Genomic DNA, 60948 nt, shown 5'->3' with positions numbered 1-60948 from the left:
CTTGAATTCTAGAAAGTTTAGAAGGATCCAAYACTAACAAGCCAAAATTAAACAAATTCAGGCTAGAAACAAGATGCACCCTTTCAGGAAAGAGGAAAATTAACAAGACTAGCTTCCCAAGAGAGGTGGTCTAATATTGTCAGGACAATTTTTATAGCAAGGTTTCTTGTTTGAAAAGAGATCCTCCAAAACCTGAACTAGTCAGAGGTTGGGCGAGAAAACCAGATCCCTACCAGCGTGGTGGGATTTGCAGGAGCTCCTAGAAGATGCTGCAGTGGTCATGTCTCATCTTTTATTTCACAAAAAAWTTGTGCCTTTTTTTTCCAAGGAGTCTCCTTTTTGGAGAGACTAAAATGAGAAAGAAAAAGAAAAACTAGCAGTGCAGAATAAATATTATGCCAATTCTTCACACCGAGTATGACAGTTAACTGTCACACAGATCTGCAGTTTGAGACTTTTTACACTCCYTATCATTTTTATGGACTTGTACACTGTAAGGGAATACTTTATCTTATTTTTATTCATGTCTGATCAGAAATTATGATTTTCTTTTCATGTAGACTTTGCTATTCTTAGACATGTCTTCACCACATTAGATTGTCCTGTATTTTTGAAAAAGGCCTGACTCACATCAGCTCAAATCTCAAAATGGTCTAAAAGACAATAACCTAAATTAAACATTCTACCGAGTGTGCAAAACATGTAAAACCCAGAGTAGAGTCTATTTTCTATGTTGTAGACAACTTTTTTTTATTACAATTAATTTTTTTTTTGTTTCCATCCTTGGGCCTTCCTATGTATAAAAATTGCTACTTCACTCACGTTGCACTGCCCCAGTGAAGACCAAAGACAGATGCAGCTGAGGTCCACTGGGCTCAAAGAGGGGGCTACCAGCAAACTGCTGTCTATGGAATGCAATCTGTACAGACTCTGACTTGAAAATGTCTTTATTTTCTAAACTCGGTTAGCAAGATGGCAAGGATCTTTRTGCCAAGTCATTTACAAATCTTTGTATTTCAAAATATGCCAAGGGAGACGCGACTCCTTTTTTAGGCAATATAAATATATAAACACTGAGAAAATATCTGGAGAGAGTTCGGGGGATTCTAAGGAAAATTACAGGTTTCTRTCCAAGGTAATTAGTGTTTTATGACAGTTGAAGCAAGAGCTTTGTGCTTCTTGGACATTTTTCTATGAGGAATAATTATGTGCCACCATGATCACTGCAACTTCTATCTCAAATATTTTGCCAGGAACACAAAATGCCTGAAAAAAAAATCTGTGTTATGTTTCAGGTGTTCACGCAGGATTAGTTCTCAGATAGTAGTGTTCCCACTTGCATATTTAAAACATCATGACAATTTGCTGCAAAATCTGGCTCCTTGCCTACCTTGTTTAGTTTTAAAAATAATGACCCCATGTAAGGACTGCAGATTTCTTTTTTTAATCTTCCTTTGCCTACCCAGCTTCTCCTTGCACAAGCAACATAAGCCTTCCCTGTCTTCTCTTTGTTCCAGTCTTTCCTGCAAAAGCACCACTAATCTTGTAGGAAAAATGCATACAAATTATATCATGCTCACACAAAAGCATTGCCTCTTACCCTTTTCAGAAATCACTTAGCCCTTTCCATTCTTCAGGTCTAATCACAGCTGTGTAATCTGAATTTAGTTACGTTTACATCTTTAATGTTACTAGATAGAAAACAGCAGTACAATTCATTTATCCAACAGATTGCACCAAGGAGCTGTGCTGAGGTTCATGCTAGCAAACCTGCTCTTAAGTGGCTTGGAAATACAGGTCAACGGTGAGGTGGTAATGTCTACACATGCTACTATATTGGCCAGGGTTTTAAAGACAAGAGAAACCAGTGAAGAACTTGCAGGGGACAGTGAATCCTTCTCACAGAAGGACTGCAAGAAACTGAATGAGGGGGCGATTGTACGGTAAAAAAAAGTCAATATAGATAAATATGAATATGATACAGGGGAAAAAAATCTCAGTTTTCTATATAGAAGATAGACTCTGAGCTTTTACTATACAGGAATTCATCTTGGCAGTTATCATGGACAGTCTTATGAAAATGTGAACTCAGTGCTCAGCAGAGGTCGAGAAAATAAGTCAAATATCAGCAATTAATAGGAAAGCTTCAAAGTTAGGGAGAAAAGGCCATTATTCTACAGTATAATTTTTCTTTTGAACATCATGTGCAACTCATTTCTGGTTTGGGATGGAATGACCAGAGACAAAACAGGTACAGAGGGAGATGACAAGATTCAACAGAGGCTTCCAAATAAGGACAAAAATCAAAAAGACTAAGAGTATTAAATCTGGAAAACAGATACAATGAATATATAAAAATATGCATGATCTGGAGAAAGTACAAAGATACCAACTGCTCAAAATCCCTTTCAACACAAGAACAAAGAGCCTCACAAGAAACTAATGGGTTTCAAAGCAAATTGTCTGCAATTAAGCTGAGAAAATCACTGCAGCTGCTAAAGTGTCCATGTACTAAAAAGTCACTGGACCTAGAGAAGCTAAAATGAACTCAGCATGAATATAAAGGGCAACAGGTATTTTAATGCAGCTTTTAATGTGGATACTTTGGTTTTAAGAGAAGCCTCTTGGAGGTTAGGTTAGTGCAGTTACAAAGTAGTCTAAACTAGATTATCCTAAAATAACAAGAGGAAAAAAGGTGGTCAGGGAATTTTGTATGACATTTCATCCAATCTTCTGCTTAAAGCAGTGCTACTTTCAACATTTCAGGCTCCTCATGGCATTGCACATGCAAAGTTAGAGCATATGCAGAACTAGACTAAGTTATTTTTCTCTTGAAAAAATAACTCTCTTTTTCTCTTTTCTCTTGTAGGCCACAAGGCCTAAGCCCAGTGGCCTACACTCTAAATGCAACTGAATTCGAATCACTTTCTACTAGTTCACAAGGCAACTGTCATAATTTCAGCCCTGCCTGAAAGACAATTCTCTTGTTCCCCCGCCCCGCAAATAACCTATGCTGGAAATGCACAAGTTTTACCTAAAATAAGCACTTGCCCAGTCTTCATCAACATCCTCAGAAGTTTAGCTGATGAGGTTATACAAAACATCAGTACCTCATTTCAAAGGGATATGGAAGACGTCGCACAATTTCCTGCTGCATCTTTTCATATGGGTGATAGAATTTATTCACTAAGCTGCTGTTACGACTTGCACTCTTTGGTTTCTTTCTTGAAAAGTAAGAAGCTGTAATGTGCAAACATGCTTAACTTTGGTGATATTTTTCTTTGTTTTCTTCAAACACTACTTTTTAAACACTAGTGGCCCGGGCAAGAAAGTGCCAAAGTGATAGTATCAGTAGAGGGGACATGTTGCGAGACATGATCTTCATGGATGTAATTTTGGTTTGCACTACAAGACACACAACTCTCTGAAGAAAGAGGGAGATATTCACAAACAATAGTATCTGAGACACAGACTTAGGCATCACTGCTCTATCTGCCCTGCCTGCTTCTTAGGAGCAGAAAATTTGAGCTACCTCTTCAACATAAATTTCASACTTTATTTCGAAGTACTAGGCTGATGCAAGCAGCAGTTCAAGAGATAAAAAGTGAACAGAATCTGAGAGAGATCAGGCCTAATGTTTACACAATGATAACAAAAAAGCAAAGCATCTTGTGGAAAAAAATATACAATTTGCCATGCATTCACTGATAAACATAAATGTATCCAGAAGCATAAGACAATTTTATTAAAAACTTCTATCCCTGCAAATGTCTGTATCTAAAGTGATAAAACAGTAGTTACAGAACCTCTGGTTGGCCATGACTATCACTCCATACAAACGTGAGAGACAAACACAGTGCTCTGTTGTCAGATAAAGTAGATTTTCAAGAAATAATATAAAAAAAGAATCAATACAAAAGACACTTTGGGGTTTCTCAAAGATCCCGTCATTACACCTTTCAGATTTGAGGAGATAGAGAAGAAAACTAAGACGATCAAGAACTCAAGAATACTGGTTTATTCATTAAAGAATCACTGGTACCTACGTCAAGGTACACAAGATTCAAGATGACAAACACCACTGTGAGTGTGCCTGGAAGGGAACTATTTTAGCTAAAAGACAATGCTGAGTAAGGGCAAGGGAGCATAAAATGATCATTCACAAATTTAGAATGGAATAAGAGAAGAGAGCCCCACCAGAGCAATACTAGTTCTGCTGCTATTAGCTTACAGAACAGGTATCATGCCATAGAGCAGCCTGCCATAGCAAAGGAGAGGCATTTCTTTAGCCCAGAAGGTCTTTTTCCAGTCCATGAACCAAATGATACAACATTTCATATAATTTCAAATAATACTTTTAATGCATGGCAATTTTGACTTTTTTTTTAAGCCAAGAAGCTTCTGTACTAGCTACTTCAATTACCAGTCCCATCTGCCATGCCTGCCAGGGCCACTGCTCTTCTCTCCAGTCTGCTGAACACACACTGACACAAACAGCCTTGAGATCGAGAGGTGTCAACAGAAACAACCAAGACAAATAACTGTCTTGTTTGCTTAATACACAGTTATCACTTGATATCATGAGGTGAGCAGGGCTTGCACAGCTGCCGTTAGAAATGCTGCTGCTTTAGCCTAAGCCCAGGGAGGAGCAAGTAGAGGGGCTGCTTTTCAGCAAACATGTGCTCAAGTGAGCCTCTGTAAGCCTTCTGCGGCATGCAGAAGTTGGGAAGCAGAAGCAATAACACACCGCACTATTTCCTCACAAATTTCTACCCATTTCAATTTGAACAGCACAYACTTTACTTATCAAAGCACTGGCTTTCCTCTGGCATTAAGCAACATGTTTTCAATGGTTACTCTGAGAAAAATGCTGTTTCAACAACCYGGATAACAAGGATTGTTATTAATCATTATCTGCGAGTATGTTATCTCCATAAAGAAAGTTTGGTTTGGACCTATTTTAAAAACTCAAGATAATTCCTTACATCTCTATCAATTCTTCCCTTCATTTGCACTAACTTAATCCAGAGCCTTATTTTTGCACACATTTGGACTGCTGCGCTAAGACAGTATCTTTCCCAGCACTCCAAAGCAACAGTCCTAATCAGGGAGTCTCTTTACAGATCTCAGCAGTGCACGTGGCAAGTCCCTTCTGAGGCTGAGCTTTCTAGGAGCGGTTGCCCTCCTGGGAAGGGGCTGACCTCACGCTGCAACGCTCGCTGTGCCGCTATGCAGGTAAGGGAAGGGGGGGCACCCTTCGCCTGTTCCACCCAAGGCCACTTACAAAGTGCTGATCGGGACCTGCTGCCACCTCACTAGCTACATGATCCATGTCACTGTCACATACTGCCACCAGCTGGGTAAAACAACCATCGTGCACACTGTGGACTAGACAAAAAGCAGTAAATACTGAAGGACGCATCTAAGAAAGCACAGTATTGAGATATTATGGGGAAAAAAAAGACGGTATTTTTCCTTAAAATGCAATAAGAAATCAAGCTAATGCCTTATCACAATGCAAAGTCTCCATGGACAAAGCACTTTAAGCAGCAAGCTGTAACTCGTTACAAAGATATCCCAACGCGGGAGATGGAAGCAGAAAGGATGCCCCTCGTCTTCCTACAAGATGTACACCCCTATTTTCTGAAGGGCGCTGCACGAGCATGTAACTGGTCACCGGAGCAGTGTCAGCTGCTGTTCAGCAGGCAGATAAGCAGTCAGTTGTAACTGAGAGAAACTCCATAGACTTAGGACGGAATTTGACAAAAAAGTTCCAATTCTGTTGCTATTTAGCAAAGGCGTAACAATCATTTATTCCATGGCTCCCAAGCACAAAATTCCCTCTGTCCCTGCTAGACCAGTTCTGCTGAACATGAGTCCTCGAGCTACTGAGCATCACTCGGAGGTGGCTCACATCCACAGTCTCATCTGATTTACCTCTATTTCCTCCGCACTTGCTTTAGCCAATAACAGAAATTTTCTCTGAAGATAACACCTCCCTTACCGTTTCAAGGCTATTACTGCCAAATCAGATAGATGCCTCATACCGCTTATGTCTAAGAAGAAATGACATTAGCAGAACTGAAAATGATTCTTAAAGCTCTCAAACTTACGACACASTGACCAAATATTTTCCTGACCGTTCTCCTCCTGGTACAGGCAGGGGAGTATGAAATATATAAATATGTAAAATGAAGGAAGAAGAAAAAAATAGAATATTTAGTATTAAATGAAGCTTGGGTTGATGATTCAGGACAAAAACATGGTCTTACTTGCAACATGTATCTCTGAGTGAGAMAGTACAGACCCCTTTCTGACCTTATCACATTTTTTTGAGAACTGATGTCATTGTTGCTGACTGCAGCTCCCCTGTTGCCACTTGGGACAGCAGGAATCCAAAGGAATGCAGATCACTGGGGGAATCCCCAGAGTCCAAATGCCATCCTGGGTAACCAAACCCAGGTCAAGGCTGTTGTGGTCCCCTCTCCCTTGCCAGTCACTTTCAGCACCAAGCACCCTTTTTTTCCTCCTTTTTGTCAGCTTTTAGAGCTGTACATCAGCACCTCCACCTGCTTCCAGAGCCAGTTCTTACTACTGCAGAAGCACTACCCATGGTGCCATAACCTGACAGGTTTCCCATCAGTCACACTGAACAAGTCCCCATAGCAGCRAGCAAAGTACAGAGGCAGCAAAGAGCATGCCCTGAGCTTTGCCTAAATCATTTTATGGCAATACCCCTGAAATGGGAAGGCAGTTTCACATCCCACACCACATGCCTGTATGCAGGTGGATTTGACGCAGAGCCAGCTCCTGGAAGACAATGCAAATGAGCTTCGAGCTCTGCCACTGGCACCCAAAGGTCAAAGGTTCACTCCAGTTTAGRCGAACTCTCCTATATCTAAGTTCAAGACAGAAGGTACCCCCATTACCAAATATTTCTAAATCCTCTCTCTCAATAATGCAAGTGCATTTCACATCTCTGGTGTGGGTTTCTTGGCTATTAAATGAATCTAGGTACCAAATAAGTCATGAAATCAATCAGAACCATTTTCTCAGAAACAGTTACATGAGGCATTTAAATCTTTACTCCGTATATCTTTTGTCCCAATAACTTCATTACGTTGTTAATTTTAATGAAAACACATCTATCATAATGTTTGAAGGCATCCCTACCCAAAGACATGTCTCTTTCCTTGCTTTCCSTAGAAGTCCCACTATTACTGTTCCCTTTGATACGATAAACTCATTTAAGAACATACTCCATACTTTTTTTTTGCCCATTACAAAAAGTTTTTTAATCAATGACTTACCTTTAAGAGTGCCAAGGCCACATGAAAGATGATGTTCAGACCCTGAGAATAAGAGGAAAAAGACTTCAGTCAGTGCCAGCATATAAATCTCTCTTCTATATTTGTTGTCACCATCAAGCACCACAACTAGATGCTGCAGACCCTCCCCTTTCCATGCTACACTTCACAGCTCATCCCTAAAGCCCCAAGGCAGCTCCCAACTCCTGCTGGGGAGGATGCAGGTTCTCTGGAATCCCGTGTCTCCATCAGCCCGGTGCTACCTGTGGCACAGGACTTGCCATCTGCCCCCGTCCCTCCTGAGCAGTGCAAACACTGCAGCCAACAGGCCACTGCAGAAATGTGATGCCTATTTTAGCTGTTAGGATTTAGGTCCATTCTTTGAAAGTTGTGATTATTCCACATTTTTTTTTTTTTTTTTAATACTGAAACTCTCCTCCTATTCCTGAACATCTCTTCCTATTCCTGAAAGGAAGAGTTCCTCTTTAAAACAAAACAGAAATGCTGTTTAAAAAAAATTTACAAAAATTTGCAAAAAGTCTTTGGGGGCTTCTTAGGCTTTCCCCGCCCCCTTCTATGAGTTGTATGGTGCCTTGAAGGGATTTTAGCCATGAGTGAGTGTTAAGAGTGCAACTACATGAGATTTAATGAATATTGCAACACTGCTCAAATTAATTAATTTTGCATAATCATAACAGACTAACTTTTTCCACTAGAGGTCACAATTGCAGCAGAACAGAACTAAAAAGGCACATTTCAGGTACAACAGAAGCTAGTTACCTTTAATGCCTCATTTGAATAGAAAGATGTATACCAGGCGAGGGGCAGGACGCAGGCTGCCTAGCAGCACGTCAGACAAGCAGGGGACGGGGCAGGTGCCCTACGATCCCATCTCCACAAGGACTCTTGCAGCAGCAAGCTGTCTCTCAAACCGAGGAGCTATTCCACACCTGTGAGCTGCTGTTTTGCAGGCAAGGGCCCAGTAGGGCCTTTCTGAGCCTGAGGGCTCCACAGTCCTGGGCAGCAGAGTGAGGCAGAGATGGCATTTGGAGGAAGGGCTTCCATCGGATGTGCAGCAAGGTGATTTACATTTCAAATGTGGTGCTTCACCCACCTACTTTCACAACTCATTTTATAATCWCTGGTCCACACACTGCTTGAATTATCTTTTCTAATGCTCAGGAGACTACTCAGGAGACATAGYCAAGTTTGGTTAATGATTATCGCTGTGAAAAACAAGGCTAGAGAAGCTCTTCCTTCCCCGCCCCCCAATTTCTTATTTAAAACCCTACTTCATTTACAACAGAGATTTATTAAGACTCAGCTTACACTCCTCCATCTATTTTARAAGTAGAAGTACCAAAATACCAATGTGTAGCAGGCACATAAATCATTTCTAGCAATATCCCTCCAGCAATTTTATAATGGAAATATGAAAGTACATACAAATCACAGCTGGGAAAAAGGAGACAGACCTCATTAAATAACCTTTAAATAACTACTTCTCAAAAAAAACGCGTTATGTTTATGGCTTGTGTCATATTACTTCCCAATGATGCAATGATGCACCCTTTTGGCTTTCCATCTGACAGGTTTTGCCACTGATGAGCAAATGAGTCTGCAGCCCAAGACCCCAGAAATGAGACCCATGGACACATTTTCCCCAAGGTATTGGCCTTCTGCAGCAGGCTCAACAGCTTCTATGCGCCCTGTCTTGGGGCTTAGGTGATGAGCTAATAGGCACCTGCAGTTTCTTCATTCCTCAGGTAAGTGTCATTTAAGAACCCTCTTAAGCTCATGTAGAGGCCTGAAGCATTTTAACAGATGTCACTCAGCCCTGGAACTTCAGTRAAAGAACAAGCCCTCTCAAAGCAGACAACTCTCAACTATGCTGTAGCCAGAATGGGCCAGCAAAGGGAAAATATCAGAGCTCAGGCCATCTTACAGATGCTCAGCAGAACCTGCTAACAGCTCTGACTTACTGCRCAGACACTTCTGAACTCTACAAGGACTTTGGAGTTAGAGTTACATATATTCAAAGCAAAACAGCTCAGTTTCACAACAGCATCTTTCACACCTACCAGGATAAGGGTACGTGAGCATTCAGGAGCTCACCRTTTTCCCACTCAGATTTCACTTCACAGGAATACTTTTAATTTAATTTACATGGCAAATCATGCTCTCCAACACAGATGGTAGCTAATGTTCACATGAACAAAGCAGTGAATCTTTATGTCACCAGGCTGTAAAAATGTAACAAATGCTTTTCTCCCAAGACAGAAATCTTGTGGGAAGGTAGCCTACAATACAAGTACCGGAGAGAAAGATTGGCACCTTTCCCTCTCCAAGCTCCAAAGGTTTCCTCTGAGAAACCTGTCTGTGTTTTACAGCTATAGCCTCTGCACTATTTCCACAAACACACACGAGTAAATCTCTTCAGAAAACACATGGGAAATTCATGTAACATCAGTGCTTCTTATTAGCAGCTTTGTTCCTAGATACACATGACCTGTAGGAGGAAACAGTGACAATATCAACACAATATTCTTTACAGCTCATCATCAGGTAGGGGAGATAAATGCGAGAGTCAACCAAGCACCTCTTCAAGGTCTGAAAAGCTTCAAGACTCACATGACATGTCATCAAAAGACCCACTTAACCTGTTCTGATTTTCTAATAACTGAACGTGTTTTTTTTTTTTTTTTAAAGACAAATTAGCTATTCAACTGAAGTTAATTTGAAACTGCTTTATAATTACGTCTTTACTTGCACATTTTTCAAAGGAGCTGTAAAGGCTAATTGGGGTTACAAACCCAAAAGAAGAATTAAAATTCTATTTATGCTTTGGATTGCTTCCAGTAAAACATTTGTTCGGCAACTAGAATATGTTGAGAATACAGAATAAACTTTAGGAATATCATAAATATATTGAGGGTGCTGACGCCATAAATACAAGGTCTCTTTGTAAAGTAATACAGACTTAGAGCACATTCTGCAGGGATATGCATATTATTTGGTACCTTTTACTCCAATATTATTTGTGYCTTGTACAGGTACAAGCTATAATGATTGAAAAAGACCAACTCTCATGCAAATAAACAATGGGAAAGAAAACTGTCTCTGACAAAGACAAAGATTTGTTGTGCTTGTACACAGTGTGTGCAGGCATGTACATAGATATTCCACATCATGCAAATAACTTCCTTTAGTTACTAAATTTGTTTGAAATGCTAGCTCTTGCTAATGCAGCAGAACGTGCACTATTAAAGGAAAGAATAAGACAGAAAGACTGTTCTGGCTCACTGGTCACCAAAATAATTTCTCTGTTCCACTGGTCCTTTACATTTCTTGTTCTAGTAGGCTCAAAGAAACTCAATTTTCACATTCTAGACTGACTCCATAGATATTAAAACTGGAAAACTATAATATCATTAATCTATAATATAGCAAGCTTTGTATAAACAACAGATATAATCGTATTAATAAACAGCTATCTTGGAAAGAGAGAAAAACACTGCAAAGAGACCTTCCTGCCAAGAAAGGAGACATCAGCTGCTTCTCCAGTGAGTCAGTGTAAATCACCTGCTGTGGTAACTCACAACAGAGTGAGTGGTACTCACTACAATACCACAAAGAGGAAAAGAAAATACAGAAGTCTCCATTGGAATACTATGATCATATGAATAATAAACAAATCCAGATTAAGAACAGCTGAATTACCTGAATTATTTGCTAAACAGATAAGAGGGAGACTGTAAAAGTGGTGCCAGAGAATTAAATATTTATACTTTCTGTATTTGATACTATGGAAAAATATGAGATAAACAGCAGGCAGCCCTCATTCAGTATCAGTAGCTTTGGCATGAGATTGTTCCAGTGTTGGGCTTTTTTTTTTTTTTTTTTTTTTACAAAAATAAATATAAAGGCAGCATATAAGGGAATATAAAGCAATATTTACATGTTTCAAGATGATTTGCATATAATTCACTGCTGGGACATTGTTATGGGTGGGTAAAGGCAGAATGCTATGAGATTAATACATTCTTCTTCTTGGTTTCTGTGACAATGATAATTGCAAACACAGAGTAAGCCATTTTCCCATATGAAATTGCTCCTGGGCATTTGGTATTTCTGCAGGGGTAGGTTCTTAATTCACAGGCTGCCAGGTAAAGGACAGCAACACTCTGTCTGCTTGACCAAGCCATCCATTAACATCAGCTTCTGGCATTTCTGCTTTGCAGAGGTATAAAGCAGCGGCTTTTCAGCCACTCCTCTCCCTCTTGCCAAATTTGACTAATACAGGGACAAAAAAAGGTCCTAAACATGCACGATGGAGGCCTGTGGCACGCCTKTTAGGTATGTGTGTATATATTTATATGTATTTGAAGAGAAAAGAAAAAGGCACCTCATATCTCTGAAGAAAGTCAAGTCCTCCAGTTCAAATCCCTACGGAAATGGGTCACAGCCCTGTCGCTCTGCCTTTACCTCAACAGAGCAGTTTGAGCGGGAAGTRTGGTTCCTGATTTTCACTACTTTATGAGAGAATACAGGATGGCCTCAGAGGCCAGATACAAGGTAAGGACAGGTGTTTTGACAGGGGCATCTTTTTAAGAGCGCTCCCCAAGTCAGCACAGGCTCTGGCTGCTCAGCGCCACCTTCCCCTTGCAACCTGTCCCTTTGGCTTTCAGTCCCTGCTATTCAAATACAGCAGGTGGCACTAGTGCTAAGTGAGCATTACCGAAACATATCCTATTCCTCGGGGGCAGGCGGCGGGGAATCAACCAAGTGAGCATCAACTAGTGAGCGGCTAAAATACATTGGGCARTCAACCCAGAGGCCTAGCAGGACTCTGCCTCAGACACCTCCCTCCTGTGAGGTCTGCACCAGGCCATTCACCCAGGTTCCTCAGCTCAGCTAAATTGGCATCTCTATCTGAAAAATAGTTTCTGAAGCAGCCCCAGCATCTCAGACCACAATATTTACCACCATCACCCAAAAGCTACCTCTGTTTGCACAAGTTCTTGAAGCACAGGTTGCTCTGGGACGGTTTTCCCTCTGTTCATGCTGAGCGTTTATCACCAGTCTAGTCCTAAACCTGCAAAGGGTGTTTTGGGGATAAACAAGCTGCAACTAGGAAGGAAAAATGCATAAATCACAGGTGCTCACAGGAAGAGCCACACAATGCGGCACAGTGTTGTGTGAAACCCTGTGGCACTTTGGGAGCTCTCAGAGGTGCTCTGTTAAAACACCCTTTCCCTCAGCTCCTACTCGAGCTGCTTCAGCAGCGACGCAGGAAGCTTTGTGCAGCCCGCGGCACCTTCACCAGTCCCGCTGCTGGGTCAAAGCTCGTATTCAAATGTCTAATACCTCGTAAGACTTTTGGTTTGAAAGTAACTTTTTTTATCATCATAATCCAAATCTTTTAAACAAACACCTACAAACGCTATTAAAAGTTGCTCATCCACAAAATATGCAATCAAGTACGATATCTCCCTTGCTCTCTAGTTTATTCTGGTCCAGTACTGAAAAATTGACACTAAGAGCTGTAGCTATGAGAAATTAAGCTGAAATTACTTTTAGCATGGCCTTAAATAACTGTTCTAAATACAGGAAACCATAAAATTCAGGGCCAGAAAGCCTGAGCTAACCCCACTGTGGACCCAGGATTTTGCAATGAAAAAGATGATAATAGCTGACATGCCAACAGATGCTTTTTCATGCATAAATCTAACTTCAAATCTCAAAATCATCTTTCTACAAGTTTTTACATACACTTCTATAGGGTTTGCATCACCTTAATTGTCTGGCTTTGTTTTGCCTACTAACTTTTAAAGTCACATCTATTTCGTGAGGAGAGAGACTCTGTACACAGTATATGCATACTTTTTTTTTTAATTTTTAATAACATAGCACATTTCTTGCAGTCTTTTTAAGTAATGTAATGCCAGGAGAAGCTCTGTAATGACATTTCAGATAGAAGCAGTTCTTCTCTTCTGCACTGTTGATTACTGTCTGTTGTCTTATAAACATGACAGACGATGTGAACTGAAAATAGTGACATCTTCCTTTGTATAAAGGCTCTGGCATATGCAGCAAAATATTGCATTTGTTCTCAGGCAAACTAGTTCACTTGCATCTTTGCCTTTAGAAGAGTAATCCTGACCAAACCAGCATCACTCAGCTGGACATAGATGCTCAAATTCTGCTCGCTCCWACCTGGAGTGGGAGCATTACAGAAACTACTTTCTTTTCACTGTGATGTGCCTTCTTAAATCAATTCAAAGTTACTGTGACAGTCTCAGAAAGAAAACCTCTCTGCTCTCCTTCCACGGCACGGTGGTGGTCGATAAAGGCTATGGAAAAGACAGATAGCTCTCCAAAGACCTAGCGCGAGGTGCTTTGGGCAGAATAAAAAGAAAAAAATCAAAACGTCAAATTCTGATAATTTATATACATAGACAGGGGGAAGCTCAGGCTTTTCCAATGTGCAAGTACGGCCAATTTGAGTTTTGTAAATATTATTAAATACTGCAGGAAGTCTCAGTACAGATCTGTATCTGCTTAAGTCCAGCTTGTAAATATATGCTGTCACTGTTCTAGAATAGATTTTATTTTTAGCAAGCCCAGTCTCACATCATATAACAATTTATTAAAATATGCTCCAATGAAGGGCTAACAAATGCAGATGTGACAGATGACAGTTAATTCCAAAAAGTTCAAGTTTGCTTCCCCTAAAGATCTACAGATGACAAAAAATTATACACAATTTTATTTAATTCACATTTCACCTGAGTGTAGATTTAGAGAGGAAGCGGGCTCATTCCTGACAATTCCTCAGGAAGTTTAACAAATTAAAATGTTAATCTGCTCTTTTTCAGCTGAACTCCCCTGATGGGATCACAGAGGTATTTGACAGTGACAGATAAAAAAAATAACCGGCTTTTGTGATAGCTGCTCCTGAGCTCGTACTAACGCAGAGCGACAGCCCAGCACATCGTYTGAGCGATCCCATACGGCTCAGTGTTTGCTGCCACATCCATTTTTCAGCGAGACGTACCTAAAACAGGCGTCGACTCTCCAGTGCCAATAATTATCATTCTTCCCACACTGCCGTTACTGCATTATGCAGCAGGGCTCCAGTCGCCATGTCCAGCCAACACAGGGCCACATTTTTCCTCTCCAGAGGCGCCCACTTACTGGCACCGAGTCACATCTTGTAAGATTTTTAAAAACACTCATCCATCTCCATTATCTGTGACAGTTTCCCAAAAGTGACCGTGAAAGTTATTTTATACAGAATCATGTGCAACACTTCATAAATAAAGACCAGGGAAGTGCAGCAGGTAGGTTTAAATTTGCAGGCCTTCCATTGCTCTGCGGTCCTGGGAAAAGTAGTTTCACTTCTCCAGTTTTAGATAAATTATCAATACTACTGAGAAGTGAAAGGGATGCATCTCCTTCCTTTGTCTTGATCATAAAATGGCAGCACATTAGTCCAACTACTATTTTTTCTAACAAGACTATGTGATTACTGAAGCTAAAATATAAAAATATCTGTACTAGCCCAGAACAAGCAGTATGTAACAGTTACATACTTTCCTCTTAAGTGGAGAAACAACCCTTACATATTCTATATCCCAAAGAACCATACATGCTAACAGCCACACAGACTCAAAAGGCAGGTTACTGATGAAGCCTCAGCATTTTAGGTTGATAAGGGGATGACAGTTCGAGTCTTGCACATTTGAAATTTTGACAATTTTGCCTCTACTATTCTAAGCATTTTCTAAGCAGAAAGTTTAACAAAAAAAATCACAAAATGTTTACAGTTTGCCTATCAACCGACTTTTTCTCTAATGCCTATTTAAGATCACTTTTCAAATACATGTTTTAAGCCTTAATTTTAAATTGTAAATTTTAAAACATAAGACAAAGTTAAATGGCAACTCCATGATCTTCTGCATCAGTGCCCAGGGACATCTCCTACACTGAGGGCAGCTCTATCTAATCCACATACATGTTGTCTAGATAAGTCACTATTTTTGAGGGAGACTTTAAATAAAGAATTTTAAAACCAGTAAAAAGAAACAGCAAAGCACAGCAGGCTCTCAGAGAATTCAATAACGTCATGTTGATCGACAAGACTGACAAGTCCAAATACAACCCTGAATCTCGTCAACAACATTGTTCTTCACTGCCAACAGAAATAGCAAAAGAGGAGGAGATGAATGAAGCAGTTGAAGCAGGCAGCTGAAGGGAGCCTTGCAGAAAGCTCTCCTGATGATGCTGACATGTTAAAGCTCATCTACTTAGCCAGGTTCAGGAGCATCCAGTTTGCTGTAACCCCTGGAAAACTGTCAGCTGGATGAAGGGGTTGGCTGGTTTGCTTATGGGAAGGCAGACACAAATTAAGCCTTCCAAGGCACCTGTTGCCATGGAATATCTCTGCAAGTCCAAAAGAATCTTCAACATTTTGTCACAGGAAAAACAGACACCAAACCATTTCCTGCTGACAGATTCTCTCCTGTAGCTCCAAGGCTATTTTCCTGGGACAATATTCTAAGCTCACTAGAAATACGGGGATTGACTCGCACCCTCAGTAGCTGTACATGCAGGAAAAAAAAGGGTCAGAAGACGACGCTAGGGTATTAGGACTGGAAAATATAGAGGACTTTTCAGTTTCAGAAACAACTTCCAAATCAGTATGAATTTGAGAAAAAAATTGTTCTTTCTAATGTTTAATGCGGGAAGGATGAAGAGACCTTAATAATAATAGCACATACTAATCATTTTAGTAAGATTTTTAAACCTTCTCAGCAAAAATAAATTCTCATACAGCAAAATCATCTATTTAATATCCCTTCTTGCAATTTTTCTCCCTATTTAGCAAATCTCCCTTCTTCATTTAAATAACATTTTGCAATCCATCCTCTCACATGCACATACACACTGCTATTTTCTGGTCCCTCTATATCCTCTGCATTGTCTTCCTCCCCTCACTAATAGAGAAAAAAAAAAGGAAGAAAAAAGAAGGGAAAAAAAGAACAATAACAGTAATTTCAGCAGCAAGCTACATTAAATAAATGTCGCCCAGTTTCCATCAATTTCCCTGTTTCTCCCACCACCCAACTGGCTGACCCCCACCTACCTTCTGCCTGCTAAGGAGGTCTCCTTTTTGGCCAGCTGGCCAACTGGCTACAGCAACGTCCCCAACCCGGATTATCCCTCATCATCCACATGATTATTCCCCATAATGACATGTATTATCCACATTTACGAACCAGGGACACAAATCCCCCTTAGAAATTCCTGGGCACCACAAAATGTTAATCCACAGTGTGAATAGTTTCCCAGGAAGCAGAGAACCTTCCCAGGAACAGGCAGCTTGGAGGACCCATTCAGCCTTTATCTGGTTTGTTTTAAATACTATTTCTTTCTCCCTCTGACTTTTGTCTTCCATAAAAATTTGGTTAGGATGTAAACATTTTGTCAATTATAGGGCAGAGACAAGGAGAATGCATAGTCAAGAAGGAAGTTATAGGCTATTTAGCTTCCTTAATATTCATCCATATTTACGACAAATTAATAAAAAGCCTGGAAACTTGATTAAAAAGAAATACCATGTAGCTCACTTGAAACACTTCTGCTTTCTGAGAATTTTTATTTTAGAAGAACCCGTTCCGCTGTTAACAGCTGCAACCGTTTTTCCCCTCCTTCCAGGCACTGGAATTAGAGGCACATCGCTATGCCAGAGACAGGCAAAGAGCAATTGAAGGCAGACAAAAAAATACTTTTGACTGCTCCCTTGCTCCTTCTGGAGGTGGATGGGGCATGCCCTTTCACAGCATTATTTCAGGCTGCTATTGAAGAACTTCTTTCCTATGCTGTCTGTCCATGTCCCTTCAGATTTCCTTTTTCTCCAAGGGTAAGAGTCAAATAGGTTTTTATTCTATTATAATTTCCATCTGTGCTTCTTGGAGGAGCTCAGAGTTGTGGGTTATTTCAGACCAGCCGATTCCTGAAAACTAAGAATGCTTTTCTGCTGGTCTATGCTCTTGTCCCACTATGTAATACCTACATCCTGCCTCACTGTTTCTCAAGAGGTCTACGTTCATCTTCTCATTTAAAATCAGACATCTTAGCCATTCTGCTTTATTTTTAGCTGCTGTAAAAGAGGTTCCCCATTAGTACTGTGGAATTATCCTCCAGGAATGCTAACAAGCTTCCCTTTCCCYAGCAAATTCCCATTTTGATCTCGCTTTCCCCTCTCTTTCACCTCTTTTTCCAGAGTAATTCCTTCAGACATGCTGAGATAAACACTGACAGATGTGACATGAATACAAATGTTTTAAGAGTTGTTGCTTTTTTTCATTTGAAATATTAAACCTGGATTAACCGTGACTAAAAGATTTCTTCAGCATATTTTATCATCAAGCTTAATATAATAAAAGGCACAAGAGCTTCACACAGGATGCAGCCATACTGCTAGCAGAATCATCACCAGTACAAAATGATATTTTATGCTTTTGGAAAACAGTTCCTTATCAAGGTCATTTCTGAAAGCAGCTGTACATCAGGAACTGAAAAAATAAGATATGCTGAACTGATAGCAAAAGATCAAATCTACACCCCAGCTCCATCTCCAAACTAAATCCACCAACAAATCCCAAACAATCAAGGTATTGTGTTCACCTACTGCTTGACTACCTCTACAAAGAGGAGGTCCAGGGCAGGAAAATTAACAGGGCTCCTCCCTTCTTTTTACCTTCTCTATTTGCTTACTAAAACAATTAAAAAATTGTTAAAGAAACAGAGTCTAAAGGGAAACATGTTTAGATGGAAAAATGAGATAATTTCTCCTTTACTCCCTTTTGCACTTGCTAAGTACATGAAGACATGAGACTAACAAAGCTCCTTGCAATATTCTTCCCATCTCCAGACATTCTGAATTGGAAAATCAGTTTAGAGCTTTCCCATCAAGAGCCTACTTGCCAGAGAAGGTAACTTCAAAAATCAGTATCCTTAACTCCAAATCAATTATTTAACAAACAAAATGAAGATGTGTGCACCAGAAATTCCTATGTAGACTCCCCAGCAAAGAATAAGGCAGTTCAGAATACTAATTTTAAAACCAGTATTACACTCAACATCTCATCAATTTATATATCATTTCTAAACAATCTAGTTGCATGCTATTTCAAATTAAACAATAAAATGAAATCAAAAGTTTTCACTTAGAGTGGAGGGAGGAGGTCTCTCTTATTCAGGCTTATGACATTTTACCTCACAAAGCAGTAAGTCAATGATGTGGAAGACCATGCAGAGTGGAAACTTGGCAGTAAAAAGTGTGAGAAACCACTGGGATGCATACATATGAGCTTCCAAATTCAGGTCCAAGAAATGGCTGTACAAGTCAGGTAACTGCTCCTACAGTAAAGGGAAAAAAACCAAATGCTTCAGTACTACTCATCAATCTTCTGAGTTCATGATAAACATCGTCAGCGAGCACCAGGTTGCTAAACACTGAAGAACAGAACAAAATGAAACCTTGGCTATTTCTCAGCAAAGGAAGTATGTTTCTGCATAAATTTCAGTGTCCGTGATTTTTGAGATAGCTGCTAGAGATTCTGTTCTAGAGAAGGTACACTAAGATTTTAGGGAGAAATTACAAAACTGCTAGATCTTAAAACAGAGGAAAGAGAGTATTTGAGAGTATATGTGTATGCCATGCATGTTGCATATTTTAAAAAGCTATTTTGGAACAAGAAGTTCAGCCTGCAGACCATAAAGCACCGAAGCATGTTTCAACTTTCAGAACTGCATGAGACAGTTTTTCTAGCTAGAAAACAAAGATGAGCAATGTAAAATTAGCCTGGGAAATTCTAGTGTATGTCAAGAACTAATACTCCTTCAGTAACTAAATAAACGCCTTTGTAAAGGTATGTAATGTAAACATTGAAAAGATCATGAACCAAAGTAAAATACCAATTGAATTAAGATACCAGATGAATTACTATACTACTTGCTCTGCAGAAAATATGCTTAAATCAACTATGGTCTGTACACATTTTTGTTTGTTTTTAATAAACTTCATGGAAGGAAATATGATTGCCTTTATGGCGTGGGCAGCTCAGCCAAAGAGCTAGCTTTCACTATGATAATAGGACAACTGGTCAAAGTTTACACTGGGCTCTTAAGAACAGCTCAATAGTCAAAACAACACCTTCAACATCTTACAATGGTCCATTTATGTCTAGATATGAAATAATTACATCTGAGAAAAAGCAACAAAGTATTCAAATCACAGTAGGATCTACAAAATGACCCAGCTCTTGATTTGTATTTCATAATCAYCACCATGCCCTGATTTGCCTGACCTCTTAACCACCAGCACAGGCCACAGAAAGTAGGACACTGGTGGTGGCAGCCCAAAAGTTTCCCTGAACTTAAAAGAACATAGAAATTCTCCTAAGTGACATAACGAAATAGACAAGGGAGAAAGCAAGCAGAGACAGGAAAAACATTCCTACTCTGCTTGGACACAAAGATTATCACTAAGACTTTGTATTTGAAAGCCAAAAGAAAAGAGAAATAAAATTGATTCACAATGTTTGGACTTAGATATTACACTTCTCTGTAAATGGGGCTGATGTATCCAAGTTTTGGTTCAACCACACCTCTAAAATGAGAGGTTTTTTATTGTCAGGTAGGTTATATAAAAAACCTTTAGCCTCTTTATCACACTAGTATTTCAATTTATGAAAGTATAAGAATTTTGTAACCTGGCCCCACCTGCATCAACTTCTCCAGCTGGAAAAATTTGCAATGGAGATCTTCAAAATTATTTCTGTAGAGGTCCCTCAAGCCGTAGTCATACATTATTTTCACCAATACACAGAATGCTTGCTCTTCTGGCATCTGTTTGGAAAAATATACAAATACAATTTTAAATACTAAGCCAAAGTTGGAAGGTCCTTACACTGATACTCACATATATCCACACTGAAGTCACTTACGCAGGATGGATTTTAAACCAGGGGTATATTAAATTTTTAATTATGGCACTCAGTATTTGGAACTAACCAACTATAATCAAGGGAAATATTCTCCTTGATGAGCACCTTGATCTGTCTCTACGAGATTATTTGAAGAAAATGTGAGATCACAGTATAGGTCCATATATGYAGACTTGGCTATAACTGCACAACTGTCACTGGTATCTTTTCACCAGTATGCAGGATTACACAATTCTCACCTACAGGAAGAATTACAAAATAAACAGCAATCCAAGATAGAGATTTCTACTGAGAGAGACTTAACTGGGAAAAGCATTTGAGAACACTGAAAGATAACTGTCCCTTATTGAGAATMATTGGTATTTATTTTCATCCAAACCCCAGGAAGGCAAATGCTCAGAAGCCTGGCTTCCCAAGGCCAATACTGAAATACAGCTTGCCTTCAAAACCTCATCACAAGACTAGGGGGGGTGATTTCACCCATTGATATTGTGGCCTTTTCAGGTTCCTAATCTCTATTATCACTGTATTTCATCTTGACCAAAACTCCTTTTTCAATGGAGTTATAGTTTGCCCCTTAATGTGGTTGCTATGTCAGCCATCTGAAATCACATTGACTGGCTTGAGCTCACTAAAAGCTGAATTTGTATGAAGGCTTGTATCAAACTTCCACTAGTCCGACATCTCCCTGCTTTCTCCTGCCTGCAGGCAATGTAATAGTAAGATATGGATAAGCAGAGTCACTGCAGACTCCAAATCAGTTCATCAGCCACAATAAAAAAAAAAAAAAAAAAAAAGGACAAAAAAGAAAAAAAAAAGCCTTTTACAGGTACCAGATTGCTACAACTGAAAACAATTATCCAGTATCAAGAGTGACAACTCTTGACCTTTTAGCATATCCTTCGTTCACACCCTAGCCAACTCCTCAGCAAATATCAGCAATAGATAAAAGCTCAGTATTTTCTTCAAAGAGAATTTTAGTCTCTTGATATCCACCTCCAGGGCTTCATCTTTTATAGTTTAGACTATGATTATGTTCTGTCTCCAGGGCCACAGTTGAAGCAGATGCTTTCATTTTCAGACAGCATATATAAAAGCAACCAGCAATCGTCAGGAAATGCCAGATGCACTGCAAGTGATCCGAGCGGGCTAAAAGSACCCAGACCGAGCTGTTGTGAATCTCAGATCTCTCTACCACAATTCTAGCTGGATAGAATGATCCCCCTCTGACAGAAAAAGGCTGCTGACTAAATTAAGGCAAGAAACAGCTTTAGGCTGACCAAAAAGCTTAAGTTTGCTATAAAACAAGCTGAAAGCTTTTTCTTTTTCCCCCCTCTTTTTTTTTTTTTTTGAAAATCTAATAGGAAAGGGAATGTTATGAATGTTCTACTCAAGAGGGTAATTGCCAGTTAGTATTCCTCCTGTGCAGGACAATTTSTTCTAACTCCAGAAACACTAGAAACAAAGGGGAGTCTAACAGTGACAGTGGATGACTAAATGAGGGAAGACAAAATATCAGTCAGATGTTAAAAATGTGACATCCATTTATTTCTAAGCAACTCTGACATGGATTATTTTTCAAGTGGAAATTAAAAGTCTTTCTTTAGGTAAGTTTTTAATTGTAAAACAAAAGGCATAGATATGTTCATTTTCACCGTATGTGGGACTGCAGTGTGACTAATTTCACATTCATCTTGAAGAAGCTAAAGCTCTTCTGTAACACTGGTAATGTGCTCATTATATCTGAGAGACAGCATAGATCTCTTTAGGAATTATGATTTATAGTTAAAGTGACCTGAATTTGATTTCGTGGAACTATGTAGGCAACGTATATTTATATTCCCAACAGCCCTATACAGAACCACAATATGAAATGACTCCAATCATGATTAATAATTGATTAATTAAAGCCTGTCAKAGAAAGCAGGCAACAGCATAAATAATAGTGGTTGGGATTTATATTCCCACTCCTCCTTCATATTCTTTGTAGTGTTCATACAACTTGCATCTATTGCTTATCCTGTGATACATCAAATTTACTTCGACTGCAAATACAAAAAAAATGCACATTTTTCTATCTGTGTATATAAACACACTCCCATATGTATTATGAAGCAAAAAAAAAGGTTTTTTATAGTTTTTGGTTACAGGCTAAAATATGGTTCAAATCAAGTTTTCACTCAAAACGTTTTACTAAAGGTTTCTAGAAGAAAAAGGGTCACAGAGAATTCCTAAGACTCTGTTCTGGTAGTTGCCCTGAAATTTTCTCCCAACGTTGAATTCGTCATAAAGGCAATGGAAATTTACCTACATGATAATCAGATTAAAGGAAAAATAGAAATATATAACAAAGGGATTTAGGAATAAAATTATTTCATTTAAGATAATCTCTATTGTTAAAAGCTGAAACACTACAAGACACATTACTTCAGCTACTACAAACTGTAATTAATCTTGACTTAATGAATTGCCTAGAGAGATGAAACACATTCACAGCAATAGAAACCTTTTATACACTATTTGCTGACAAGCAACAAAAGATAATGAACACAGACAAATAAACAACAGTTGATACCTGTCAAACAGTATGCTACAGTATTACTGCTTTTAGAGCTGCTTTGGTTTCAAAATAAATTCACTTTCATTTTGCAATTAACTCACATGAAGAAGTAACACAGCTGCAAGGAAGGATTGTCCCTGGCAATAGCCAATGTCTTCATCATAGACAGAATAGGCCTAAAAAAAAAAAAAAAAAGACAAAAGTCACTCAAAAATTCAGATCTATGTATGCATTACCAAAGTCATTTTAATCAATGAGATATTCAGAATACATAAGGCTATGAAGGCCAAAAAGATGAAGAGGGGAAATTGTAACCATCCTTGAACAGGCTTTCAGGACACTTAAGGTAGGCATAGTTCAGCCTTACTCTCTCACATGCAAAATATTTGTGTACATATACATATGTATGTACATATGTATATATGTGTGTATGTAAACATATTTAATCATGAAAATATTTAGATGCAATTTCCTTTCACTTAAACCTGGGATAATTATACCAACATCACTACTGCGATAATGATACAAGTCTGAATTAAGAACTAGGCTAGAAAAGAAACATCTTACACAAATTAAGTCTAGGACACAAGGATGCTGGCTAGGAAGCCAGTGAGGATTATTGCGGGCTGACAGCTTCATCAGAAACAACCTTCCCATGTCCTCACTACCCTGAAAAATGAGTAAGACTCATTTTCCAATGGTAAGACTGCTGTGCCAACATGAAGCTTTCCTGAGGGAAAAAGCTTTCCCAAGCTTTTGAATGCTGAGTTCAGGAGAATAAATTTAATTATGCACCTTTCAAACTTCTTTTGTACTTTAAAACATTTAAAAATATTTTAGAATCAAATTTGATTTTTTTTCCCCCCTCATGAGAATGTGAGTGAGTCTTTTCTTTTTTAAATGTTGGAAGAAGCCGTGAAGCAGTTCACAGTCTTGACATTAAAAGAGTTATCAGTGACGCTCACTAAAATAAGGGTTAGCATTTCAGATCAACAGCACAGCAGTTAGCCCAGGTCACTGACAGATCATTTCCCCCAAATTATGAGACACAGGTTATAAGGAGGTAGTCCTTCCATATTCTGACTTTTTTTTTTTTTTTTTAATTAAATGAATGCTAAGACCATAGAAAAACTGAGGAAAAAGCCTTCATTTTTAATCTCACACAGATCCTTATTCTTATAAGTTTTTAGGTGACCTTGTGGTCACCATTAATACTAGAGAAGATGTCCTTTACAGGGAAGATGTGATATGGTCCAAAATTAAAACACTGTACAATAGCTACTACACATCACATGCAGCACAATGATAGGATTTACATGGGTATTTCACACTGGCTTCTTTTTCTGAAGAAACTATTTATACTAAATAACACTAATATTTCTATTATATCCACATGTCAACCTCTCGAGTATGTCTCAGTGTGCTTTCATTATCGCATCTTCAGAAAAAAATTAAGAGTACTAAAACTAACACACATCATCCTTATTACGCCCAAATTATAACATATCACATCTTTATTAGAACTACCCTCTAAATATATGTGGGGCAGATAAGAGAGCATTGGGGACTGCTGCATCCTCATSCTCTGCCCCTGAGGGCCCTGCTAACACTTCTGCGCCTGGGAGCTGATGAGAAGCCTCCCTAGGCCAAGTTCTGTGGTTAATAATAAATAATAATAATTCAAGTAAGAATTGGAGAAAAAAATAAAGGCRATTCAGGAAGAATATTTTCCCTTTRTTTCTGTGTCCAAAAATCTACCAGGATATAGATGTCTGCTATTTCTTTAGTATGTCCAAAGATGTTTGATTTTTGCTTTTGAAGACTAGCTGTATTTAGAAGATATGTAATATAACAAGTAACAGATTTTGCTGCTTTTTTCATACCAAGTAAAAACATTTTTGTTTTTCTTAAAGAAATCTAAGCTGTAAAATTAATAGGAAATGATCAATTTGTGTGAGTTCTCACTCTTCTGAGAATTATTAACACAATAGCTAATAATTTGCTAACAACAGTAGTGAATTAATCCAAATAGGTTTTATAGTAAGAGTTTAAAAATCATCACACTGGAGTAAACAAATCTCTTCCAAAAAGACTATGGGTAAGAAAAATCACCAGAAATGAAAAGGAATTCCTTCAGAGAGGATGGAAGAGGCTGAAATTGTGGCCAAAGGAGTARAATGCTGTGTGTGGGGGACCCCAAATTCTGCATGTAAAATATAAAAATATTTATGCAGACTGAGATATATTCTCCTAAATACATTTCAAAGCTTTTCAAAAAACTTCCAATGGGATTTTTTCCCAAGACAACTTGTGGAAATGTCAGCGACGTTCAAATTATTGTTTTCTTCTGTGCCTCAGGAATCTCTGATTACAGTGTTTCAAATAAATAAGATTTAAATTATTYTCTCTCTCAAATAAATCTATTAAAGCCTTACTTAAAACCTACTTTAACTCATTTTAACTAATGACCAATTCATCTACAGAATTGAAGCCTGTTTAATAGCTATCTGTGTGCTGGGAGAGATGAGAGCTTCGTCTCTCCCAATATTTAAAAAGCTGAATAATAAGGAATACAGCTCAAACTCCAKGAGAAATTGGTTTTCATTTTGTCTGCATCTTCAAGAGCATGAAAGATCATTGCTTGTGCTTGTTTAACGTTCAAACATACCTGAAACGGCAAAAAGTCCAGTGCTACCTAGCAAATATCAGTAATTCAATTACATTAATTGCAATTACACTGCAAACTGAAGAGAGCCCATAAAGAATACTGCCACAGCCTGACTGCACATCCACATCACTGTGTGTTAGCTGAAGCTGTATTTTTAGAAATTATTTCCCCGCTAATGGAGCATGGCAGAGAAGCAGCTACATTTTGCCCATTGGGCCTCCTGCAGAGGCGTAGGCACCGCAAGGGCCACAGAAGGGAGCTGCTGCCCGGCTCGTCCCTGGCAGGCTCCTTCCAGAATAGCGCTTTTATGCTCTTCCCAGCACTCAAGATGCACAGGCCTGACCTTTTTACTAGAACAGACTCAGCAGAAAATCCATATGCAGGAACAGTCCCACTGCTTCCTTGCTGAGCCCAGATGCAGAGAAGGAACCTTATTAATATGTAAATTGAAGAAGACAAGATAACATTAAAAAGCTTTTGCATGAAACAAGACAACAATATTTACTAAAATTGCTCTTCAATGCACAAGTGCAGAATATAAACAACTAAAAATAGATGAAAAAACTTTCAACTGATTCTGCTTATGGCTTTGCTTATACTCTAAGAATGCAACAGCAAACAGCCTTTGCAACCAGCTAAACCAAAGTGGACAAATGCAGCAAATGCCTAGGAGGAAAGAGAGAGACATTGCAAGGAATTGAAACTAAGAAAGAAAATGAAAGACACAAAATTTACAGGGCAGTGCTATCCAGCAGCATAAAAACCACTGGACACAAAAGAGCAATTCAACCCATATTTCAGTCACATCATCTACGGCTAAGAAAGGTCAAATCTAATGGTGGGTCCCATTCAGTATTAGCTTTGCCAGAACGAGTTCATCGTTCCCTCTGCTCCTCTGGATACCAACAAGACGACATTGAGACAACTACTGAAACTAAGCGGTTGGTGTCACAGTAACCAACAACTGGTCCTATCCTGCATGTAAAACCTTCTGGCAGCTACAGCTGGCACWGCAATAAACTCCGCATTTAATGAACCAAGGAGACAAGTATTCAGTAACCAAGTGCTTCATAACACAGATGTTCTCACACCTTTTTCACAGGAGAGAGAAAGAAAACAAACACACACACACTTAAACACTAAGACCAGCTTTGGATCATTGAGATTCACCAAACCAGGGAAGGGTTATATTTATTTCTGCTGCTTGCCCAGTAAGATTGTTAACTGAGAAACAGATTGATTTCTCTGCAACATATTGCATTTCCCTTATTAAAGTCTCGGTGGTTGTTTGTCAAATAGGAGTTACTTTAATCAGAAAACTAGAGAAAACGTGTCACGTTAAATTGTGCACTGCACACGCTCCAAGCAGTGGAGAGGACTCTTCTACCAAGTGCTTTGATTCCCTGAAGCATTAGGATGTTAACTACATATGTAAGTATGGAAGTAGGTCAAGAGCATTATTCTGTTATTCAAAGTAACATGGAGAAGGAACTCTTCAAATACACCTAGAATTTTCCTGGTATTGAAACAAAAACAGCCTAAGAAACAGAAGTATTTTTCCAAAGATGTCTGCTCTGTACAAATCTGGCTCATCTGATGTCCTTGGGTGAAATCACAAATCCAGAAGCCAAAGCTGCTAGCTCTTCCCCTCTCATCGCTCATCACCATTGTCAGCCTTCAAAGTTTATTTTTAGATGCTTTGTTACACAAACGTTCTTCAACAGAAGAAGTTTGCAGCTTGCTCAGCTTCCGGCGCTGTGCAGGAGAGCCGCGGGGAAGGAAGGAGCGCTGCAGCGCGCGGCCGCCTCCCCGCTGCCTCCCATCGCCTCGCGTTGCAGCGGTTTTTACCTGCCTCCTCTAGGACAACCTTTTTCTACCCTCATTCAATCATCTCATTATTCAAATTCTTTATTTTCACCTTAGAAAAACAGCATGAACACCCAGTATCTCCCAGTGCCTCGATCAAAAGTAATGCTGCAAATAGAAAGATGTCAAAACATTATTTCCCAACAAAGTTGATAAGCAAATTAACTGTTTTTTAAACATKCTTTCTTTAGAACTCCCCTCTCAAACTCAAGGCCTAATTAAYCACAGACAGGTCATCTGGAGACCACATGGCCAGGGCCATTTAGGGAAACAGCGCAAGGGTGGTGCAAGACCAGAGAAAAAGGGGCTATGTAGAAAGCTACATAAAAGCTAAGCCTGATCCCTGGAACACTGGCAAGTTGGCAGGAATCATCAAATATAAACCCAACCCCCTGAATAATGCCATGGGGAAGATTTACTAGGACTGTTGTGCAAGGAAGCAGAGCTTCCCAAACCCTTTGAATAAGCACACAAAAGATCCAGTCCATTCAGCTTACTGAGATTTCTGAAAAACCTTCAGCAACATCCCTGCCAAATGATTTTTAAAGAAACTAAACCACCGTAGCAGAAGGTCCTATTATGCATTCAGATAAATGATTAAAGGATAGGAAACAAGAAGGAATAAACAGYAAGTTTGCATCCACAAAAGCAGTGGTGAGCTAACTCCCAGAGTCCTACACAAAGAGATGACGGGGCTGGTACTGCTGAAAATATTCACCCATCCTGCACAAACCACGCACAGTAAGGTAACAAAGTCTGCTGATAACGCAAGGCTGTTCAGAGCAGGGAATCAAAACCTGACTGCAAATATGCTATGTGGGATGTTTTCTTATCAAGAGAAAGTGGCAAAATGGCAGAGGTGATTCAACTGCTGATAAAAGTAAAACACTCTGAGGAAACAAAAGTAGTCTTCAACTTGTGACAGATACTGCTAGTTGTGATCTAGACCCTTTCAAGAAATGCAGGGATAAGCGGTGAAGGTTCTTACTCTGCAGAGAGAGAGGTCCTGAGAGTGGGAAGAGTTCCCAGGCTTTGGAAAACAAATGATATACTTCATCCTTATCAAGRGAAATTCAGAAAGAACAGGCATCTGTCTCTCTCAAGCTGCCTGCTAGATAGAAAATTCCTCTAAGTCATTTCTAGTGAAACCAAATTCATCTCTATCTTCTTCTCCTCTTTACTAAATAGAATAGACTAAGCTGCTTGAATTTCTCCTTCTAAAGCGTGCTCTCAAATCATGGAATAGGTCTCATGGATCTTCTACAAATTCTTTCCAGTTGTCTTAAATTCTGGACACAGTAATCAAAATCAAGAGCAGCTGCATCTGTGGTGAAATGCTGAGGAACTTGAATCATATTATTCCTATGTCAGATTCATCTAACATCCTCTTGCCCTTTTTATTATTTAACATTTCTTCTTTCTGTCATCTGCAAATCTTTATCAATTTTTTGTTCAAGTGACTAACAAATGCATCAAATAAACAAGTGTTTGTTTAAAAAACATTTAACGCTGATAATTAAAGACCTCCTGGCTAGCTGCTTGTCAAGTCTTTAATATGTAATTTGTTCATATTCTAACTTGTCTAGCAGCTACAATTGTGCGTAGCATCAGACCAAATGATCTACAGAATTTTGATAAAATTACTTTCACCCATGCTGTATTTTCTTTTTTTAATTAGCTTGTCAAAATCTATTTTCAATAAACCCATAGGTATTCATTATAATATATTTTCACATTTAATCCTTGATAAAGCTGAATGCCATTCCATCATTTTTCATTTAATTGATATCAAACTGACAAGCCGACAATTACCTGCATTGTCCTAGTTATTCTTGTTAAAGATTGACATGAGAACATTTTTCTCATAGCCCTCATGAACACCTTTCATGTTCCAAGATTAGTGTGAAATCAATATAATTGGTCCAAAGTCCTTTATGCTCCTCATTTATTTTTCTAATGTGAATTACCTGGGACAATGAATTCAACAATATCTAATCAAAGCAGCTATATTTAACATGTGTCCAATTATTATTTGAACAGGAGACTATCACCACAGCATATATTTAGAGAACAGCAGTATGTATTATCATGCCCCAAACGCAGGACGTTGTTTACTGAACTGCTGTGGCTGTGCTGCTTGTTATTGACAATTCCATCTCACAAACATCTATCTACCTGCTAATTCATTGGAGGAGAAAAAAGAGTAATAAGGAAAAGGAAGAGAAGGAGAAATAGCTTTCTTTCCTAAAGCTCTCGTTTATTCTACATGTAAACAGATGTTAAAAAAAGATAAAAAGATAAAAAGGAGAAGGAATAAAGTCACAATCAAAATCTACAATCGGCAGCAGTGGAACCCGTATCTAGCTGCAATGTTCTTTCTGCCTCTCTCCTTAGCAACATGTCTGTCTGTATAACCCAGCCCAGTCTGTTCCCTTAATACCTCAGCTCCCTCATCTGCAAGTTGGAAATATATATACACACACACACACACATATATAGATATTCCTTCATTAGAGCTTATTTGAGAGCTATGATTGGAAAGTTATACCGACATACTGTAAAAGGATCACCTAATCTATTCTCTAGCTATTTAGCTCATGAAGGGGCTTCCTTAACCTCACTGCAGTGCAGTTCTCTGGGCTGCTCTTTCTCTGAAGCCTCTATCAGCGAAAAAAAGTTCAGCGGCTTCACACACCTACTGAAACAAACCTTTGACATCAACCACCCCGTTAGTAAAGCTAGCATGAGCCTCAACTTCTGATAGGCATCTTAGGAGACATGAAATTTAGCACGACAGAAAAACTACAGACTTCACAATCAATCTAAATAAAGCTTGAAAATCCTACTGAGTAGTGTTTTGGATGAGAACAGATTTACCRGGGGGGAATATTAAATATACTTAAATATATAAAATACTTAAGTATAAAAACACTTAAATTCAGAGTACTGACTGTACCTTACAGATTTTGTATAGAGATTCCTGACCGTCTCCTTCTGTATCTTTGAAATAATCATGTGCTGGAAACGTGCGATGAATATCTCGGGTAATGACACTCTCCTGAGCAGAATCCTGTAAAAAGAAGAAAAAAAGATCCACAGCATTAGCCCGGAAACAGTATAATTACACAGAATACAAAATTCTACACGCAGTCAACATGGATACATTAGATAACTGCTTTACTGACTCATCCTCCAAAAATGTATTTGTGAAGAAACTGCAAAACCTCTAGTCTCAACTGCGGTAATAAACTGTCTGCTTAACAAGAGCAACGTGGCATGTTTCCTGTCCTTCGGGCTCACAGTCCAACTTTAAAACTCCTAGGAATTGAGTAGCTGTTTAATTACAATTGCTTTTCCCCCCTGCAGAACACAGGCTTATTCTATTTTTGTGAAATTAAAAAGAAAAAAAAAATAGACGATCTTTCTGTTAACCTCAGAGAAACCAGTTTTCAACATATATCAACCTACCAAAATATTGTGTAAACTACAAATTAGACCTATTACTTGGAAATGTCCAAGTTTACAACTGAGGAGTGAGAGTGAGAGTGAGAGTGAGAGAGAGAGAGAGAGAGAGAGAGAGAGAGAGAGAGAGAGAGAAATAAAGTAGTGTTCTGCAGTCAGAGAAATCGCATGTATTTCCTTGCTGGTAGAACATTTCCAACTTAATTGCATTTTCACACTGAGTAGCAATTAGCTCAGGTGCCCAAGCAGGGGTGCTGAAAGCCATTTTAGGAGGGCTGAGGTACCCTTGCCTGGAAAGCAACTGCTACTGCATCCTCTCTGCAAGCTCCCTGTGGATGATCTGCATAACCATAGACATTTAAAATGACACTAGATGCCAATGTTTAGGCAACTGAATTGTTCCCTAGACATACCTACCTACCTCTGTACATAAGGAAGAAATTGCTCAGAATGCTGTAATTTTATAAAGAGATTGGAAATGGTTGCAACCAGGATGGCGGGGCGGATTTTCCTCTGTATATGTGAGGTGGTAACAAACTGTCAGGGTTACATCTACAAGACAACTCAATTATCTTCAGCTACAATTACTCTCAGTATGAGAGAGCATCTTCAGGTTGGTAAATGTCAAATGCTGCTTTTCTGTATTACGAGGCTTATAAGCCTAGAGGAAAAAAAGAAAACAATAGAACCCTCACATGTGACTTACAAAATAAATACAGAAAATAAATCSTCTATAAGTACTTTGGCCTTGAAAACAAAGTGAACCTGTTTGTTATATAAACAGGCTGGAGGCAGCTACCAGGGGCATCTCTAAGGTCTAGGTGATTTCTTGCTCAGGTCCATGGTTGTTTGGACTCTTCACCAGGAACGTTCCCTTGTTAGCGTCCTAATTCCCATTTGCTTTGCCTCTGCTAAGGAAAGGAAGACTGCTACGGAAAGGAAAACTTCCAAAGACAGTGAGCTTCTCTATCAGACTCCAGCTATCAGATGGAGAAAATAATCTTGCTTTTGTGCTGTTTTTTTTTTTTTTCAGGTTCCCATCACAATTTTCAGAACATCTAAACATCATGCAACTAGTAACAACCTATTAACAGCAGTCTAAACGGCATGCAACAAAACAAAGAATAAAAACCCAAATAACAAGCAATTTGCTAACCAGGCTTCTTTAATGAGCRTTTTCATTTCTATAGCTTTCAAACACATGGGTGCCTAAACAACTGYAACATTCCTCTCTTACACTGACCTACCAGTTGTGCTACACGTTATGAAATGCCTTAAATGCAGTTTAAGAGCTAGGGCTGGAATACTGTTACTGAGTCCATTTAAAAATCGCTTAAGGTTCTGACCACAATCAACAAAACCAGGTCAAGCAGCAATGTGGTTGAGCACTGCCTGACTGAGGACTATCCAACTTCTAAACTCATATTGCAGACTACCATCTCACAACCTCACACCAACCCTCCAAAAACTCAGCCTGAAAACAAGACCATATCAGAAATATTTCAGGAAGAACGATGCGGTATCACAGATGGATTTGATACAGCTCTAAACCCTTGTGAGGAGAATCGACTCACACAAAGATTTCTGATTTCCTTTCAACACCTTCCTGGATACAGACTACCCTATTCCATGCATGTTCTTCATCCAGCAATGGGAAGGATAATCTAGGAAGTGATTCAGATAAGATGAACTCACCTCAGAKCTTATTCTCTAAGGAACTTAAATACAAACAAAAAAGCATACTTTTAAAATCAGGTTGTTATGTTGAATCTTGCACTGCATTTGTAATACTCTGTTCAAAATACTCTGTTCAAAAAACCCTTTAAGTGTTACAGTCTTGATTAATCCCAAGAATGCTGTTACAAACCCTTTTATTTCCCTTATTTTAAGCAGTTCTGAAAATACTCGAAACATTTGAACTTTGCAGTGTAAACAGCAAATAGACTCCAGTGAAACCTCTCATAAATGAAAAAGAAAAATATGCAGGATGTTTCTGAACCTTCTTCTTTTTCCTCATATCCAGCCCATAACTCACTTTCTCAGACCCTTTCACCTTTAAGTCAGATTTTCTCACATCAATATTACTATTTTCCCTATGAATTCTTCAACACAAACTTGAAAATTTTAAAGAAAGGTTCATATCCAGTGCAGAGATTTTTTTTCCCCCCATATCAAGAAGGGAGATTATTTATTTTTTCTTCTCTAAACCTGTGAGTACAGTGTACAACTGAGTGTGCTTTACACGGTAGACATAGAAGGCGAGACCAAAACCTAATTCTGTGTTAACAACCTAAATGCAAAATTATTTTTTATGTTAAAATAAGTCGGAAGTAGAGCTGCCTTTCCGTATTATTAAGAAGAGATGCTTCTAAAATCCTGGAGAAAAACAATTAAATGATCTCCCAATAAGATGTAATCTAAAAGATAAGATAAAGAGCTTATTCTGAAAAGACAACATTCATCTGAAATCCATAAATTCATGTTCTAAACAGAACAATAAGAAATCTAGAGGGAAGATCTGTGCAATTACACTGGAAAAATATGCTTTAAAATATTTTAGTAAAGTTCCTATTTATTTCCAAATACAATTTATTTATAGCAAGTCAAGGAGCATCCCATCAGATCACGTTGCAATCACTCAAATACAGGTTTTTATAAGATTTTTATTCTTCTGAAAGTTRTGATTAGCTAATTTTTAATGACAAAAACAATGAAAGAACCTAGTGAGGATGTGGGCACATAATCTCTGAAGACAGACTCTGTTTTGTTTTCAAATACAGAAAATTATGTTAAAAAAAAGTTAAAGGAAATTAAGGCTGTCCCTTTTGCTCAAGTGCCTGAATACTTTTGTACATGCGTATTATAAGCTATTTTTAAGTAAGAACATTTCACAGATGCTCCAGAAAGACCTCTGCTCATTTGTTGTCCTATGCTCATTTCTTGTCTCCCTTCTGGAGGTGGGCTATGGTTACACATTAGAAGGGGCTCCTCTAAGTAGTGCCCTGCTTCCTTTGCCACCAGTTTTGGAGAATAAGCATGGCAGGAAGCAGAACAGGGCAGCAGAAGAAAASACTCTCGTGGGCCGTTATCACCTCAGTGCTGTCACTTAATGTACAGATCCTCTCCTTGCCTCTGCCCAAAAGGTTTTCCATGTGAAAACAGGCAAGCCTCTTAAATAAAAGATTTCCTAAGTGGTCAGCTGAGTGTCTTGTATTATATAGCGGCCTGTATTGAAAGCCTGTACTTCGTATAGACAAATGCAGAGCTTCTAATGGTTGCCATAAAAGGAAGCTAGAGTTTTGCTTTGGAAGTTTTATGTGAATACTGCTAAAAATAATAATAATAAATCAGGTCACAGGTGTTTCAAACTTGGCAGCCAAACTTAACAGTACTTCTGACCTCAATCTCCTTGTGCTCCACTTCCCTGGTTAATAATAATTCCTTTTCTCAGTAGGGTGTTATGAAAATCAATTAACATCTGAAGCACTGAAATACTGTAGTGATGAGTCCTGTAGAAATGCCAAAGAGGAAAAGAGTAACTTCAACCTCAAATCCTGGTCTGAATGGTACCCAGTAAGGGCATGAGGCCACACAGTGAAGAATATTAAGAAAACCGAAAAACCTGCTCATTAGATAATCACTACTCATTCTGCACAAAGCAAGGCAGGGATGCTGTGAAGAAATCAAAACCCCCGGACTGTGTGCCATTAAAACTGCACCATCATTATTCATATACATAAGCAATTTTCATATCGAACTTCTTAAATAAGCTCAGTAATCTTATTAAAGGTGCTTCAAGTTTGGTTTTACCATAAATGCTACAAGCAAAAACAGAAACATGAAAGGTAAACACCTGAAAGTTGGTATCAACCTATCTGACTGGATACATTTAAATCATCTATGAGGTTCAAACAGCTGATTTTTCATCTAATTGCCACCTTTGTGCTTCATTCTTTCACCACCAAAAAAAAACCCTGATTTTAGATTCACATTAAAAAAAAAAAAAAAAAAAAAAAAAATCAGTTTTCAGCACCTAAAACAGAAGCCTAGTGTGTGTCATGTTTCTTTAGGATTAGGTCATAGAATCTTTAAGGTTGGAAGGTACCTTTAGAGAACACCTAGTCCAACCCACCCCTGCACAAGCAGGGTCACCTAGAGCACGTGGAGACTCCACCACCTCTCCCGGCAGCCTGTTCTAGTGCTGCTACCATCACTGTTAAAAAAAAAAAAAAAATCCTTAAGTTCCTGTAAAAGTTTTGGTGCTTCAGTTTGTGGCCCTTTCCTCTAGTCCTATCTGTGGCCACCACTGAAAAGAGGCTGGATCCATTCTCCTCATTCCCTCCCTTAGGGTATTTACAGACACTGATCAGATCCTCCCCTCAGCCTTCTCTTCTTCAGGCTGAACAGGCCCAGCTCTCAGTCTTCAACATATATTGCAGTGTTTCTACATACTGTACACAAAGCAAGCTGCTGAGCCACCACTTCCCTTTAGAGAAGGCCAGACCCGAACAGATAGATCCGTTCAAGCTGAAGGGCTGTGCAGCCACCTCCATCCATGGTATGAAAAAGCATTGGCTGCTGCCAGTGAGAGCTAGAGGTATCTTCCATGAATCTCTTCTGCTTAATCTTGAAAAGGCTGCAGATATAAATGCTGGCTTCTCAAGGGGATACTGCAAGATATTATGATACATGTTACTATTTCCTTATTTTGTTCCTTGAAGTTCATGGGTCTATGTATATAGCTCCATAGACACAACTAAGACATGCGGCTCTACTGAAGTGGGAAAAAAAAAAAAAAAAAAAGAGTAGTAACCACCTTACATTCTCTGGAGGACAATTACAGCTAGGCAGTGAACACAAAATATACAAAATAGATGATGTCAGGAAGAATGGACTGAAAAGGAGCTGGGTAACCAGTAGGTAGTGCTGGTAGTTCCCCAGTTACTACCATGGTCCTCCCAAACTCCTGCCTTCAGTGAAACCTGCCAGCRAACACACTCACATGTTATCAGTCCCTTCCTCTCACCGCTTTCTATGCACATTATCACCCTCATGGTACACGTGCAATCCAACACAATATCCCAGCGACCATACCAATGCACCAACCCCCTATTTCAAAGGGGGTTATTCCCTTTGAAGTTATTCCTTCTACAAATTTTGAATAAAAACTGCTTCAACTATGCTCTGTTCTTTGGCAGTATTTTTGTAACACCTACCTTGTAGTTTGGTTCCACTCTTTTCTATAAATAGCTTTTCTCTCAATCATCATCATCTTTTATTCAGCTAAGAGCATGCAATACTCTAAGAGTACTAATTAACAGAAAAGCAGAAGCAGAAAAAACTGAAAGGATTACTCAAGAATTTATTTTTTTAATAGCAGTTACTTAACAGACATTTAAAGTGAAAACAGTGTTTTAAGTTAGTTCACTGAAGCCCTGATGAGCTGAACTTGGTAAATCCTGCACAAGGAATCAAACATCACCTCTTACCACATGAGCTCCCATTCCTCTCAATTTGTTTTYGACTCATGCAGGCAGGTCTTCATACCCCCAATTCCCATCAGCTCCCAAGACAGAATCCTCAGGAAAGCATCTACTACAGCTGAAACCCAGCTGAAAGCCAACACAAAATTATCCAGCACTTCTAAATACTGAACTATCCAATTATCACATATCTTGCAGGCAGGAACACTAATCCTTTTAGACACACTACAACTGGAATCGGATTGGCAAGTTCGGCATTATACAGTCTATTACTGCTTCTGTGGTTCTCAAGGATATCTGAAAGGAGGTTAATTTTGAACAACTACTGCCGTATTTCCTGAAACATTTAAATCACTCTTACAACTACTCAGGAGCAGAAGATGACCTGGTGAGGTTAAACCAATCAGGCACTCAGCATGAGGTTCTTAACCTTTCCAAAATCCGGTGCTGATCATTTTTAATTAGGAGACRCTAGACAAGAGAGATTTGAACCTGCAGAACATAACTCCAAGCTTCTTAAAGACTGCACAGAATAGAAAAGTCATGTTACAATAATAGAGTTGCTGATACAAATATTAATCTATATGCAAGCATAAAAATGGAAGTGATAGCACAGCAGTCACACAGGAAAGGAAGAAAGAGCTCAGATCTTGACATAATTGAGCCATCCATCAACAGACTAGATATTTTTCTGTAAAAATTCACAGCAAAATTGGATCAGATATGAAACTGAGTTCTGTATACATTGCTTATTCTCAAAAACAAATACCTCCGACCTTTACTATCTTTTTATTTTGTTTTTCTTTTCCTTCTCTGTACATCCATCTCGTCTTGTGTACTATTGATACATCATTTATTGCCCTTCCTTTGTCATACCTTTTCCAAAAGCTGTTCTCAAATGAAAAACACTGCCTGTGCTGCCAGAAAGATGGTCAATCTTTGAAGGCACTGGCTCAATTTTTTGCCCTTGCTATAATGTGTTGGGAATTCAGTTAGCCTTAACCACTTATTTTGAAAGCTCCCCAATTTCACACAAGAGAAAGAGCACTGCACATGAGCAGATGAATCTTTTTCTTGCAGATATAAGGTTTGCAATGAAGAGCCATGTGCATATATTTGTATTTATAACAGTATTTCAGTTTTATTGCATTTTAGGCTTTAGTTGGGCCACACAAACTTTAGCAAATACAACATCCAAATTTTTTTAAAAAAATAAGAATAGAAAGATAAAGGATTTTGCCTCAGGTATCTTCTTGTTTCTAATAGCCATTACTTAGAAAGACTGGCCTCTGCAGAGGTCGCAGAAACACTGCGGACCAAAATAAAGGCATGTTATACAATTCCACCAATACTCCTTTCCTCCCCTGGAAATTAGCATGGGCACTAATGAGACGAGCAACACTCTAATTCATAGATTTATCCATTTAGCAAGTTGTTATTGTTGGGTTTTTGTTTTTATTTTCCTCCAAGGGTATTCTGGTTTGATGGTTTTTAGAAGCACTGTTTGATCACACCTCTTCCGTTAGAAACTCATATGTATTTGTAAAGGATAAAAATACCTCTTACTTGAAATCTCAGCTGTGATTTAACTGCATTTTTGACTCTGCTACCAACTCACTGTATAAATTCTGCAAGCACCTTGGTCTTCTGCAAGCAATATTTGACTTCATTATTATCAGACGGATGTGAAAAACTCATGTGAAACTGCAGAAAATGGCCAGGGTAGCACAACTGAATCCTTATCTCCAATCCGTCTACCGTAACTGATGGTGCTATAAAACATACATCCATTTTTATCAAGTGCCTTAAAATCTTCATCACAAAAAGCATAAAAAAAGTCTCTTCAGTTGCTGCTCAAAAAGACATCTGTTTATAAAGTAAACTTGGTCAATAAAAGTAGAACTTTTATTCTATAAAATAAAAGTAGATTAGTTTCCCACAGTGTAACCAAACAACTAGCTGACTCAGGGTCTAACTAGTCTAACTAGTCAGAGTCTCTTCATCATGCTGCTACAAATTCTGAAAATAAATCTACCTATTTTGGAAATCAAAATGAGGTGATCACTAACTGCTCTGCTTAAGATTTCCAGAGAGCTGGTTGATTTTTCATTTACAGTTGAGTGTCTTCAGTTCTACAAAACAATTCTAACCCAATTCATAGCTACATAGGTGCCTCCTAATGCATCCCAACCATTAGCAGCTGTATTGCTTGCTACTAGCAAAATATTAATATAAAAAGAAAATGCTGTATACCTAGTAAGTTTATCTGGTTTGTGTTTTCACTGTTTCTGAGTGTTAACAAGGAAGAGGTGATTTAAAGACACAGCTCAATCTGCCAAAACATTTAAATTGTTTAAGCTTGTAGTTGCTAAAGTATGTCTATTATTTCTTGAAAAAGGAAACATCTGTCCCTAATTTCTGTTAACTATGGAATTCTTCCAATAAAGTCAWCAGAAATACTTCAGCAAGACCTCCGGTCAACTGAAACATTTCCAGTAAGTAAAAACACCTATTCAGTTACTCCCAGATCCTCTCTTTGATGGCAGCTACATAATTCAAGCAATCATGTGGTACCTTCAATGCTTTTCTATCGGTATTTGCCATAACAACATTGCTTTTACATCTTCTTTACTGGGAAGGTTGCCGTGTTACTCTGAAGCATGAACTTTTGGAAACACTCATCCTCCCGACCCACTAAGATCAACATCGCTACAAATTAGAAAAGGATCAGCAAATTATAGAGATAAGAGGACAGAAATAGAAGATATCACAAAAAAAAATCACACAAAGAGAACAATGATTCAGAATCAGTTTCCTCCAGTCCTTATGTAAGAAACCCACAGACTGGTGGTTGTGTTGACTTGACAGCCCTACACATCACTTAGCATTGRCATCAGACTAGTAGAATGAAGACTCAAGCCCTTTCAGTTGTTGGGAGTAGAACGTCACCATCATTTTGCATCTTGATCTTAAAGTCTTTATTTCACTGCCAGAAAACAGTGCAGCAGATGCCCCCCATTCAGGTGGGGAGAAAAGATGGCTGTATGAGGACGTGCTTTTCATCCCTGGCTCTGTCAGACCCTGCTTGATTTCTGCACATACACAATAGTTCATATTAATGTCTGTGTACCAAGTGCCTTATCTGTAAGCCTAAAAGGGTATATCCACAAATAAGCAATTAACATATGCCAAGCATTTTTATTCCTAAAATTGAAATCATTGTGGAGGTGGTAGAGTGTTATACTGGTAAATAAAGTTACATAATGCTTGTATATCATTGTCCATAAGGTTTTATTCTCTTCTGTTTGATGCCTTTTTTAAAAAGAYAAATTTACTAAATACTATTATCTACAGTTTGGAAAACACTTAGGGAATATTTCCTCCCCAGACCTCTCGCAGTCTGTCAAACAACAGCAGACAGACACCAAGCCCGCAGTCACCCAGGCCCGTGCCGAGCAAGTGCCGGCACCAAGGGCAGCAGGTCCTGGAAACAGAGCTCCTCAATTMGCCATGAGACACATCCTGGTCAGGAGCAAGCCCCGAGTCCCTCTGACAGCAGGGAGAACATGGCATGCTGCAAAGAAATGGGCCCTGCTCTAGATTTTAGCCTCTAATCTATAGTGCTGAGTAGGAATGGGAGAGGCTTCATTTTTTCCACTACATTTCAGCTTTATACCTATTTGAAATTCACTCAGACTCAGTGTCACCAGAGACTCAGATCAATAGAGTACTGACACTAGAAAGTATCCACCTGGTCACAGAGACACATAAAAATAACCAGCAGGCAGTACGAAGACAGCGCGCCCACACACACACACACAGAGAAAATTCTAACTTAGTTTCAAGGTCTATCACTTTTTTATATGCTAATTTCCATTGTATCTAAATGTATTTCTCCAGTACATTATATAGGGGTGAATAAGAATAAGCAGGTACCAGGGGTGCTCCAGTCTTAAAGGGATGCAAGGGAGCTTATACCCGGCTCYTATTTCTCGCTCCCTTTGGCTTACTCTAGTTGTTCTGATGACAGTGGCCGCTATGGGAGCACATCAGCAGTGCCACCACTTCACAGTGAATCACTCTTATCCGAACTCCTGGAGTTTCAAAGTAAAGCAAACAAGATCTGGGACACTCTGTGCCCATTTGCTCCAACAGAATAAAATTAGAAGCTGTTTAAGTATGAAAATCCTAAGTGGCCCAGTSCTGCCCTTCTTGGTACCTCGGACATTTCCGCAGCTGAGAAAGCCTTCCCCATCCTATCACAACACACAGCAACTGGGACACACATGGCAGCAGCTACTTTCATAAGGAAAAGGCAGCACTGAACCCAGTTCAATACAAGCCCTCTGGCACAGAATACAAACATATATAAACACAATAAAATAATAAGAAACTACAAAAGAAGAGCCATGGGGCAGCACTTGCTTTTAAAGCTACAGAAGCACAGGCCATGCAGTTAAACTCAGGGTTYAGTTAGGTTCCCTGTTACAGTAATGCTACATTAAGAGTCAGAAGCTAAGTAACATTTAAGTACAACTAAATTAGGATGAAGTTAAAAACAAACTTAAAAGTCAAATGTATTTTCTTAAAACACACTTCAATTAAATATAATTTTATAATTCGGCGTTTTATTCCGTTTTGCTTGATCATTATAGCCRATACAGAGAAAATCTTTTCCCCATTTTTATTAACAAGTTTGCATATACACATTCATTGCCATGCACAGAGTGCTACTCCAAGGCCTGTCAGCCTGAAGAAGAAAARACAGAGAGGATCTTAACATGTAGAAATACTTGAGAGGAGAACATAAAGAAGATGGGGTCAAACTCTCCTTGGTGGTGGCCAGTGACAGAACAAGGGACAATGGGTTCAAACTGAAACACAGAAAGTTCCGTCTCCACACGAGGAAGAACTTTGCCTGTGAGGGTGAGCGCGCCCTGGAACAGGCTGCCCAGAGAGGTTGTGTTTTTAAAAAATGACAGCATCACTAAGAGGGAAGGGCCAACAAACAGGCTAGCTGACATCCTCCCCTTGGAAAGGATGTCTAATTAAACATACACACAGAAAGCAAGCAACTCCAGGTATATTAGTTTACCATATTTGCAAAATCTACAATCTTCCAACAGAGTTTGCTGYTGAACAGCTAACTGCAGTGCAACAAGTCACACCAAGTCACATCACACTGCACAAATCAAGTTTAAACCAGGGTGGGAGATGCTCTCTCCTCTGTGGAGGAAACCCCATATTTCACACCAGCTTTTTGAAATCTCCATGTGCTTGGAGACACATTCACTAACAGGAAGCAGCATTAGAGGGTACATTAGAGCACATTAGAGGGTACACTCTTGACAAYGATCTTCACGTTAAAATGCCCTCTCCAAAATGCTTTATGTCTATGACCCATAAAGGGAACGCTACCTGAACCAGCACATCATCTAAGGTACTACATTCTTAAAAATAAGAATGATGAACAATTAGCTTAACTGGCAAACATCAACCAGTTCAAAAAGCTGGGCATTAGCAACAGTGAGTCTTACCAGCGYATTCCCATTCCCAAGATCAAGACCAAAAGCTAAATTTGTTATTATAGGAAAGTGAGTTTAAGCCTCTCAGGAAGACACTAAGCAGAGAAAAAAAGATTAACATCTGTCTATATAAATGTCTGTCAAACGACAACATAAAAATGGAAAACACCAAAAATACTATATAAAAACAGAGCTCACTCCAGACAGAATCTGGTACAAAGTTTTCCATTAAATATATCAGCTTCTTTTTCTACAAAGAATCAGTAACTGTAAACACTGATTGCTATTTATAGGCAAAASAAAAAATGTGTGTCCAGGAAACACCTGGAGTCCCTCATTCCCTGGCTCCGCACAGCACTTTTCAGCATGACAACTGCCATTTCTTCCAGATTTTCTCTAAATGAGAAGATATTTTACCTACGGGGTTTGCAAAAAATGTTGCATCTTACTCCCAATTTCTTGAAAAACTACTGGAAAACGAGGGTAATCCCTTAATAATGAAAATTTAAATAAAGTTGCAAAATAGGACATGTCTCAGACTAAGCTAGGGAGCCATTTACTTAATGGATAATGCTAGCTTTAATGCTRGAAATGCTTTGATCTAGCTTTTAAAGTCCATTAGATCTTTTTTCACACTGTTTATCTTGAAAATATGTACTGTGACAGTGGCTTAATCAACAGTGAACTATATTCAAGTTCATAGTCCAATATTTTTAGTTCAGCCTTGTTTTTTTCTTTTCCATTGGAAAAAGGACAAATCACAGAAGTTCAGCCAGCACACAGATTTTAAAAACATTTTTACTCTGGCAAAATTTGTGGTTTCCAAAGAAAGCAGTGACAAAATGACACAGCATTCTGGACAGTCTCGAAGCCAGGGTCAAATACAAATTTAAATTAAATGACACTGGAGAAAGAAGAAGAAGAAAAAAAAAAAAAAAGCTCAGGTTCCAGGTTTAAAGCCCCAGGGATCTGGCAATCTAATAGAATACAAAAATGATGAGAAATTCTTTGTTTACCTTTTAACATTTGGCATATTCTGCAGTGTCAACTCCAGCAAACACATGTTGTGTTGGATGACAATGAGGTTTTGTCCTTTGGGTTCCTTTTTTAGATCCCACCACAAAGCAGCTCTGAGTCAAACTGTTCATTTATAGGAGAAAGGCAGGTAATTTGATAGTTCAAACTGCCACTAATACTCAGGTCCACCATAAAATTAAGCAACCCACATTCTAGACTATCATTACATATGTAAGGACACACTATTATTCTTTGCAATGAAAATAAATATGCCAACCATCACTGCAAAAGTCAAAGGGGACACCACCCTAAGCAGACATCTCCTTTTCACCGAAGACAGTATTTATTAAAACAGACTTTAGTTTGAAACACAAAACGTCTTGTAGTTCTCCTTGATCCACCTCCTCCTGCTAAGTGTATGTCCTTTAATGTATGAAAACAAAACACTAACATGCAAAACACTAACTTAGAAGGCGGATTTGTCTTTCCATTTGCAAATCACACAAGAGCATATATCCTTCTTAGTCACCCTGGATGCGTGTTGCACTTTCAGAGAAAATATATGCATAATGCATAAAACTTCAAACAAAATGGCTTTTGCTTTGGATTGTTTTTCCCAGTGCGCCATTCTAAGAAAGCAGCAAAACCCATACAAAAGGGCAATACATTAAATTTGCAGCAAGGTCTTTTATTTGTCTTTCAAATAATTCATTATGAACAAACGCTGCAAGTATCATCCTCATCAATTACTAATGCACAGATACGGTGCAAAAACCAGAGAAAATGAGTAGTGAAAAGCTCTCAAGAGCTAAGGATGAAAACGCTAACAACACTATTCTGGGTCAAAATAATTCCARCGATCACTGCCGTGACTGCAGCAGTAAAGAGGGGATCAGGCTCACTGTTTACGGGTCAYGAAGGAGCAAACTCTGATAGCAAACACAAAAATGTGACATTTGAAGCACACTACATGCATAGCTTAAATTCAGGCTCAAGTGCACAATTCTCAAAGCATTTGCAAATTAAATATACTTCTCAAAGATGTTTTTCACACTGAATTTCTGTTAGATTACTGAGGAATGCAACAGTGATGTTGGKTTTTGTTTTTAATTTTTTGAGAAGAGTGACACACAAGCTGAGTGTCTGAAGGTTTGCAAAAAAAAATTGTAAAGCAGTTGATTGTTAATTTATAGACCAACAGTTCTTTGTGCTTTGTTATGCTTGCTATTTATAGTCAAAATAGYTTCTGAAAAGAGAAGCTGAGAGGCTCTTGCAAAAGCAGCGGCCACGGTGACAGCTGGAGCCCCTGCACCTGCACAGCACCTACTGCCCAGCACAGCCAGCACTTCAAAGCACCCAGTCGGCTCCTGCCCTGCTCAAACGCAGGGATGCGGGAAGGGCCGGGCGCAGGTCAGGGCTGGCAACGTCCTGATTCAAACAGAGGGAGCCCACATCCRCACGCGAGGAGCCCAGCAGAACCCGGGGGTTCTGTTTTCCTTATTACATTTGACACCGATTTGCTCAGATGTTTTTTCACTGCCATCTAAATGAAGTGGTAACACACTGTTGTATTTCTCAGTTTTGAAAATACACTGAAACAAAAAAAAAAAAAAAAAAAAAAAGAGACTTTACAAAGAAAGCAAGAGGCGACCATTCAGGCACATGAAATCAAAACGTGGCCAAAGACTCCACGGGAAGGCAGCCGAAGCCAAACCTGAAAGGCTGAGCTCCATCGAGGGGCAACGCTGCCAAGGTCACTCTGCGTGAGAGCACCCAAAACGAGAGGGCGACGCACCAGGAGAGAGCGGGAGCTCGGGGCGCACTTCTGTGGGCAGCCTGCCTGTCCCCATTTGAAGCTTGTTACCACATATTACTTGTGGGCAAAGGCAGGAAGCTTCACAAGTGTTTTAATTTTTTTTTTTTAAAAAACTCATTAGCATTTGAATTCATGCATGGCACATACCTAGCAGAAACGCTGATAATGAGATGGGTGACATTTCACTTTACCGCCAGCTACAGCATTAAAATCTGCAGCTTGAGGGTCAGAGAGAGATGAGGAAAACGTGAGGAATGATTAAGCAGATTTACCATGTCAAAGGAACTTGCAGAGGCACCTCTCAGTCCAGAACTAGGAGGGAGCATTTTCTTTGGATTACCTTTAATTCTTTTAAAATGGCAAAGTGTCTCASCAAACGCAATGTTAACTGTTCACAGGAAGCCAGAACTAGCACCCAGTTTGCAGTCGGAAAGAAAGGCAACAGGAGCAGCCTACAACAGGCCTTCAGTGTCAGGCTGGATGAGATGAAACAAATTCTCCCCCAGCACTGCTGACACGCAGGGCCTTGGACCTTCATGTCAAGTTACCACCACCACCACTGTCCCTGCTGGGCCTTTTTCCCAGGGCAGAGAGGACCATCCTGTCCCTCACATGCAGGACTAGGCACCCACATAGCCAGAGCGCCAGGCAAACACCCACAGGAAACAAAGGTGAGAGCCACTAGAGGATGAACATTGGCTTGGCAAACACAAAGCTTAACAGAACTCCTCGTCACTCTTGCGCACCTGAGGCCAGCCCAACATCTGGGTCTTCAGCCTCATGTGCTGCTCCTTGCCCAAGTTTCACTCATTTGGTGCGAGCAACAGTTTATGTTGCTTTGGACAGTCATGGTAAACTTCTCCCTGATGTGCCCAGGTTCTACCCTGAGGAAAATAATGCTTCACCAGATCCTGTTGTGGAATACAAAATTCCCTATGATGGACATTACTTTAACAATCCTGCCCCTCTGCATTCCCTTAGTGCAGGGCAAGACCAAGATACACAGCAGGAGAGGTATCAGTAACACAACRGAAACATCCCTGTTAGCATTTGTCATTAATTATTTTCATAAACATACAGCGTGTGTTGCGATTAAAAGGCAGGGTGCCCGAGTTGCCATGGCAGCCCAACCCGCACTGAGCGGCGCATTCCTGCAGCTCCGGCGTGAGCGGCGCTCCAAAGCCGCCCCGGCACCCGCACCGCAGAGCTCCGTGGCCGAGCTGCTGGAGTGGAAAAGCAAGAGGAAAAAGCAAGAGCTGCCACTGCTTGTAAACGGCACAAATCAACAGTAACTGATGCTTTCATTTCCAGGGGAGCTTGTCAAGAGCGCGAGCTCTGCCTTGCTCCTCACGCGTTGCTCTGAGCCCCGCGGCAGACTGTGTCGGCAGGCTGGCCCCGGGCAGACAGGCTGCCGTTATAAATAGCCGCTCTGCCATCTGCCCAGCTATTCCTGGGCTGCCGCTGCGGCGCTCACGCCTCCCTCCGCCGGGCCCGGTGCCGCGCAGCCCGGAACGCGAGTGCAAGACGGAGATAATGAGGTGAGGAACAAAAATGGTATCACTGCAATTAGCTGCCAGCTCTGTGTTCACTACTATAAAGAACCGGGCACAAGGCAGGGAGAMGCTTACAAGAGCCACTAAGGCAGCCAGGCAGCCTCTGCTGGCTTTCCCGACCCCAACAGCCCAGTGCTATTCTTCATTGTGACACTGTTCTTGCTTTCAGTTTTGTGGAAATTAGCAATAGATAAAAATAAACCTCAAATATCAACTGCAGTAGCCAAAAATACCCCAATTTAGAGAGTCAGCTCCAACTTTCTGCGTGAGTCAGCACCAGGCATTTAGAGCAAGTTGAGGGAGGTGGTTTTGCTCTCGCCTCCCCAACTCTGGTTCTGGCACCCTTGTACCCTCACTGRGGACAGAGCCTGTTGCTGTTTTGGGGAAAGACAAATGATACAGAGGAAGCTTGCTTTCAGTGTAATTCACATCATTCAGAAGCCCAAATTGCTTCTCAAAGTTTAAAAGCTGATGTTGTCCCGACTACGCTTCTCTTTCAGACAAAACCAGGATATAGCAAAACATCCTCATATTGAACGGCATGATAAATCTATAGCAAAGGGAGAAGACCACAAGAAGGGAACAAGAAATATTTAGATGGTAACTGAAGACCCAAGAGAGGAAGCAGATTGTTGGCTCAGGACAGAAGTCACCTGTGGTGGTGAGAGTTGTCCCAGGCCAGCTGTCTGGCTCTGACCAGTGCTATCGCAATACCAGCAGCCGGGGTCTCCCAGAGCTTTCCTCTCCCCTTTGTGTTCAGGTACAGCAAAGCTGACTTCGTGCACAGCAGCTTAGTGCCAAAAAACAGCAAGCTACCTAGAGAGTAGCAGTTATTTCACTTTTCTGTAGACAAAGTTAGTAGGAGATCACATAAATAAATAAATCACATTTACTTTTTACAATGTAATCTTTCTGACAAGATGATTTTTAACATACTTTACCCCACATACTGCTGTTAACTGTATGCAGTCTYGAGACCTTAAATATCCATTTTGCCTTCATCTTAGAATTCACCTTAGCTGCAGAGCTGTGGAAAAAGGAACAGTCCCACTTTCTGCGTAAGTGACAAAACTTTAGTTAAGTGATTCCATCACAATTTTTTTTCCAATTATATGTTCACATTGCCAAGATGAGTATAATATATCCTTTATGAAATTTTCATCCCTGAAAAGATACATCTACCTGAACAAGCAAAAAGGCACAGAGAAGTTCCTTCTTAAAAAAAAGGAACACACCCCACTCAAATTCTGGCAATTTTAGAGTTTTTCTAGTAATACTATACAAAGACAAGAGCTGTGGTTGGAAGAAATACTTGGAGAACTTCTAGTTCAACCCTCCGCATGAGCAGGGGCAGCTACTGTAGGTTGCTCAGAACCACATCCAGCTGGAATTTGAGTATCTAAAAGGGTGGAGATGCCACAAACTCTCCACGTGATCTGTTCCTGCACTCAACCAGCTTCACAGTAAAACACTGTTTCCTCCCATTTAAACAGAATTCCCTGTATTACAGTTTGTGCTCATTGCTTCTCCTCCTATCACTGGGCACCACTGAGAAGACTCTTGGACCATCTTCTTTACAATTCCTCCCTCTCTGTCACATCCCTTCAAGTCTTCTCTTCCCAACTATCTCATCTGCAGCACATACATCAGGTACTCCAAGTCCTTAACCACGTGGGTGGCTCTGTTTTGTAGGCCTCCTCATGATAGTCGTCTTTTTTTTTTTTTTTGTATGCTTGACAAAGAGCTCATAGAGAGTCCCTTTTGACCTCTAACTTGTTCAGATAGAGAAGATTAGGATTAAATTCAGTCTTCGACTTGAAGAAGATATAAATGCGTATTCTTCAAGTCCTTTGCCCCAATTTGCTCCTTGATGTTCATGCCCTTCTTGCACAGGGAAGCCCTGCACTGGAGCCTGCACTCCAGGGGTGTCACCAAGGCTGCTGGAGGAGAAGAGTCACCTCCCACAATCTGCTGGCCAAGCTCTGCCTGGTGCAGCCTCTTTGCTGGCTCCTGGCAAGCGTGCTCTGTACCAGGACACTAGGCTGCCAAGCTGCTCTCCCGCTGATGAGCCCCCAACCTGTCCTGGTGCCTAGGGTTATTCCTTGTCCAAGGCATTTCCTTCTGTTAGGCTTCATGGAGTTCCTCTTTGCCCATTTCTCCAGCCATTAATGTCCCTCTAAATAAACATCAGGTAACTAGGTCCCCAATTCTTTACATAGGAAAGATGAATCAACAGAAATTATACTATATGTCAGAAAATACAGCCTTGTAAAAAGATAATATCTTTGAGGGAAAAAAAGCATCATCTTATATACATTTATGAGTAAAATCACACTGCAGAAAAAGGAACAACTGGGATCATATCCACACTGCATATACTCCACTTAGAATAGATTGTGACCTGCATCTGCTTATAGTACAACTTGCAGRCATTTATGGCAGCAGTTGTTTACCCCATTGGTTACCACGAGAATATCCATCTGGACGTATAGGTAACCAGTATCATATCCCTTCCAAATTTATTTGTTTCTTATCTGCAGATGTATATATTTAAATATGATTTTTTCCCCTTTCTGCAGTAGATAAAGTTACCATCATTCAGACTTCAAGGCTAGAAGCTACTGTTTTGATTGTAAAACATTTAACTTCAAGCACTACAGGAGAGCAACAGAACAAAAGGTTTTTAYCATTACTCTTCAAGCTTTAATTACCTTTATCAAGTACCATCTGAGACTTGCTATTTTTAAATCCCTCCACTGATTCTGTAATTATACCAACTGCAAATAGATTTTTCTTCCCTACTTCTAAAAGCTCTATTAAAAAAAATGTTTGTGCAAATGTTCCTTCAGTTATTTGCACACCAAACCACCTGAAAACAGCAACTCTCAAACAACTCTGCATTAAAGTTGTCAAACACACAAAAATTATAACAGGAAAACAGAAGTGATGAACTAAAATGATCTAGCACTACAGAATCCTGTAGTAGCAGAGACAAGTTGTCATTAGATTTTTTTCTTATGTAGAAGAAACAAATTGACAGTCTCTTATTACTCCTCACGCCGTGTCAGCACAAGAGGCAGAGTAAACCCAACTCACATTAGCTGTTTACCTCCAAGTTGGGACCTTGAGATTTCATAAATAAGTATTTATATTCTCCTTAATCCAAGGACAAAATTTCAAGTTCCTGTCCTGACCAGTGAGCAAGCAAAGGGGGGAGGTTCTAGAAACACTTTCTCAAACATTCAAGGGAAGCAGACCATCAAAGAGGGGTACTGACAAGGTACAGAGCTCCCCTCTAACAGGAGGGCAACAAATGACCAAACAACAAGAAAATTGATGTGAGAAATCAAAATCTGGTTACAAAGTCCATTAACACAAGTTTAAAAATTTGAAAGAAGGAGCAAAGATCCCAAAAGATAAAAGATTCATGCTGTTTGCTTTGCAAAGCTTCTCTCTTACATCTGTGTTGGATGGACGAGAGAGAGGTCTTCAGGMACACCCTTAGTGCAGTGCAACACATAAATACACATTAACTCAAAATATACAGCCAAGCCCCTTTGTTTTGGGGCACTAAGGAAMTAGGTAGAGCTCAGAAACTGTCAATATTTAAAATATCTAGTTTGCTCTATCTCCTTCTGCTTTGATAATTTTGCTTTTCATCTCTCCCTGACTCACATACCAAGGCAATCAAAGAAGAATGTACAACAGAGGTAGGAGGAGAGCTGARAAGTGGCATGGACTTGAAAAGCTCTGATTGCCTTCAATCAGCTGGGAAATCACAAGGACCAACCTTCCAGCTTCTGCAATTAGAGGCTTGTGACACATACCCCTGAAAAGCTTTTAGTAGTTTGAAAGTAGGTACAATTACATTTGGCTTTTCCTTGTATCTGTTTTTAGTTTCTAGCACATTATTGAAGTTCAAATTTCATATGGGAAAACACAACCTGACCTGCAGGTGTGAAAGACAAAGAAAAACCAGGGGGAAGGACWAGATGGGAGCTTGGGCTCTGCTATGTATGGGCCACACTGCCTTGAGGCATCATTACTGAGCTGCTGATGGAAAACTCAATTTTAGAAAGATGGCAACGTGGCAAAAACAGCAACTTCTAATGAGAAGAGAGCAGAAGTGCTGTTTGAACCCATGGGGAAGCACGACGTGTGAGCGGCACTGGATGCGCCCGGCTGCCAACCCACCTCTACGGCTACCGGCATCTAAGGTCCTTTTCTACAACCAAAAGTCCCTTACACTGAGGCATGTGAACATTTGTACTGCGCTTATTCACATTGAGACGACTCACAAAGGCAGGATGAGAAAGCATCAGCCTTTCATTTTTCATGTTTTTAAAAAAATGAACTCCTCAAATAAAATTTCAGAGCGAATACAGCCATTTAAAATGTTACTACAACAAACTGATYATGTGGGATATAAAACTACAATAAATACAATCTGACAAATGGGGAAAATGAATATTTATGATTGTGCTCACAATATTAGGATATTACTTGATAGTCATTTACAAATCTGTGGCAAGCAGGGTTTTAGGTTCTTGCTTTTGATACCTTCCTAATCGCAAAGTTCTACTAATTTTGGCAGCTCTTGTCAGAGGTATTTTAGCACCACAGCAGCTGTTCCTCAAAAGGGAGCTCCCACGCCAGCGCTTGCTCTGCATGGCGCAGCCAAACCCACATCCCTAAAGAACTGTGGTAGGGAACTGGCCAGAAAAAGCAGCGGCTTCCCCAATAGCCCCCAGCCACTTGGCACTCCCTACAATTAAAGGACAACGGCATACGAGATGCTTTGTATTTGAACCCTAAATTTAGATAATACAAATCAATATCTGCAAATTTGACAGAGAAAAACCTTAAAGAAATTATACGCATTGAATATAAAAATATTTCATTTTTAGAAGATGGGAAATATAAATTTAAAAACTGCTTCTCTAAATCATTTTGAAACCTAATGAAATAACACAATCTAGACAGAAATCAAGGCTATGAAATAACAAGATTGCAGGCTCCTTTCCGCCAAGGCTCTTTTTGCTCAAGGAGAAACTGCAGTAATTATATCACTGCTCAGGCCTGGGAGATGGGAATCAGAAAAAACAGAGTGAATCTGAAAGTAATCTGTGTCAGAGCTGCTAATACCACAACATACATCTCTTTGACATTAGCAGAGAACCAGCAGACACAAATAAAGTACAGACAGTAGATAAGCTGTTTATATTTTTACTCCCTTTTTTTAGTTAGGAATGGATTTTGGGAAATGAAAGGGCTTACTGAAAGCTTTGGGTAAAATTCTTCTGCTATTTTCTAATAATTATTCAAAAATTGTTACAATTAAAGAGAGGAAAATAGCGGCTGGTTATTTCTGCTGAAAGAGGAAGCCTCCCTATTGCTATGAGTAAGGTTCTCCATCACTAAATGTTGCGTCCTGCTTATCTAGTGCAGATGTGTTCAAGTAAATAACTCATTATTTTAATTTAACTCCACTCATGCAAATGTTACAAAGGCCTTATAAATAAAAGTATTCTAAATGCTGAGTCTTTACAGATTCCAACTCCCCTATTTTTTAATACTATAATTATTTCCACAATTGGTTTACCATGTACATGTAGAAGAAAACATGTTCAGAAATAGCTTTTATATATTTAAATACATATGCAAGTAATTTGTTTCCCCTCCTCAGTCTTGCACGTAACCAGCTCTACATCAACACCTACACACAGGAGCAGCAGCCAGCAGTGGCCACATCGTGGCTGATGGGGACTGGGCACCAGCAGAGCCCAGCAAGATGCCCGCTTCCTGCTCCCCATGGGGCAGCCAGGTGAGTTTCAGCTTTGGTGATGGTGCAAGGAGGGGAAAAGTACTTTTAAAAGGCCAAAGAAAAAAAACAAGGTTGGTTCATTACTTATCTGAACTCACTTGCAAGTGCTACCCACTTTTATTAGCACCTGTGCTGGGTAAGACCCACGGACAGAGCCTGACCAGGCACTGCAGTTGCAGACACCTCCCTTGCTCCTTCACAGGGCAAGGTGCCAAGCGACCAAGATGGGACAGGCACCTGTGAGCCAGCAGCCCATGGGAGCACCTCCTGCCTGCTTGGGCAAAGTGCCACTAAGGAAAGAGCTCCCACAGTCTTCATTGCCATCTCAACCTCATCTTTCTTGCACTATCAACATATACACAACACTAAGTAAGCAAAGATTAAGAAAAAAATAGAGGATTTGCTGTATAAGCAATCCCTTATTCACCTATTTCCATCACATTTTTTTTGCTTCAGTACCAAAAATTAATTCTCAGTTACCAAGTAATTGATTCACAAATTGTAATTAATTATTGTCCAGCAGGCAACCAAGCCTCATTGCACACAATTCCAAACATGCTCTAGAGAGAAAATTGTTCCTTATYATTTTTCACTTGGCCTTCATGGCTATGCTAGGATAGTTATACATAAATATTAATTAACAAATTCCTAACAGTCCTGTGAAATATTATATCTATTTTACAAATGAAGAATGGAAACGAATATGATTAGTACTAAAGAGTGCTGTGAGGAGACCAGCCAGCCCTTTTCCCACTCCCATTGCTGGATCCTCCAGCACTACAGGATTAGCATTATATCCAAACTTAATCATTGTCAACAACACTCCAACCAACACATTAATATTGACTACATAAAAAACTCCAAATTCAATAGTAGATCGTAAAATATAATTCAAATGGGATTGTTCCACACAGATATCAATAAATTATATATCTCATCCCCACATTTGTTTGTGAAAAAGCACTAAATGCAGACATATACCATGGTATAAACAAACTGCTATAAATCTGGAAAACTTTTCTTCCTCAAGTATTAATAATCGATTGTGCATACCTGTTCATTTTTGACCTCTCTGACATTATAGCTTTTTTTTAATTAGCTAATGTTATCACAAAGATGCAGAAATACTTGTAATTTATATCCTTGCCCAAGGGAGCTGCTTGTCCCAGAGAATGCAGTGGAAAGCACACATCATGCCTCTTGGCTTCCCTAAAAATCCCAACTTAATTACCACAGATGAAAGTCCTAAAGTACAGTCCGAGCATGAACAAAATACTTATTTTGTCCCTATGAATTCTTAGCCACATATACTAAGGCATACATTGTCCCTGAAAATTCATTTCAGACTCAGCTGGGACCTCTGCCCCCTTGAGCCCTGGCTCCAACACAGCAGCGTGGCCATTTCTACCTCATTTTATCTGGTTKATTATGAGAAACTCAGCTCTGTAACTGCAAGGCTTAGTGGTAATAGACTGGCACCATCCCAGTATCACTTCCTACTATCAAGAGAGCTGTGAGTTCCTCCATTGACCTTGAATAGCTTAGAATTATAATCCAGATAAGGATATAATATCCTTATCTGTAGATTGATAAAGAGAAAGTAAAAGATGGTTCCAAATCATCCCCAACCTGCATTCATAAACACTGGCTTGGCCCCAGTAGTTTAGTATTCTCAGCAAAATCACATTCAGTCACACTTATAAATTATCATTACCCTTGGGTTTAAGTTCTAGCTTTGATTCTTTGCCCAAAACACACGGGATTACTTGGCTTAAAAGTGTTTTCATGCCTACAGTATCACGAAGTATTCTTCATCTGCTTGTTGGCAGATGACAGGTAAGCAAACTTTAAAAAAAGCTAAATATTATACAATGAGATAGGCAGATCTAAGAATATAAATCAAATGTTTTTAAGATGAGAAATATGATAATTATTAGAACACCTGGTAAAGTCACAAAGTTTAAACTGTATGCCTATATAATGTGTTAAACAACAAAAGGTGTCTGTGTGGCATAAAAACAAAACACAACTACATTAATATTTCACTTCTAGGAATAAAATAACTTACTACAGTTGGGCAAATGGCTGTGACTACATATTCACTTAGCATATAGAAAATATGCTACATTTTCAACATTTTATGCTAATCCCTTTCTTCAAGCAGGTGTCAATCGCTTTGCCAGAAGCTAAGCGCAGTATACGTATAACCAGCATCAGCCAGAATGCTGTTTTTGTGGACAGGGGCATTTCTAACAAGCATCTTCCCTGACTTGCTTTCCCCTATCAGCATCTCAGCCGCTGAAAATTAGAAGGACAGAGTAATGCTGCTGCCRCCCAGCACAACAACAGTGTGCACTGCAAAAAGACACAAAGACAGAAGACGTTTCAGAGTTTACTGACAGGCTTACACAATAAACTGTAAACCAATTTCAGAAAAAAGTTACMTAAATTAGATTATATCTAAAATGTATCTAAAAATGTTACCTAAAATGATTACTGAAGTAGAGTCACAAGAGAGTTTTTTTTTCTTTCCTCCTTAAGTAAATATAATAAAGCTTAATGTTTTAACATGAACTCTTCAACACACTTGGACAAAGCAAGCTTCTTTTCACCATAGCACAGTGCCACAACTTCTCTCTCTTTAGCTCCTACCAGTAACCTGAGTGACACCCACACTGAGTGACACCCACTTGGCCATCAAGTCCTTTGATTTGCATTTTCTTGTCCAATCACCCTCAGAAAAGGAACAGCCATCTATAACCATCCTCATTAAAGGCTATCCACCCACAGCAAGGCCAGGGAGGCACTGAAATAAGAACAGAAACTCAAATCCCAGCCCCTTTACTGCAAACTACTGCCCCTGAAGTTGAAAGGCTGCAGCCCAGATGGCTTGAAAATCCTCCAGCATTGCTTCAGACAAAAGCAGTCCGTTTATTATGCACTTCACTTTCAATRTATTTATTATATATTCCTATTATTTTCTAAGTATCACTTCGTTGAATTGGTTGAACAGGCTTTATAAAATACTGTTGGCATCCTGAAAAACATGTTCTGTTTCAGCAACATTAATACTGCTGACTAAACATTGGCACTGGCACCATCCACACACCAGCTTGCCATTAGACGTGCTCATGTGCTTTGTTTCTATTTTCCATTTTTTTAATATATTTGTTTATTTTTAAAGGCTTCATCGTCACTCTTATCATTCCTATGACAAAACCRCCTGGACGTAATCCTGTGCAATGTTCTCCAAAGGTCTCTCCCAACCTTAATCCTTCGGCGACTCTGCAACTCCTTGCAACAAATAACAAGACTGCTTTCAGCATCCAATTACAGGAACAATCTTATCCTGTAAATGCATAAGACAGCTCTTCATTAAAYTTGTTCCCACCAATACATCACTATTAGTGTTGCATGTGAAAATGTATTTTAGCCTCATTTCTTATGGAAATGAATCCTCCCAAACGCACAGTGGGTTCCTGTCTTCCTTCAATTTGTATTTCCTTTCAACACTCAAGAAGAGGGCAATGGAGGGTTTCTCACTGATGTGTAAAGCAAAGGTGCTTGCAATTTTTAATTGTTAGCTAGTCTACTATCTGCAAACTGTATATGAACGTGAGCGCCAAGATAAATTGTAAGGACTTCAAATGTATTTTCACTAAATCATGGTCTTCCTTGCCTCTCCTATTGGCAGGATGGATTTTTTTTTTTTTTTTTTAAGACATGAACTTGCTTTATCTGTGATCAACTAGATAGCTATTTGACTAAAAATACGTACAAACACCATCTTTATATTTCTTAAAACTGGAATTACTACTTTTTTTTTGAGGACTTGAGCAAGAAAAGGTTGAAAGGTCAACATTCTTTGCAAAAACTCTCTTTGCTAGTTTAAAGATTGAGCAAAGCATTCTTTACCATCCTGATACCTAAATCCCAAACAAAATTTGTACAATTCTGGACTAGTTGTCCTCATATCAATTCCTCTAAGCTGCTCAGTTTTGAAAAAGTTCAGAATTTTCATACATTCAAGTCAGTTAACCAGTATCACCTGCAAACAGAATAGTCTGAGAAACACTACAGCAGTAGTCAAAATACTTCTCCATAGTAATTATATCTTTTAGTTGCCTATTTTGAATAAAGTCTTTTAGTTCAAATAACAGCACCCTGAAAGAGTATATTTCTTTACACTTAGCTAATAATTCATCTGCAATCACACTACCCATAAATGTACAGAGTCAAGAGACTACTGTCAGTACCATTTATCAATTGCACAACCTTCCCTTGTTGTAATGCTGCAGCAATTGTACAAGCAGTGATTTAAGACTCCACATATTGGTGGCATCCATGTAAGTAACAAAATTACCCTGCTATTTWATTGAGGTTTTAGAAAAACAGCTGTAGCTGAGAACAATTATTTCCTACACATGGGGTTTACTGCCCTAACAAGCTAGGCTCTTACTTTCATCCAAATTTTAAGAATTTATTGGCTTGCATATTGTTGGCATCTTCTTGTCCACCTAGGACAGCCATAAGCACAAGTGACTAACTTGACCTGGAAGCAGGAAATGGATGAAAAAGTTTGTATTTAGAAAGTCATTAATTTTTCACTGYACAATATTTATTACATAATGATAACAGAAGTTGCTTCTATTGCAGCCAGTATTTAAGTGCCTTTCTTTTTTAARCATAATGCAAAAATTACAGRGGCACATTCTGGAGTATGCTGACTTTGGAAGATAAACTTTTCTAAAACAGTAACTCTGGGATCTTGAAWATGTTTTGTGCCAAACAAATTTATCAATGTCAATTTAAGTTTCTTTCATACTGTTTTCCTTGCAGAGTACACACAAGGTTTCCTTTCGCTTGTTTGTTTCTTTCTATAAAATGCAGCTCAGCAAAACTAGATGCTTCTGATCACACTTGAATGAAGACATTTCCAAGCCTTCAAACCTTCYTGAGTAAGCCTTCTACTTACTATAGGCTAGGAAAATGTTACAGACCTCTAAAAGCAACTTACCCAAGCTTTTAAAATTTGTAGGTCTGGCGGAGTTAGAACATTTTTTCCAATACCTTTTAACTCTTATTTAAGGCTCTTATGGAGATAGTCTATATAGATTTAACAGTGCAATTGTAAAGAAACATTTTACTACTCATCTAATTCCTTGGTTGTATAAACCTTGGGACTGGAAGCAGTGCAGAGCAGGAATGGATGTTGTCTGCTTGGCATCAACACAGTTAAAAAAATCCCTACTTGATGTAAGGGGTAGAAAAATAAATGCTGTTGATTCCAACAGAGAAGAAATGGGATTTATTCTTATCTGCCAGCCACCCACCTAGCAGCATTTAAAAACGCCTCTTGCATTAGCTRAGGAACAGTATGAGTGGCCTCATTCTACCACATATCCTAGGAACCAGAGAAAAGAATGATGGGCAAGTTTGTTAAGTGTRCAACACACATAGAAATTAGATTTCACTCAAACGCAGCAAGATCAAGCTATCCATTAATTCCATAAATATCCATAAGGTTCTGCAGAAGGGAATGCCRTGCGGCAGTAAGACAGAGAGAGTTCAGCAAGTCCATGTTTGAGAGGCTCCACCAAACTACATTTTCCTTAACRTCATTCCAGGCCTTGCAGGCAGCTCCTGCAGCTACCCAGTTCAGATGTTTCCTTTTGGACCATGATCCTAAACCCTGGGAATCTGTTTCAAGAAGCACAACCTACTACTTCTGCAACTGTTTCTGTTGGGTTTGCAAGGTTGCTCTACCTTCCGTGTCCAAGATGATCATGATATGCAAAAGCTCTCAGTCATCTGATGCAACTTTTGTCTCAAAAAAGGCTGTCTTTCTTGATTTAGTGCCCCTCTGGAAGGCATTTGAGAATGACCTTTCAGTCTAAGTGTCCCACAGCTATCTGCCATGCAAGCCCAAAGCACCAAGACCCCAGTAGCTGACAGACCAACCCCCATTAAGTAGGGCCTGGATGGGAGGCCTGTGAATGGCCATTCAAATGCCACAGCTTCTGTCAGGGACTTCTCAGAGCCCATAAACTCCCTGAAGTTTGAAGATGGATCTCAAATAAAGATCTGAATTGGCTACAGACACAGCACATTAGAAAGAAGAACAAGGTTACTGATCTATGAGAGATGGAGCAGAGAGGGGAAAAAAAAAAAAGAGAGAAAAGATAGATATAGAAAAAGATAACTACTGATACTCTAAAAAAGGGGGGGGAAAAATCACTGAGAACTTGCACAATCAGCCCTTGCTCATCTCTCAGCACCAAGGCAACCTTCTTCCTCCCCACACACGTGACATTTTGCAGTCTTATTGGGTAGGTAATTTATATCTMAGCTCAAGGTGAGGAGCAACTTCTTTACTGYTAGGGTRACAGAGCAGTGGAACAGGCTGCCCAGGGAGGTTGTGGAGTCTCCTACTCTGGAGGTCTTCAAAACCCGCCTGGATGCCGCCCTRTGCCACATGCTGTAGGTGTGCCTGCTTGAGCARGAAGGTTGGACTAGATGATCTSTAGAGGTCCCTTCCAACCTTGAATAGTCTGTGATTCTGTGAAGCCAGAAATGAAATAATGTTACTTAAAATCTAAGCAATATGAACAGAACAAATCAAGAGACTGAAAAGGCACCAGGATAAAGTTTGAATCCATGGATTTTTATTTTTTTATTTTTTTTTTTAAGAAATGTCATCACGAGAGAAAAGCAATTAAAAAARCTTTGCTTTTCTAAGTAATCTTCCAAGTAATCTTAGAGATCTAAAAGAATGATTAATAGAAATTAAAGTGCTTTATGGTTAGAAAATAAAGCTAAGAATGGTAAATGGCTGTATAAGCCTCTCCGCATTCCTTCCTACTGGGAGAAATAAATTAATTCCCCACAAGCACAAAAAGAGCACTGCTCCAGAAGGCAGCATTTGACAAAAACACAAGGAAAAAATAAGCTCAAAAATAARCCATAAGATTTCAGCCAGAATTTCTTCCAATATTGAAAATATAGACCTATCTAAAACTGCCCCCCCTGACTCTCAGAAACAAAGACTTTGCGGCAAGAGCCGTGAGGTCCCCAAACGCATCCCCAAGGCCCAGTGGTTTCGTTTGCTTAGACTTTGTCCTGTTCGCTTGAAGGTTTCGGTAACATGGCCTGGATGGCGTCCAGGCCCTCTCTGGAGCTCAACCCGCAGGCCCAGATGGCGGCTCTGCGGGCGACGGGGTGGCGAGGAAGGACGTCCTGCTTCAGYCTCGCCTGGGCAGCAGCTCCCGCGTTATATAAACCCCAGCAATAACCCTATACAGAACACTTTGTTCAAGCAAAAAAAAAGTTGTAATAGAATTACAGCTCTGTCACACCGACTCTAGGACACATATATATAATCGCATAGCTGAGCACTAAAATATGTCTGGAACATCTCGTAGCTCCTGCCTTGTTGGTATGAAATTCGGTGTATGTGATCAAATATTCACCTCTTCTTCAAGCGTTTTCAGCTCATAAGCAGGCGAAGTCTGAAAAGGCCGTGGCTGCAGCGTTACTTCGATCAGTTCTGTCTAAAATGAAGATATGAAAGCCTGGAAAGCCAGACTGCGGAGTCTAGTCATATACAATGTTTTACCTTCAGGGGAGATTTTTTTTTTTTTTTTTAATTAAAGTAATGAAATAACTGCTGAGTGAAAGCTGCCCATTTTGCAACTTGGAACTACTGGCATAATCCAGACCCGAAATTTTAAAACCAAGAGTGCTGAAAACCAAAAACATTAACAAACAACTTTTTTTATGGTAACTGTTGAAAATCAGCTTAAAATCAAAACGATACATCATGAAAAGAAGAAAAATAGGTATAGATGCTCTTTTAAAAAATTCTAACATTAACACTAAAATTATTATAAAAATACCCTTGGGTTTGGGAACATGATTTTGCTAGCATTTTTCTGCTTCCATATGTTTCTATCAGTTAGCAAGCTGATATACACAAGTACACAAGCACACAGGCTCTAACAATGGGAAAACACTGTTCACATTCTCCTAAAACACTAAATTCACAACTTAGGCTGTGAATTCAAGAAACTCCAAGAACAACAAAACATAAATGTAATAATTTAATGTATGCTAATCTTGCCCTAATTTTGACAGAAAGTGATTAAGAGGAAAGCAGGTCCACTCAAACACAGCTAGAAACATTGCCACAAGGAAGAGCTGAAGAGGCCAAACTCACAGGCAACTTCCCATAGAACAGAGATTGCTGCTTTGTCCGGTCCTAAGAGCACAGCACCCAGCACAGCCCAATGGATGTGCATGGCATTATTTTACTGTTAGCCAGAGGGAAGGTCAAAAGCATAAGCAGCAGAACCTCGTGCTCTGCAGAAGACACCCCATGGCCCGCTCAACCCAGCAGCACGTGATTAAGCAACATCTTGTGTGCTCTGAGCAGGACATTCTGCTACAGAACAGAATCTTGTGCTGCCCATAAAGAACATTTCATGTTTCCAGCAAGATCTCAGCTTTTAGCTCCAGCTTCAAATGTTCTAGTTCTCCATAGGGCAAACTGGACCACATCAGCTGACAGTAATGAAAAACTAGGTTTAATCTTGCAAGAATAAATGTGTGATAGCATACTTCAGTGCCTCGTATTTTCATATGGCTGTACTTAATTCCAAGAGAAAATGCTCACTGCACTGTTAAATTGCAAGGTGGTTTGCACAAGGGAGCAGGGGGAGGATCCCAGAGCAGCGGGCTCGCCAGGACCCAGCTGCAGAGGCTCCAAACCCATATCCCAGAGTTAGGCTTTCTCATCTGTCTCACAGTTACCATCCCAATCAGCAGCTCAACTTTGTGAAGTATCAAAACCTAA

At 39.5% G+C, this 60948-nt stretch overlaps 1 protein-coding gene across 1 annotated transcript; it reads right to left on the bottom strand.

The window, feature by feature from the left end:
* Positions 1–297: 297 nt before the first annotated feature.
* Positions 298–36151, bottom strand: LOC112952155 (rab GTPase-activating protein 1-like). The gene is made up of 8 exons (XM_026044967.1): positions 36096–36151; positions 34616–34697; positions 30374–30487; positions 22985–23059; positions 20100–20225; positions 18591–18734; positions 7311–7352; positions 298–348 (listed from the first exon to the last, which is right to left on the bottom strand). The coding sequence occupies exons 1-8, from the start codon at positions 36149–36151 to the stop codon at positions 298–300; spliced, it is 690 nt and encodes a 229-aa protein (XP_025900752.1).
* Positions 36152–60948: the final 24797 nt, after the last annotated feature.

Source organism: Nothoprocta perdicaria, unplaced genomic scaffold, assembly GCF_003342845.1.
Source record: "Nothoprocta perdicaria isolate Ctin4 unplaced genomic scaffold, notPer1 scaffold_392, whole genome shotgun sequence".
Taxonomy (NCBI): Eukaryota; Metazoa; Chordata; class Aves; order Tinamiformes; family Tinamidae; genus Nothoprocta; species Nothoprocta perdicaria.
The sequence above is the reverse complement of the archived record's forward strand: the minus strand, read 5'-3'. Positions and strand labels throughout refer to the sequence as shown.